Here is a 57992-nt window from a genome sequence, read left to right on the forward strand (position 1 = left end):
GGTATTTGTTCTTTCCCACGGGATCATAGACCACTTTGCCCCTGCCCTCTGGGGAAGACATTGAGCCCCATGGTGCAAACACAGACCCTGGGATCTGTGGGAAACTGCTTCAGACCAGGAAGGTTGAGAAGCTACCCCAACCCCTTAAGTCATAATACTGTACATTTTACATTTCAGCGATTCCCTCATGTGGGGAAATATTGGAACAGACATCCAGCTAAACCGACTCAAGCATAAAAGGGGACTCATGGAATCCAAATTCACGAAACCATTCCAGAAACTAGAAACTCATTAGACAGCCACTTTGTTTTTTGTGCTGAACCACAGATCTTTTTTCTCTGTATTTGTAGCCTGTTTCTCTTTTCACAAAACCCTTGACCATCTTTTACAAGGCCCAGCATGATTGCCAGCCCTGAGTCAGTCTGACTCACAACTCCAGGGTGCACCACCATAGAAGCAGAGTGTCAGAGCCTGGGAAGCACCTGGATGGCTCACCCTAGGTGATGGTTGGTTCTCCCAGGTTAGGCTTTGAGCCCCAGCCCATCACCAGGTGAATGGGTGGAGGGGTTGGGTCAGATGTTACAAACAGGGCAGCAGGGGTTGTGACAGGGAAATCCTAGGAGGGAGTAGGGGTGGGATCCAATTATAAGTGTATGGAAAAACTGTGAAAGATTTTGAAATTTTGTGGGTGTCCTGAATAACTTACCCACTGGGGTTATAGCTGCCTTTCGTTGTCTCTGACTAGACATTTCTCAACTCTAAAGATGGAAGATAAATTGTGAAAACTTGATAGTAATAATAATTCCTACTCACAGAAATGCAAATTGTGGAATACAACAGACTGTTATTGCTTTGTGGAAATCAACTAGTTTTCACCCGTATATCAAATCATTTCAGCATTCCTTATCTATCATGTGTCATACTTTGAGTTCTCTTTTGAATTGGTTATAATATTTTAGTAGTTTTCTCATTAATAAGTTAAATCTTTAACACATGTTAATTTTATATCTTAGGAGGTGCATGATTACATTCTCTTTTTAAATCTATCATTAAATATAGACAAAGCTAGTATGATCACATATGCATTTTTAGAAACATTAGTGATACAGAGAAAAAACTTTTAGAAGGATACACAAGAAACTGTTAGTGGTTATTTGGGGGGAGAAGGAGGCACTTACTTTTCATTTTATATCCTTTTGTACGTTAAAAGAGTTTCAGTGGAAGTTGTCTAGGTAAAGGTTTAAGGGTCATCGGTTTTCTTTTTTATACTTTTCTATATTTATTTTTAAAAAGCATTCATTTTAAGCTGTATGTATAGTTGCTTGGACTCTCCTGACTGTGTCATATTTTACAATAAAATTTAAATAAAACTGGATACACTTTGTCATTAAATTTTGTAAATTTTAAGGGGAAAAACAAACCAAATAGGTAAAATTACATCTTGGTCTACTGCTCCAAGCCAGCCATGGGCTGCCAGGAGATGGTTATGACATGCTACCTGCCCTCAGGGACTAGCATAAGGTTCAGGCCCCACCCACAGGCCAAATGGTTCCAGACACCCACCACACCCACTTGTTTCGAGAGCTGCCCAGGTGAAGGGCCTTCCTCACTGTTCAACACCTGCTGGCTCTCCGCCCTCCGGAACCCCTGGCAGCCAACTCAGGGAACTCTGATGGAAGATCATGCCAGAATGGGAACATCCTTTACTCCTGGCCCTCCTCCCCTGACAGACAACCCGAGAGGCATCCTGTCCTCCCTGCCTTGCAGCTGAAAGGGGAAAATCACTGCCAAACCACTGTTGGGCAACAATGCACTTCTGAGAAGGGCACACAAAATTTTCGTCAACTGAATCTTGTCTTCCTCTTGACTTACGCAATGGATCCGACGTGCTCTGCTTTGGAGCTCATAGGTGGCTCACCTACTAGTATGACTCCCAGTACTTTATATTCTTCCGTCTTCCTTAGCCAAACTATAAACCAGTATTTCTTTAAGAACATGAGAATTGAACCCTCCTTCGAGGAATTCCTCTGTCAACCAAGCTTGGGTATTTGTGTCTGCTGTTTTCTTCAGTTGGATATGTGGTGGAGGAGGCAACACCAACAGGCAGCGGGACCATCTCTCAGCCCAAGAGCCTCCCTGATCTTTAGCAAGGGAGTGTGTGCAGTCCCTTGCATTGGGGACATCTGCAGCCAGGTGCTTCATTAATGAACTAGGCCCTAGGAGGACCAAGGAAGAAGGAAAGCATGAGTCTGCTGTCTCCTCTCACTCACTGCACACTCAGCTGGCCTGACAAGGGCCAGCCCTGCCCACTAAGCACAGAGCCACAGCCACCCCTGAATCTTAGGGCTGGTGCTGCAGAACACCTTCCCAAGGGGCACACCATTTCCTTTGTTATTTTTAAAAATCTTCTTCAAAAAAATTTTTTTACTGATTGATTTGAGAGAAAGAGAGAGAGAAAGAAACATCAATTTGTTGCTCCAGTTATTTATGCATTCATTGTTGATTCTTGTATGTGCCCTGACTAGGGATTGAACCCACAACCTTGGCATATCAGGATGACAGCCTAACCAGCTGAGAGGCCCGGCCAGGGCAGCACACCATTTCTTATAGACTGTTGTGGGCAAGGAGAACCTTACCCTTAGTGCTACTTTTTGGGGATGTTTGGGCCCAGACCCCAATGTTGTCTGACCATATCTCTCTCTCTTAAGTGGTTCAGTGGCTCCCCATTGCCTCCAGAATCAAGTCCAAGCTCCATGGTGTAACCTTCAAGTGCCTTGCTTCCCAATCTATCCCCAGCTATATCTCTGGCTCCATCTCTCTATAACATGTACCCTATTGTCTAACCACTCATTCACCCCATGCATGCTGGAGTCCAACTGTGCATAAGTTTAAAGGCTGTTTTCCAAGCCCTCATAGCTGCCCCAAATGCCTCATTTCAGCAGCAGATTCTCTTGTATTAATTGGTATCATCAAAATTGCATTACTATCTATGCAAACGCAGGCATGCCAATGCCTGTTCTAATGCAGGGCCTTACCCTGCTGCTTACACCATTCCAGCAGCTGCACCTGGGTGAGAATCGCACAGACCACTTTCCAGAATGGCTCTCTCCACAGGAGCAGTTGCAGATTCCTCCCACCTCGCAAAAGCTCACTGCCAGGAGCAGAGACAGTTGTATTAGGACACTTCACAGCATCTCACTGCCAAAGTGACAGCTACAATTATGTTTTGGCCGACAGCTGGAGCTGAGAGAATATACAAACAGCCAAGACCTCATGAGGCTCCATGAATCAGCAGTTTGTGCTACGTGTCCAGCTGGTAGGTGGGGTGGGCCACCCTGCCACTCTTCCAGCCCTCCCTTGTTGGGCAGCGTGCTAGCTACAGATCTCAAGTTAGCACTAGGGCCTCTTAGGTGAAGTCCACCACTGGACGGTAATAGTTAATGCCCCCATGGGCCATCCCAGGTATCAGAGGAACAGAAAAGTAGAGTGGTCAAGCCCAGGCAACGCCCAGCCCCAAAGGACAGGCATTTGATTTCTAGGCAAGGGCAGGGGCAAGCAAAGCAAAGGGTCAAGTTCCCCACGGGGGGAGTTCATTATGCTGGGCAGCCTGATGCGGGGTGAGCTTGTGCTAGACAGAGGGTCTCTATAGAGGCCCCAGGGCACCACCTCAGCGAGGAGCCTCAGGGCCACAGGCTATGAGCAGAGAAGGGATATCAGCGTAGGGACCAGGACACCGGTGCAAAAACAGCAGCAGCAGAGCCAGCAGCTTCCATTCACTGAGCTTGTCCATGGGCCAAGCACTGTGCCACCAGTTTACATACACGTTCCTTCTTTCATCTTCACCACATCCAGTGAGGTGGATTCTGTTACTATGCCCATTTTACTGGTGAGGACACTGAGTCTCAGAGAGGAACTTGCTAGAGGTTGTGCAGCTAGAAAGTGTGGACATAGAATCTGAGCCCAGACAACCTGGCTCCATAACTCAGTTAGTTTATGCCTCATGCTCCTGGTTTGGCCTTTTCAGTCCAGTCTTAGAAGCTAAGAGATCCCTAGAGCATTCCTATAAGGTGGGTTGAGTTGGGGCCTCCAGGTAGACTTTGGCCTGGAAGCCAAGGTATTACCAAGGAAAATAAACAACCATTTCAGGTGACAAGTGCTGGGTTATGAAATTTGGGGGGTGGGGTGGATACAAAAGCTACCAGGATTTCAGAAATCTATTTCATGGCCAGCGTTGCCCCTGGAGACAGACAAGGAGCAGGAACTGTCCCTTCTCTCTGACCTGCAGGCCCTCTGAGGCCTCAGCACCTGAAGGTGGCCTCCTGAGCCCAGGGCTTGCCTCTTACTCAGCCCTGACCTGGGCTCTGGCTGAGGCCTCTAGGAGGGGCAGGCTCAGGCTCTTGGGTTCTCCAAGGAGTGCTGCTACCCTTCTCAGGCCCCTTGTTGGAGCAGAACCTGCCTATCCTCAGATCCTGTCCAAACGCACGCAGAAAAGGAGGCAGCAGGCTAGCAACTCTGTGCAACATGCTTCCAGAGTGGGAGTCAGAAAGGCCAATGGGGTTGGGGTGCAGACGTGTTTGTATTCCAAGTGGCTGCTGCCCATGAATCACCAATTTCATTTTGTGCTCTCAGCTCTGTGAAGGCATCATTTCCATCCAGCCTCACATGGAGCTGGCGGCCAGAGCCTCTTAGTGGAGCTATAAATAGCAGATTATCAACTCACCTCCTCTGAGCTCATCACAGGCTCTTCAGTTTACTGTGTCTTCCTGCTGCCTGCATGGCACTCACTCAGATTTCCCAGGTGAGGCCTGCAAATTCTCTGGGGGGGTTGCAGGGTCTGGGGTCCCAGAGCTGTTCACGGTGACAGTGAGGGCACTGACAGAATTTTGAAGAGCTCAACATTTAAGACGTCATAATTATAATCTCAGGTCTCTGAGCTCCTTTCCAATTAAATGCAGCAGGAAGGGACTGTCATTTCTCGAAAAGTCCTAGAAATAAAAGGCAAGGGACTCACCAAACACACCCCCAGAGAAAGCCACCCAGAGCAAGTAGCAACAAATGAAAGGTTTCACGCCTTCCTGTGGACTTGTCTCCTAACACTGAATGAAATACTTTATGGCTCTCTGGCTTCAGAAGTGAGATACACTGAATGAAATACTTTATGGCTCACTGGCTTCAGAAATGAGATCGCATTTTTTAGTATTACTCATAGCTACCATTTACGGAGTGCTCCCTGCGTGCCAGGCTCCATGCCCAGCCTTTGCATGCTGCATCTCATCAAGTCATCACAACAGCCATATTCAGTTAACGCTAGTATCATCAGCTTTCTGTAGGTGAGGAGGCTGTGGTTCCCAGTGTCACACAAACAAGGATACAAGATTCCAGAGCCCAATCTCTGAGCTTCTGCAGAACAGAGCTGTGTGTGTCCACGCATGTGTCCGTATGTGCACAGACAAAGGTATCTGAACCATAGTCTCCAGCTCCACGCACTCCATGACTGTATGCAAGAGCCAGATGCTCATGGATTCATCTTCCCCAGGCCCCTTTGGCATCCTGAATGTGCCCCCATCACCATCTTCTCTCAAATCTTATCCTCTAGTTCTCCTGCAAGGAGGGCACTGGCCTTCACTTGGCTCTTTCCTGCTAACACTTTACCCCACCCCACAGAGCCACTTTTCCCTGTGACAGCCTCTTGGCCTAGCTCAATGATCTTCCTCTTGCCTCCTTCCTCCAGGCCCTGAAACACAGAGGTCAGGTGCATTTCACCCCCCCCCCCCCTTGGCAGCCTCTCTCCAATATGTTTCTTCCTCTCTCTCCCAGAGCCACAGCCCCATGTTTGAGGTCTCATCCCCTTTATTGGCTTTTCACAGTAGCCTTCCAGCTCAGTGCTGCACCTAAGGAATATTTTAAGAACACAGACTCTTGATCCCATCCCTAGGCCACCTGAAACAAAATTTTGCGGGGTAGAGGCCAGGGTCTGGATTTTTCAAAAAGCTCTCCCAGTGATCTTGGTAGACAAGGTTAAGAACTTTGTCTCACTGGCCTCCTAGATTCTAGCCTCTCTCTGTTCTAAACTCTCCCACCCACAGTTACCAGCTTAAATTTTGTTAAAGCACAATTGATCTCATGTCACTCTCCTGCTCAAGACCCTTGGGTAGCTCCCCACTGCCTGCAAGAAAGTACGAAGTCCATAGTGCGGCATTCAAGGTCCCCTCCATTCTGGTCCACTGCTAACCCTTTGCCCTACCCACAGATCCACCTTTCCCTGAGACAGCCTCTTGGCCTTGCTCTCTCTCCTTAGCTTTTCCCAACTTTCAATGTTGGCTGGGCACAGCAGAGTACATAGAAAGAGCAGTGGTCCTTCCCTAAGACATTGAGCCTTTCGAAAAGAGGAATGAGGAATTATTGTTGAAATGCTCCCTCTTAAATCAAGAGCCACACGTGTAGCTTTAAATGAAGGGGGTTTTGTGTGTCCTGCAGATGAAAGGAGATCCGCCAGCAGATACAACACAATAGCAGTAATGGGTAAACACAGGAGAGCAGGAGAGGTGGGGCTCATGATTAATTCAAAGGAGATGGTATTTCGGCATTCTCCTTGCTTTTATTCAAGCCCAGAAGACAGAGCAGGTTTGGTGAGCACTGGGGCCTGGGCCACATTTCAAAGCGCCTCTCATGCTTTTCTGTCCCCCATTCTTAGACAAAAGCAGAAAAACATCTTTGGATCTTGTTCAAAAGGTCAAGAGTGTTTTACTAATACGATGAAACAATGTGTGTGTTTGGACTTTGGTCTATTTCCCACAAAGAAACACCTACTTCATAATCAAATAAAACATGACTGTGTTGACTGACAGCATGAGAATGGGGCCTGGAAATTGTTCCCAAGTGCTTCAGAGTGAAAACAGACCCTAAAGAACTTCTTGTTAAACGTGGCAAAAGAGCCTCTCATGAATCTCTGTCTGCTCCTTCCCAGAACCCTATCAAAAACAAAGATAAAGGAGTAAAAAGAATTGCAACTCCTCAAGGTCTACAAGAACAGGAGATGGCAGCAGACGAAGGATGCCAGCACATTTTTGGAAGGTGGGAAGTGGAGGAAGAAGTGGTGAGTCACAAGGCAGTGTGGGGGAGGCAGAAGGCCTGATGCCTGCAGAGGGGCTCCCCGTGAGAAGGTGAGAAGCAGGCAAAGCTGCAGGGAGAGGAAGGGAAGAGCTGCCAATGGGAGGATTGGTGGAGCCTGTGTGAGAGCACAGCCCCGAGGGCAGTGGAGTGAGTCACCACACCTTGCCCATTCCTACAGGAGAATGGAGGAATGCTCACTGGAGAATCTGGATCAACACATGAGGCACCGTGGAGGGTGGCTATGAAGTGCAGAACAGAAAATATGGGGACTAAATGGAAATCTAGATCCTAGAAGGTTAAGTTCAGGCTCCTTTTCTTCACCCTGCTTCTAGACAACCTGGCAGCCAGGCATACCTTTTACCCTCAGGTGGAGACTAAGAGCCTTTTTTAGGAACTGAGAAGACTCAAGGATAATACCTCCTAATATAGACATTTGGGACCCCCACTGGAAGAGCCAGTTTATGACCAACTACCCTCTGCAGGGAAGTCCACCATTAGAAAAGCTCCCCTCAAGCATGCTGACCATTCATTCAATCATCTCTTCAGCAGAAAATCCTTAAATATGAGCAGAGTCAATATCCCCAGACTTTTTTTATTTATTGATGAGAGAGAGAGAGAGAGAGAGAGAGAGAGAGAGAGAGAAATGATTAAGTGAATGAACTTATTTATGCAATCACAGGTTGATTCTTGTATGTGCTCTGACTGGAGATTGAACCCGTAACGTTGGCATATTGGCACGACGCTCTAACCAACTGAGCTACCTGGCCAGAGCAAGATCCCTAGACTTTTAAAGCAAGCCTCAGATATCACAGACAGGCATAGGGGAGTAGGGGGGGAGTGGGAAGGGAATGCATAAGTTCAGGGAGGAGAAGAAAGCTTTAAAAATGCTATAAAATCCTCAGGGAGGGAAAAGAAGATTTCTATCTCAAGGTTCATTATCATGAAATGTCAGAACGTCAGGAATAACGAAGAGACCTTAAAAGGATCCAGGAAGGAAGAACAGGTCAATTGAAAGGATCAGGGATCAGAATGGCACTAGACTTCTCAGCAGCAGCACTGGAAGCTGAAAGACAATGAGTGAAACCTTCAGAATTCTGAGTGAGAATTATTTATGGCTTAGAAATCTAACCCCAAACTATTAAGAGAAATGGTAGAATAAATGATGCTTTCAGACATGGGGGATCACAAATAATTTGCCTCTCATGCTCCCTTTCTCAGGAAACTCTCCACCCAAACAAAAGAATAATCCAACAATGAGGAAGACAATGCCCAGGAGAGGACAAAGGAGCCCCTGAATGACAGCAGGGCAGGAGGCCCCGGATGAGAGTGCCCTCTGAGCCAGAGAATGGAGGATTTGAAGACAGAGATGGGCCAAATATATTACTTGACAGGAGCGGCTAGGTGGGAAATTATGTTAAGGGGGTTGTGAGAATTAATAACAAGCATATATATATATATACACACACACACATATATACATTTAAATAGATATATATCTTTTAAATGTATCTTTATTGTTGAAAGTATTACAGATGTCTCCCCTTTCTCATCATTGATGTTTCTATCTCCCTCTCCCTCTCCCTTCCTCTCTCTGAAATCAATAAAAATATATATATATTTAAAACTAGGAAAAATAACTGAAAAAGTTTAACTGGGTACCTCTGGGGATCAGACTGGGGGTTGATGTTGGGTGGGATAGGGAACTGCTGTTTCTCATCACATGCCTTTTAGTACTATTTGACTAAAATTTTTGTGTGTGCATATATTATGTTCATTAAAATAAAAAATAGTTTTTAAAAGAAAAATTAATAGAAAATATCTTAAATGGACAAAAACAATTAAGTGTTAGATATTCATTAATTATAGCTCTGAATTGTTTCTGTCCTGTTGATCTTCCTCTCCATTTATTCATTCACTTATTTTCTCTCAAAGTCTTAAATGTTGATTGGCATATGTGGTAGGGTTGCTAGAGAAAATACATTTGGAATATACTTATAACAATTATTTGTTGTTTATCTGAAATTCAAATTTAAACTATTTTATTTGCAAAATCTGGCACCCTAAAATGTGGACTCTCACTCGCCCCACGGGCTAGGTCTGAAGCTAAAGAGATAATGGAACCAGAAAGTTCTTCTGCAATATTCATAGTGTGGGAGATGTGTGTAGAGGCTGACAAAACTTTCTGGTCACATGCTGAACAGTGATTTGGTATCTAGTCAAGACACGTATGGTGTGGTGCCGACCAGTTCCTCGTCAGTCTCTGTGAGCCCTGAAGTACATTTAAAGGAGTGCTGTTCTTGCCTTGTGACTGGAAGCAGGGTCTACCCGAGGGACTATATACCCTCCAGCTCAGGAGCTGTGCCCAAGGCTCCTGCAGGGCATCGCGGTCCTTAGGCTGCATTTTCTCTTCTGAGAGAGGGCAGGGCAGGATGACAAGGGACCTCAATTTAGGTAAATTCAGGAGTGGATCACACCCATGTCACCACCTCTTGCTTTTTACTGAAAAACTATCTCTTTAAGCAAATTTACATTGGTTCCTAATCTTGTCTACAATGTGCTTACTAAGAGTTTCACTCTCAAAGGAGAATTTTGTTGCTGAACTGTGTGGGGAGATTTTATACCTCCGCTGACTAATGGTAGGAATGTAATCAATTTTCCCCTTTTGTGCTGGGAAAACTATTCCTTGGGGTTAATAGAATTAAGACTAAGGATATGTGAGTCCTCCTGAAAACTAAATTCATCCCTGAGATATATAAATATACAATTTGGCAATACACATATACAAATGTACAAAGAGAAACAACTAAAATCTGGATATTTAAAAATAGTTTGAACACAAACATAAAGCATTTTCATTGCTTTGCTATTAATTATTCCTTATGTACTATGTCAACAGCAGCTAGGCAGGCAACAGGTTTCAGAAATCCAACTGGGATTCACATGATCAGCCACAGGGTCTTATTCTACAAAACCAGTGGTCAGAACAACAAGAGTTTGCTTTGCTTAAACATCTTCAAGGCTTCCTAAAAACAAAGAGCCGTGCCCATGTGTATATTTTTAATTGTAAAATATTTAGTTATGTATCTAGTTCAATCATGAATTTATTATAGATGTGAGATGACTGGGAGCTCAGTTCAACCCAAAGGGTATTTAGTATTTCTCAGACAGCTCTAGTTGTTTCAAGTTCTTCTAATAAAGATGAAATCTGACTTTATGTAGCTCTCACTCTTTGGCCCTATGCCTATCTTGAAAAGCAGAAAATGAGCCATCTTTTACAAAACAGCCCTTCAAAGATCTGAAGACAGTCATAGGGCCTTTCCAACTGTGTCCTCTGCTCCCATATTACCTGGTCTCCAGCTCCCCTCCTCCATCCCTCCCTTGTGAGCTCTTTAGTTCATCAATGCTGTGCTTAAAATAAGGCATTCTGACTGAACTTCTGGTATGGCCTGCGGTGTACAAAATAGCAAAGAACTACAACTTTCTGTGATCCTGAGTGCTGAACATCCATTCAGTTAGGTAAAAGCAGACATTTGACTGCTGTTATGAGAACATCAATTTCCAGGTTTCTGGTAGAGAGGGGACTTGTCTAATTCAATTAAAAACACACACACACACACACTTAAGCTTACATTTACAACAGGTTAAACATTCATGCATTTTGATACAGAAATACCATCTTATATGAATATATACAATGGGTTAACAGACAAACTTGCAAAGCAGTTGCTAACCTGATTTTAATGGTTACTACCTTTGCAGTGAGGAGCAGGGTAACTTCCTGCAGTAAGAAGCCTTTGGGGATTGTACTTTCCATTGCCCTATGATGTTAATTTGAGAGAATTATCGTAAGTAGACTAAAAAGAGTTTTGAATATTTTTTGTCCTTGTGAGAGCCCTGTGCTGTTGGCAAGTCAAGATACAGGAGAAGTCTTAGGAGAGGAGTATTCAGATAACAGACACTTCTTGCCCCAGCTGGGTGGCTCAGTTGGTTGGAGCATTGTCCCAAACATCAAAAAAGTTGCAGGTTGATTCCCAGTTGGGGCACATACCTAGGTAGCGGGTTGGATCCCTGGTCAGGGTGATTACCTGAGGCAACCAATCGATGTTTCTCTCTCACATCCATGTTTCTCTCCCTCTCTCCCTCTCTCTCTCAAATCAATAAACATATCCTTGGGTGAGGATTATATATAGAGAGAGATAGGCACCTTTTAATAGCCTTGGATCTCAAGGTTTCAAAGCTTTTAACGTTTGCTAGCCTTTAGTTGGGAAAAGCTTCCTCCACAGATGCTGGGAAGCCAGCTCTAAGAGCTCCAAGAGCTCCCTTTACTTGATATTTTTAGCATACCTGCATTTTCAGCTTTTTCAAGGCAGAATGGGCAAGAATAAAACTACTTCTCCAGTCTATTTGGCCATTTTAGGAGAGTTTTGTCATGTGTGGGAGGAAAATATGTGTGTTTTTCTCCCCTTGACACTTTCAGGACCACTCTGAACTTAGGTTACTTTGCTGAGCTTGTCTGTGGTGGGGGGTGGGGAGGTGAGGGAAACCCTAGATGCTGTGGTTCAGTGCTCTCATCTGACTTCCCTCTAGGAGGTCTCCTCGAGCCATTTCCAGGGACATTTTCTCCTGTCGGATTGGCCCCCCTCTTTAAGACCAAAATCAGAACAGAAGATCTGAAAGTGCTGGAGAATAAATAAGGATTAGCTGTTTTTCCAGCCCCATGTGTTAGTGCCAGGGCTTCTGGGCTAGGGGCTTCCACAGAGCATCAGTCACAAAGTAGGGGGCTGACAAAGAGAGGTTTTGCTCAAGAGTCAGGGTGTTATCTGTTATTGGTGGAAGTGGAATTCTTGGGGTGCTGTGAGGAAAAGAATTTCATGAGGTCCCCACAAGAGGGCAGGGTTTCACGGAAAGCTTTATTGATGGTGTAAAATTAAGGGGGTTCCCCTCCAAGGTCTCACCATGGAAGAAGTCCAATGTTGTCCTCAGCAGGGCCAGAATTAAGGCCACTGCCCAGAATTTCTGCTCCATATTAAAGTACAGACCAGTCTAGCATCTGGCTAACTTAGTTTGTGTTCCCAGCTGCAGTCCATTGTGTGTGGGGCTTGCATGGCCACAGGCCATGTGGCTGCTTAAGACCACATGGCTATGGAGAGAGAATAGGCAAGCACATGGGCAAGTGCGGGTCACAGAGCAAGAGAAAGCAAGCAAGCAAGAGGACAAGCAAGAGAGAGGGAACGCTTTGGGGATTGTAACTTTCCAAGATTTCACACACTTTTGATGAGGCCCACCTCCTAGCCAATCCATTCTTCCCCAGGCTAGACTGATAGACAAGCACCTTTCCTATGTTACCCCGACTTCACTGTGCATGTGCCCATCTCCCCCTTTGTTGGATCTCTTCCCTCAGTAATCTGCAGGGAATGGGCTGGTGGTTCCTTGGGGAGCATGAAGGTGTAGCTTCCTGGTGAAACTGCCCAGATGACTGTGCTTATAATGTCTGGCCTCCCCTTTGCCCTCTTCCTTTTATTAATATTAACTAGCTAATTTTGACGATAACAAGCGAATTAAAAAATGTGAGAGCACTCATTGCAGTCTTGCACTATTTATCAGCTTTAAAGAGGAAGCCTGTGGCTGGTAGGTATGGAAACAGGCCCAAACTTTCTAGAAGGAAGGAAGGGAAAAACAAACTTCTAAAAGTTGGTATCTTCTCTTAGAAACAAAGGCTGTAAAGAAATCTGGGGAAGACAGATGGACAGAGAAGCTCTCCTCAACCAAACTTTGAAATCCAGAGAAGAGGTGATTTCTCACAGAGACCACGTTTGAAGTCTGTCACTGTGGCAACAGATAGAGTTCCCCTGGTCCCATCTTTCCACCCCTCCACCACTTGTTCAGGGCAACAATTACTGCCACAGACAGTACAGCAATACCTACAAGACACTCAAAGGAAGAAAAGTATAGTTTAAGTATAAAGCCTATAGATAAACATTTTAAAACCTGTAAGAAATCAGGAAATATTATCATGAACCTTTTTAGAGGAAACTACTAGAACCATGGAACAGCAGTCTCAGCACTACTGAGCAAGCCTGAGGAAATCCAGGTAAAAAGCCCTTCCTTGAGCATGGGATGTATTTAACTGTAGAAATAAGAGTAAAACAAACACAGAGGTTAGGATGACAGATCAAAACACAGATGTTACATTCTTTAATATGATAGTAATTTCTCATCACTAATAAAAAGCTGAAGAGGAGAGAAATAGTAATAAGAATAAGCTCACTGAGAACCTCTAATTAATTGATTCAAAGGATAATATGTAAAGGTTCCAAATCAAGTAGAAGCTTAAGCATATTTAACATAAGCACTAAGATTGATAATGCTATTGATTGGATGATGAAGGAGGGCTGAGGGGGAGAGGATGAGATTATAAGATAATTTTATTGTTGTTCATAGTAGGTTATTAAAAGATACAGTCCATGCCCGGCCGGTGTGGCTCAGCGGTTGAGTGTCAACCTAGGATCTAGGAAATCATGATTTGATTCCCGGTCATGGCACAAAATAGGGTTGCGGGCTTGATCCCCAGTCGGAGGCGTGTAGGAGGCAGCCAATCAATGATTCTCTCACCATTGATGTTTCTATCTCTCTCTCCCTCTCCCTTCCTCTCTCTGAAATCAATAAAGATATATTTAAAAATAAATAAATAAATAGTAAATAAATAAAAGATACAGTCCCAAAAGAGAGTGTTTCAACAGTATTTTATAAAGGTAACTTCTAGAACAAAAATACAAACCTCCTTAAATATCAAAAACACATTAAGAAAAAGGGCAACTACATAATGAAAACAACATAAAAAAATAACAGAATTTAGACCAAATATACCTGTTATGTCAAGAAATATAAATGAGTTTAACTCAGCTATTTTAAAAATAGTTTTCAAAATAGATCACAAAGCCCAATCCAACTATAGGCTATATACATATAAGACAAAGTAATTCAGAAAGCTTAATAATGAAAGGATGAGCAAAGAAAAGCATACGAGAAAAATACAACCTTTAAAAATCTTAATACCTGACAACATAGAATTAGTACAAAAAGATTTAAACAAGATAAATGCTAAAGGCTACAATTCACCATGAAAATTTAAGTTATGAGTATATATGCACCAAATAGTACAGTAGAAACTTTCATGTAATAGAAACTATAGAAATGCAAGGAGATTTAGACAAAGACACACTAATAGTAGAAGACTTTGATTCACCTTGCCCAATCCCAAACAGATCAAGTGGTGAAAATGAGATGAGAATTTAAAAGTCCAAACAACATAATCAGTAAGGTAGATGTTACTGATATGCATCAAACATTGTGCCTTGAGAACAGAGAATACACTTTCTTTTTAAGTGATCTGGAATATTTGTACACACAAAAGATTATGTTAGGCAATAAACCAAATCTCATTAAATCCCCACAATAAAAGTAATATAGACAGCATTCTATAATAACACAATAAAAATGGACATTTATAACATATTCAGAAAACAAAGACTGCCCTTCTATTTGGATATGTGTGTGGGGCTATATGAAATACACTCATAATCAAAGGGAAAATACAAATTCAAAACTGCAGAATTTCTAGAAAACAATAATAATGAACATATATAGAAGGATTTAGGTGTACAGCTAAAATAGTACTCAAAGGAAAATTCATAGCCTTAAATAATTATATCAACATAAATAAAAGAAAAATAAATGAATTAAACAGCTTGCCCAAGAGACAAGAAAAATAATTTTAAAATAAAGGAAATGCAAAAGGAAAAATAGATAATGATAAATACAGAAATTAATCAGTTAATCTAACAAAATACAGTAGAAATTTTATTATTATTATTATTATTATTATTATTATTATTATTATTTAAATCTTCACCCAAGGATATTTTTTCCATTGCTTTTCAGAAAGAGTGGAAGGGAGAGAAAGAGAGAGAGAGAGAGGAACATGGATGTGAGAGAGACATATTCATTGCCTCCTGCATATGCCCCAGCCAGGACCAGGGATCAAGCCTGCAACCAAAATAGGTCAAAAGTCTGCAACTGAGGTATGCGCCCTTCGCTGGAATCGAACCTGGGACCCGTCAGTCCTCGGGCCAATGCTGTACTACTGAGCCAAACCAGCTAGGGCTACAGTAGAATTTATAAATAAATAAGCTTGTTCTTAGAAAAATTCAATAAATTAGATAAGCCACAAGCTAAATTAATCATAATAAAAAGGAAATGCACTAAAACCTCAAATAGGAAATTACAAATAAGAAATAGTCACACAAAGATTAGAAAGTAAAAAAACAAAACAAAGCAAAACAAAAAACAATATATTATACAATTTTATGCAGATAAATTGAAAACCTATACGAAATATACAATTTTATCAGAAAACTAAAGATTGAAAACCAAAACAGACCAATTTGCATAAATTTTTCCAAATAATTTGAATATAATAAATATTATACATAAATATAATATATAGATATAGCTATATAAGTTCCAATAACATTTTTAATAAATAATTTTGTCAAAATAATTTGATAAATTTTGTCAAATATTTACCTTTCTCCCACCAAAAACCCAAGAAACATCAGGTTCATTGTTTTATAGGGGAATTCTATAAGTCTACTAACCTTTAAAGAACAAATGATTCCAATGATTTTTAAAATGCTCCATTGCCTAGGGGAAAAAAAAAACTTTTTTCAAAAAAATATATAAATACAGATACCAAAATATAATAACAATTATAAGAATAAAGAAAAAATAGGCCAATCTCATTTAAAAATATCAATGCAAAAATCCTAAATAAAATTTTAGCAAACAGAATCCAAAAGCGCACTGAAAGAAGAATATATTATAACCAAATGCAGTTTATTCTAGGAATGGAAATAAGGTTCAACATTAGAAAATCTAATATAAATCATCATATTAATAGTTCTAGAAAGAAAATCATGAGTATCTTTATAAATACTGAAAATTCATTTGATACTTATTACTTTTTAAAATTTATCTTTATTATTGAAAGTATTACACAGGTCCCTTTTTCCCTCCTCATTGATCTCCTCCACATTTAGTAAAATGAGAATTAATGGATACTTCTTCAAAATGAAAAAATGTTTTTTTCTTAGCAGAAAGGCAACAACTTGCTTAACAGGAAAATACTAGAGACCCTAATATATAGGATATGTTAGACTTAGTAACCAATGCAATGTAGACATGAGAAATAAATTAGTGGTAAAAGAATTGAAGAGAAACATTCTAGATTATTTTCTAGTGTGTCCTCTAGAATTCTCATAAGGTTTCCAGGCCCAAAAGAATTGGTGAAAAATGTTCAAGATAGTCTTAGGAGGTGAAGAAAAGAGGAGCAAAAAGAGGAGGCAGAGGAAGGAGAAGGGGAAAAATGAAAAGAAAAAGAAGGAAGGAAGGAAGGAAGGAAGGAAGGAAGGAAGGAAGGAAGGAAGGAAGGAAGGAAGGAAGGAAGGAAGGAAGGAGGGAGGGAGGGAGGGAGGGAGGGAGGGAGGGGGGGAGGGAGGGGGGGAGGGAGGGGGGGGGAGCTGTGGTGGTATGAAATACATTTGACAGTCCATCCAAAATGTGGAGCCTCATTCTCTTGCCCCTGAACGTGTGCTGGACTTAGTGACTGGCTTCTAATGAACAGAGTAAGTTAGAAGTGATGGTATGTGATGTAGGAGCTCATGTCATGAAAGATATTGTGGCTTCTGCCTTGCTCTTTCTTGGCTCTCTTACTCTGAAGGAAGACCCCTGTCACGTGAGGACACTCAGGCAGCCCTGTGGAGAGGTCCATATAGTGAGAAACTGAGAACTGTGGCAAATGGCCATGTGAGCAAACCATTTTGGAGGTGGCTCCTCTGACCCTAAACAAGCCTTCCCATACACAAAGCATCAGCCAATAAATGTCCTGAAAGCTCATCAGAGATGCTGAGCCAGAACCACCCAGTAAAGCTCCCCCCGCATTTCTGATTCACAGAAACTGTGAGATTATATTTGTTAAGTCACTAAGTTTTGGAGTAATTTGTTGTGCAGCCATATAACTAATACAGAAGGCAAAATAAAGTCATTTCAAGGTTGACAAAAAGTGAGCATGCTACTTGCAGACCTGTAGTAAAGAAAATGCAAACAAATTTTTCAGGTAGAAGGAAAATGAGACCAGATGGGAAGTAAAAGAGAGAAGGAATGAAAAACAAATAAAGTGGTAAATATGTGTATAAGTCTAATGTTTCATTGGATTTTAAAATATACCACAACAATAAGATCTAAATAAGTTGAGAGATACATCATAATTATGAATTGGAAGATTCAATATTGTTAAATGTTAATTCTTCCCAAATTGATCTATAGATTTAATACAATCCCAGTCAAAATCCCAGCAGCCTATTTTTCTAGAAATTGACAAACTAATGATAAAATTTGTATAAAAAGGCAATAGGATAAAATAGCCAAAAAATTTTTTAAAAGAACACAGTTGGCCCTGGCCGAGTACCTCAGCTGGAGTGTTGACCTGATACACCAAGGTTGTGGGTTTGATCCCTGGTTCATGGCACAAACAAGAATCAACCAAAGAATGCATAAGTAAGTGGAAGAATAAATCTCTCTCTCAAAATCAATTTTTAAAAATAAAATAAAGAACACAGCTAGAAGACTCAAACTATCTGATCTTAAGACTTACTATAAAGCTACAGCAAACTATTGCCCATGGGCCAAATTGAACCTGGAGCCTGTTTTTATAAGTCTTACAAACTAAAAATGTTTTAGATTTTTAAATGGTTAAAAACAGAAACAAAGAAAAGTATGCAACAGGAACTATATGTAGCCTACCATCTACCGAAAAAAAGTTTGCTAGCTCCTGAGTTATAGTACTCAAGATAGTATGGTATTGGTAAAAGGACAGACACATAGATCAATGGAGCAGAATAGAGTCCAGAAATAGTTACACATATATGGTCAATTGATTTTTGACAAAGTTACCAAGGTAATTAAATGGAAAAAGGAAAAAAGGATAGTCTTTTCGACAAATTGCACTAGATCAATTAGGCAACCATATGCAAAAAAAAAAAAAAAAACACAAAAAAAAAAAGAAAGGAAAAAAAGAGCATCAATCTATTTGGGAGACAATTCTCCATGGGTCTCTCATGTATCTTCACATTTTTAAGAGTTAGACACTAACTCTCCTTTTGTTCCAGACTGTCTTTTCAAGGATGTTTGTCCATGAAACAGCCTGGAGATAGTGTCTACCTCCAGAGCAAAGGGCAAATTTGTTTACTGCCCAGATAAAAAAGATAATCTATTGTTCTGGGGCAAAGGTTGGGCAGGTCTGCTTGTAGTCCTTTATAAAAGGTTGATGTTCCTTAAGCTCAGAGTTGCTGAGCTGTGATACAAACCCTCTGTGTGTACCTGTTTGTACTTCATCAACCTGGGTCTTTTGGCATAGCCCGTGAGACTTGGGGGACATGGGGAACCAATGCAAACATGAAGCCTGCTGCAAACACAGCTCGCTGTGCTGTAATAAAGCCCTTTGTCTCTGTTGTAGGAGTCTTATGTGTTTTGCCAGCATCCATTGGAACTGTGGCAGGGAAACTTCTTAACTTGCAAGTAGGGTAAAATCTTATATCCTTTATTGCTCTTGACAACCCATACCTTGCATCATATATAAAAATCTACTTAAAATGAATCATAGATCTAAATGGAAAACCTAAAACTATAAAACTTCCAGAAGAAAACAGGAAGTCTTTATGTCATTGGGTTAGACAAAGATTTCTTAGGAACCAAAAAGCACGTAACTCATAAAAAAAGTAAATAAATTGGATTTCATCAAAATAAAAACTTTTGCTCTTCAAAAGACACTTAGGATTGTTAGGGCAGTAAAACTATTCTGTATGTTACTATAATGGTAGATACATGTTCTTATACATTTGTCAAAACCCATAGAATGCACAACACCAAGAGTGAAACCTAATGTAAACTATGAGCTTTGGATGATGATGAAGTCAGTGTAACAAAATATACCATTCTGGTGGGAAAAGTTGATAGTGGGGGAGGCTGTGTGTGTGTGTAGGGGGAGACCATATGGAACTCTCTGTATTTTCCACTCAATTTTGCTGTGTAAAATTGCTCTAAAAAATAAAGTTTTTTGTTTTTTTCTTTAAATGGGCAAGAGATCTGCCCTGGCCAATGTGGCTCAGTTGGTTGAGCATCGACCCCTGTACCAAGAGGTCACTGGTTCAATTCTGAGTCAGGACACATGCCCAGGTTGTAGGCTCCATCTCTGATAGGGAGAGTGCAGGAGGCACCTGATCAATGTGTCTCTCATAAATGTTTCTCTCTCTCTCTCTCTCCCTTCCTCCCTCTCTAAAATGAATAAAAACAATTTTTTTTTTATTTAAAAAAGCCAAGAGATCTGAATTGACAGTTCTCCAAAGAAGATATGAAAGATTCTCAAAATAATTAAAAACACCATGAGACACCACTTTGTACCCACTAAGATGGCTATAATAAAAAGAGGGGAAAATAACATGTTGACAAGGATGTGGAGAAACTGGAACCATTATGCATTGCTGGTGGGAATGCAGAATGGTGTAGACACTGTGGAAAATGACCTGTAAGTTCCTCAAAAAGTTAAAATAGACCCAGCAATCCACTATATATCTAAGAAAATTGAAAATATATGTATACATAGTAATTTGTATGTGAATGTTCATAGCAGCATTATTTATTTATTTATTTTAAAAATATGTCTTTATTGATTTCGGGGAGAGGGTGAGGGAGAGAGATGATAAGAGAGTCATTGATCGGCTGCCTCCTGCACGCCCCCTGCTGGGGATCAAACCCAAAACCCAGGCATGTGCCCTGACTGGGGATCAAACCGCTATCTCCCCGATCACAGGTCAATGCTCAACTGCAAAGCCACACTGGCCAGGCGTAGCAGCATTATTTAAATAGCTAAAATGTAGAAATAATCCAAATGTCCAACAAATGATGCATAGATAAACAAAATGAGGTGTATTCACACAATGGAATGTTATTCAACCATAAAAAGGAATGAAGTACTGGCCCTGGCTCAGTTGATTAAAGCATCACACCGATAAACCAAGATCACAGGATCGATCCCAGTCAGGGCACATAAAAGAATCAACCACTGAATGCATAATAAGTGGAACAACAAATGGATGCTTTTTTTAATCTCTATCTCACAGTTCCTCTCTATCTCTAAAATCAATTTTTTAAAAAAAGGAATGAAATATTGACACATGCCACAACATGGGTAAACCTTGAAAACATATAAGTGAAAGAGCCAGTCATAAAAGACCACATATTGCCCAGCCAGTGTAGCTCAGTGGTTGAGCATTGACTTATGAATCAGGAAGTCACGGTTCGATTCCCCGTCAAGGCACACGCCTGGCTTGCCAGCTCGATCCCCAGTACGGGGCATGCAGGAGGCAGCCGATCAATGACTCTCATCATTGATGTTTCTATCTCTTTCTCCCTCTTCCTTCCTTCTCTCTGAAATCAATAAAAACATATTTTTAAAAATAAAAAAAAGACCACATATTGTATGATTCCAGTTATGTTAAATGTGCACAATTGGAAATCCATAGAGACAAAAAGTAGGTTAGTTGCTGCAAAAGAGAGCAAATGCTAATGAATATGGGGTTTCTTTTGGGGGGTGATGAAAATGTTCTATATTTAATTTGTGTTGATGATTGACTATATCTGTGAGTACACTAACTGAATGAAAAACTTTAAATGAGTGAATTTTATGGTTTGTGAATTGTATCTCAATAAAGATTTTAAAAAAATAGTAATAACATAGGAAAACTGATTCTTGTCTATGGAAGTAAGTACCCTAAGAAAATCTGAATCATAGAAACAAGTTAGAAACAATAACCTGATCAGTAACTGGACTTGCCACAGGGTCCTGTAAAAGTAATACTAGCATTTTTAAACTACTTCACATTTAAAAAATGTCTGCTTTACATTTTGAAAGCATAAGGTCAACAAGTTCATATGATAAAAACAAGAATACCTATTTGTGCATTTGTAACCTAAACGCAGGTCTGAGTATGTTTGTATGTAGGTACATATGTGCATATATCCCATCATTGTCAAAGATGATGCTAAATAAGCTAGTTGCTGGATGACCCCTTAGCTTTTTCACATCCCAGTAGCTGAGTTAGCTGTGTAGCTGCAGCTGCTGGTCACAAAGCCCAGGTTCCTATCTGTGGGCCAGCCTATCCACCTTACAATCAGGTGACAAAGAATTTTGTTAATCGAACCCTCATTAAAATTAAGGGTTTTTCAGTTTGGTCAACCACGGGTGGAATCAATTACATAGGGCCTTGACTCTGGTGATGGGCCTGGGAATCTGCTGTTTTAACAAGTCCCTCAGGAGATGTGATCTGCACTCAGTTTGGGAGGCCCAGCTCTGGGCACCTATTCCTGATTGCTGTGGAGAAGTTGAGTCTATCTTTGGCTTCACAGCCCTGTCCACCCCCTCCCTGCTCACAGGGTGAGAGTAGCATGCCTCCCCATTGTTAACCATAATGAGATGTCAGTGAGTCTAGTGTTGGGTCTGCAGGCACAGTCCACTCATAAGACTCTCTAGTATTTCCATTCTGTATACGGTTTCTGCCTGGGGGCGGGGAGGGCTGGTGTCCCATCAGAAGCTGCAGAAGGAGCAGACAGCACATAGTTTGGTTTCTGCCCCTGGGCACTACTCACAACATAGGACCTTCAATGAAGCCCTGGATCCTGGATTCTAGGGCCAGCTCTGTACCCCACTCCACATCTTATGGATGATGCTGGGAAAGCCTATTAGGTCGATAATCTCTCAAGGCTAATGTTGGCTCTAGTGATTCCCCTGTTACTGTACTTGAATGCTTCCAGGGATGGGAAATTCACCACTAGCAACGAAGCTCTTCTGTCTCTCAGCGGGTCTGCTATGTAACCCTAGAACAGACAGCAGTCATGCCAGCTCACCTGCTCATCTCCTCTTGACACATCCATTCTGGCTCCTTCCAACATCTTTTGGAAACATAGGTGTCCCTGTTCTGGCTAAAATCCTCAGCGGCTCCCAATCCCTCTTAGGATCTAGACCACAGCCCCTACCATGGCCTGCCATCCTTGTTGATCTCTATGGCCTCACCTCCTCCACTGTCCCCCACACTCGGGCCTTGTCACACAGCTCCTGCTGTTCTCTTACCAGGCCAGGCTCTCTCTTGCCATGGCCTCCTCCTCTTTATGTAGTTAACTCCTGTACCTCCCTCCGCAGTCCAGCATCATTTCCTTGACTCCGGTTCTGGATCAGGTCCCTCGTGTATTTATGCTTCTAGCACTCTGGGCCTCTTCCTTATTAAAATTTGTCAATGTTGAAAATTTTCCCTTGAGCCATTAGGTATTTCACCAGTGTCTGCCTCCCTCAGCAGACGGTCAAGTTCATTACCGCAGGCCTCTGAGTGTGCTCTCGCTGCGTCTTCAGCACCTGGCAGAGGGCCTGGCAGGTTTGTAACTGAATGGATGACTCGCTCAAGGAAGGCGGGCCACACACAAGCTGGGTGGGGTGTGGAGACCTCTGGGGATCACAGAGAGAACCGGAGCAGCTACGTATAAAAGTCCTCAGAACTGAGGAAATTCCTCTGCGGGCCAGGCGCGCAGGGAACCCTCAGGGCAAGGCCACAGCACAGCTCTGGCTGGCGTCCCGCTGCCGAGGGAGAGAAAGGGGCGCCGGGTCTCTGGGCTTGGGCGCCTCTGTTTCCCTACCGGTTCCCCGAGGGGTCCACCGAGGACCGCCCCAGCCCGCGCCCGGGAGCCAAGGGCTGCGGAGATCCGAGGGGCCGGGCCAGTCAGGCCGCCGCGCCCGGCGAGGGCGCTCCAGGCCGGGCCTCCGGAGCAGTCGCGCGCCGCCCGGGCCCCTCTAGCCGCCGGGAGGCGGCGCAGTGCGTGTCGGGAAGGCGGCGGGCGGGTCCGGCCCTCGGCCGCGGAGGGCGCCATGGTGGGTGGCGATGCTGTTGCGGCGGTGGAAGAGCTGGTTTCGGGCGTACGGCAGGCAACTGACTTCGCCGAGCAGTTCCGCTCCTACTCGGAGAGCGAGAAGCAATGGAAGGCCCGCATGGAATTCATCGTGCGCCACCTGCCCGACTACCGCGACCCGCCTGACGGCGGCGGCCGCCTGGACCAGCTGCTGTCCCTCTCCATGGTCTGGGCCAACCACCTCTTCCTGGGTTGCAGGTGCGGACCCCTGCTGGCTGGCTGACCCCGTCCCCCGCCTTCCGACCCGCAGCCCTCGCCCAGGGCTGACCCCGCCCCCAGCCTCCAGCCGCGCTGGCCAGGCCTCCGTCTGATTCCCAGCCTTAGCCAGCGCCTTGGGAAGCTATTTATGACCTGAGCCTCAGTGTCCTCGTTTGGAAAATGAGTTACAATATTAAAGAGTGAAAAGCACTTAGCACAGGCTGCCAACTAGCAAGGGCTCAATACATGCTAGACTTTAAAATTGCCACTATTTGTATTCCTAGTATTAGCTCAAACTCTCGCTTTAGCAGAGTGCATCTCAAGTCCATTAGCTCCTTTCGCCCACATGGCAAGTGCAGGGACAGAAACTGAGACCCCCAATTTACATAAGAAGAGGCTGAGGGTGTGTGTGTCACAAATCTAGGGCCTTGCAGCTTCTGGCAGGTTGTAATCTGTGGCCCTTGGCATAGTCTCTCCACTCCCCAGTCTGCTGGACCCCAGAGCCAGCTTTTGCCTCACTGCCTTTCTTTTATGAAAATAATAGATTTCTCGCATTCCCCTCTCCCCAACCATGAAGAAGGTGACCTATCTTCTTTTTTCCTTTATCTCACCTGAGGATATTTTTTCCATTGCTTTTTCAGAGAGAGTAGAAGGGGAGGGGAGAGAGAAAAACATCCATGAGAGAGAGACATCGATTGGTTGCCTCCCGCACATGCCCTGACCTGGGCGGAGGATCGAGCTCACAACTGTGGTAGGTGCCCTTGACCAGAATCTAACCAGGGATCCTTCAGTCTGCAGGCCTGCACTCTAACCACTGAGCCAGACTGGCTAGGGTGAAGGTGACAGATCTGAGGCTCCCACCTCCTTTATAATTTAGCGTTTCCTGAAATTACGTTAGGATAAAATGACTCAGCTTAGTCCTGGTTTCTGACTCTGGTCACATAGCCCCTTTAGCCCTAGGCCACTTGATTTTGTTTTCAGATGTTGGGGGTTATTCGAATGAGTTGGGGAAGCAGTGCCAGTCACATCCATCCCTTTTCTCTGCCTTCTAGGTGCCCCTGGGAAGTCCTGGTTAACAGGATCCAAGATTTGGCAAATGTCAGAATATCGGATAAATGAACAAATAATGTTATTTTCATTAGACCAACATTCCATGTGTTCAAAACTAAAAAGTTTTTGGCCCTCATACCACGAATATGTACTTCCAGATGTACAGTGCCTCTATTTTTCTAAATCTCTTGTTTTGCAAGTTTGAAATACCTGCTCTGTTGGCATTCCTAGAGCCACTTCTGTTACTCCAAGCAGGAGGAACTGCTAACCTGCTGCTGAACATGTATTGATTTCCCCTGTAGTATCAAATCAGTCCTCTGAGAATTGAGTTTATAGTCCCTTTACCTGCAGTTTGTTAGCCCCATACTGACAATTCTTCCAAGGTTTTTAACCTTACTACTTTTTATTGTGCAGTTACAACAAAGACCTTTTAGATAAGGTGATGGAAATGGCTGATGGGATTGAAGTGGAAGACCTGCCACAGTTTACTACCAGAAGTGAATTAATGAAAAAGGTAAACAGGATTTCCAAGTGCATTTGAAATGGTGTAGTTACCAGCCTGTGTTTATAGTGATGTATTAGAGTATATATTGTTTTCTGAATGCTTGTTTACTAAGCCCTTTCATTTTAATTTCTCTGTAATTGGTATAAACCTTTTCATACCTAGATAATTTATCATAAGTATGATAAATTATGCATTGTTGGTGAAGTAACACAAGATCAGCCTTTTCAGTTCCTTTAGGAACATTGTTTTGAGCTTTCTGCATGATTTTTAAAGAAAATGTTGGCTAGAGTACTAGTTTCTCACTTATTAAAAAACCTTGTTGGCAACATTAACTCATCTTAACCCAACAGGTGAAGGCCTGACTTGTCTTGTTTGGCCTCTCTGACTTACTGATAGGAATGCAGATGGAGTAATGTCCATACATCATAGTGTTCCCTCTTCTGCAGGGCTTAGTCTGATATGAGGCCATGGAATTTTTACACAGTGAGCTGTTGCCTGCAGAGCCGTTTCTGGATCCTGGGGCTGTGCCATGGAGAGTAGGACAGAAAGCAGCTCAGGTGATGGGGCTGGGCAACCCAGCTGCTTCTCAGAATCCAAGACACACTTTCTCTCATTTTCTTGGGTCTCCCAAAGTTTGTTTCTTTGGCACTTTACCCAAGCCTCTTTTAGAGCAGATTGTAAGCTTCTTGAAGTGGTACCTAAAGTTTTAGTCTTTCTAACTCCAAAACCTAATATAGACATACCCCCGAGAAGGTGCTCAGAAAGTGCTTACAAAATTCACCAAAGCAATAGAGTAAAAGACTGCTGGCCTCTTTGTTAGTTCTACCCTCAGAAACATAGGTAAGCCCTGGCCTCACCCCAATTGGGTCTTGTTTTGGAAGGCAGGACATAGAGGTTCCCTTCTGTGTGGGTAACCAGGAACTAAATCAAACCCGCAGCTGCCCAGAAAGTACTTCAGCCCCAAACAGCACATTCCACTTGATTTCAGTTTTCCTATAAAAGGAATCAAAAGCTTCAGGTTAGTGTTCAAGGGGCTATTTTTAAAATATATTTTTATTGAAGAATCATCAATCAGCTGCCTCCTGCACGCCCCCTGCTGGGGATCAAGCCCGAAACCCAGGAATGTGTCCTGACCGGGAATTGAACTTCTCCCCTAGATCATAGGTTGATGCTCCACCACTGAGCACACTGGCCTGGCGGGGCTATTTTGTTTTTAAATCAGCTGTTAACGGGTCTACTGTTTTTAGCCAGGGAACTGAGAATTGGGAATTTGTGACTGTTTGGATCCTTTCATGTAGTACTTTAAAATTTTGGGGCAGTAAATCCTTCAGTGTCCCAGAGTGGTGAGGTTTCCTAGGGCCCAGGCAGGGGCAGCTGGATAGTTGCTGGCTGAATGCAACCTCTGAGGCAGGGGCAGGCAGGGAATAGGGTGAACCTTTACTTCTTAACTGCTTGTGGCAGATTCTCTCCTTGCTTTTTGCTCCTAAAAGATATCCTGCTCTCCCTAAGGTCTTTGACATCAATTTTCTGTTGTAGTATACTTCCCTCTCTTGCATATCGCTTTATTTTCCAGTCATGCAGGCTATTAGAGATTTCAGATCACTTCATACTTGGGCTGCAGCCCCCAGGAAAGACTAAGGTGGTTTTGTAGTTGATATGCACGTCTCTAATATTACCCATAGACCAGTGTGAAGTGTTTGTGTGTGTGTTGGGGGGAATGGTCTCTCTAAACTTGTTATACATTGTAAAGGGGTCTTGAACCTCAAAAATGCAGGGAGCCCTGCCCTGGGATGTCCATTTTTGATGCTGTCATTGCACACAGCTAGCCTCCAGAGAACAGTTCTCAGGCATGACTTGCATCTGGAGACCAGCTTTGCCACCAGACTAATCATTAGCCCCTTGAAGAAGCCTGCAGGAAGCCTATACTTCTGTAGCACTTTTGGATTACATATGTTTCAACTTCCTTCAAATACAACTCATGTTTTCTTAGTAACCAAGTTTAATTTTAGACTGTTGATGCCACTGAAACTGGAACTCAGTGATCCTGAAAAGTGAGGTACTTAGAGGGTGGGTATGCTTCTAAATAAGCCATTCTGAGAACAAGTCATCTGATCTGTGTGCATGACAGACCTGTCCATTGAAGGTCACCTTGAGAACCCACTAGAAAGGGCCATGGGGACTTTGCAGCGGTTCTTTTGTCTCTTGCCTGACGTGTTTGCATGTAATAGAGGCTGGCAAACCTTGAGCACCGTTGCCAGCCCAGAAACAAAAAAACGTGATGATGAACCATGCACCTGAAAACGTCTGTAGTTCTACCCGCAATTGATCCTTACCTCTAAAATTAGTTTAGTTGGGTTTTCTTTCTTTCTTTTATCCTCACTCAAGGATATTTTTTCCATTGCTTTTACGAGAGTGGAAGGGAGAGAGAGAGAAACTCAATGTGAAAGAGAGACATCGACTGGTTCCCTCCCGCACATGCCCCAACAGGGGCCGGGGATCGAGCCTATAAGGGAGGTACGTTGCCTTGGCCGGACTCAAACCCGGGACCCTTCAGTTCGAGGGTTGACACTCTAACCACTGGGCAAAACAGGCTTAGGGCAGTTTAGTTGGGTTTTAAAGCTAGCTAGTAAGTGGAAATGAATCACCTGGCGTTGATATCTCAGGACTTAGTGAAGATGACTTAGGGACATAAGCTCTTTAAGACTTTAAAAATACTTTATGGCTATTCTGCAGCTTTGAGGCAAGTATATCACTATGGTCTGTCCAGCTCTTTTTTATCTGACAAAAGAAACGGTATTGGTCTCTTACTGGTGGTGTTTGTCGAAAAGTTGCAGTGTATGATTTTTCTTTTGAAAGAGGGAGACTCAAACACAAATACACTGAGCGAACAATCTCATTTACCTCACAGCCATCCCTAGGCACCTACCAACAGCCTTTGTGGTTGACCAGCATTACCCATTAACAAGCAATAATTAACAAATGAGCAGCAGCTTACTCAGGAAGGGTGTCATTACTATGACTGTCAGGGTTATTTCCAAGGCATTGTCTTAACGAGTAAGAGGAGTGATTGACTAGGAAGCTTCCATATTGGCTCAAAGAATGAATTTCTCAATTACTTGCCCATTTTCCCTGAAAACATTTTTATCCAAGATGGAAAATGGCAGAATGGAAAGTGAAAGAGAAGTTGGAAAAACTAGTATGTCTGCATGCCAAGAGGTTCTTTTGTGCACTGTGTCCAGTCTTGGCAAGCTGTAAGGTAATGGAGCAGCCACTTGGTGGAAGGAGATATGATTCTAAGGTGGCAAGCATCTGTCTTTTTTTAAAAATTGCAGCCTGTCAGATTAGTTAAATCAGGTTTTGTCTTGCATCACCAAGACAGATGGTCAGTGGCGCTACCTTTTCCCCCTTATCAACTAGAAGTCAGAAAAGCTCTGTCTGACCCCAGTGTGTTGCCTGGTGCCCAGGATGAGTAAATCACTGCCAACACCTTGTATCAAAGACCATAGTCTTGATCTATCTTATCAGAAATCTGAGAGACAGTTTAGGGAATAATCTTTCCTTGGGACTGAAGATGGTTTCTTTAGGTGATACTGCATTCTCCTAAAAGGAGAAAGACTTCTTATATTTTGTTTTTGCTGAGGAATTTTGCTGCTTTTACATTTCTCAAAGAGACTGAAGGAATAGGCTTAGCTAGGATATAGGTCATACCTTGAAAACTCTGATTACTAAAAAGACTCAATTGATTCATTCACACTGCTAAATGTTAAGGAAATTCACTCAAGTACAAGGTGACAGCCAAAATGATTTCTTCACACCCTGCTTAAAAGTTGTCTAAAGCCATGTTTAAATTTACCAAAGGTGCTAGAGAGTACCCAGAAAGAATACATCTGCTTCATTTCGCCACTATTTGAAGACATGCATTTACAGTTTCTAACAGTGTGAAATCCAGAAGTACATAACCTTCACATCTCCTAAATATCCTGACTGAATGTGGAATGTTGTGAATTACTACCTGGATTCAGCTGATTTTAATTTAGAACAATAAGCGTTTGTGTGATTCTGCTTTTAGAACCTTTCATTGCAAAGCATGCCAGGAAAAAAGTTATATTTTAAGTATTCCCGTTATCACATTAAATTGAGAACATTTATAGATCACAGATGACAAAAAAATTAGGTTCTGACTTCCAAATGGATGGTATGGTCAGAGTTCTGCTCAATTTTTTGTATGTAGTAAAATATTAATAATTTCTGAGTCTACTTACCATCTGGGTAGTACATAAATATTGCATCACTGCTGTACTTTATGAATCTGTAGCCACTGGACTACATGGCTACATAACCTTCTCTTTTTTCCCCCCAGCATCAAAGCTAAGGCAGAAGACTCATCCCATTTTCATTATCACCTACAAGCTAAATTGGAGGCTGGGAAGAATGGGACTCTGGCCACAGAAGCTCTCCTAAGACTCTGGGTGTTGCCAAACATGTCGGAAAGAGGCAGTTGGAATGAAAGTAGCATTTTAAAAGGTCTTATTCTTCCAGTAGCGATCATTGTAAAAGTATGCATGGATGTTTATGTATTTATAAATCATGACCTTTATTTTGTTTTTGAATATCAAACTTTTTGTTAAAAATGCGTATTTTTTTTTACGTTGATGTAATAATGGCAGGTAATGGATTTTATGCTTCGGATTTCTCAACAAGGTACCTTTAAGTGTGATTCTGGTTTTATGGTCTTTTTTTCCCCTCCTGCAGAGGCAAACCAGGTCCCTTATTTCCTATTTCTGTCTGAAATTTACTGTGTCCATATATTCCACTGCCACACAAACTCATCTTTTTTATTTTTTTAATTTTTTTTTTTTTAATGTATCTTTATTGATTTCAGAGAGAGGAAAGGAGGGGGAGAGAGAGAGAGATAGAAACATCAATGATGAGAGAGTCATTGATCGGCTGCCTAGCCCGCAACCTGGGCATGTGCCCCGACTGGGAATTGAACCCCGATCTCCTGGATCCTAGGTCAATGCTCAACCGCTGAGCCACGCCCGGCCGGGCAAAACTCATCTTTTTTAAAGAGATGAGAATCAAACCATAGGCCTCAGGTACCCATTAGCTCATGGGAAGAGGCAGCCTACAAAAGAACATCTGGCCTTATTTTAAAACTGACAAGAGGTCCAGGCAGCCAGTCGATCTGTAGATTCTGTAGGTCTCCCGGCTACTGACTAAAGCCCACATTTTCTTTTTCTGGAGGGAGCCTATGGCTCTTGTCTTCTACTAGACTTGAGGAATTGCCAAACACATAGCCCACTCAAGAAATTCTTCATTGCAGTGCTGCTCTGCTCTGCAATTCTGGTACCGATTTCCCTCTTTTAGGTAATGTATGTTCTTCCTCCCTTCCCTGGCCTTCTTTCCTATTTAGTATCCACCATTAAGTACTTACCTCCAAGCAGAAATACTGAGAAAGGGACATCATTTAGGGAGCAGCAGTGTAATAGCCAATCACAGCAGGATTCACTCATCACAGTGCTCAGTCCTGGGGATAGTAGTGGATAAGACAGTGGATCCTGCTTCATCTTAACCTACTGGTAAACCCAGGTACTTCAACAAACAGAAGTGCTAAAGAGGAGAGCTGGCTGTGGGAACATGGTATCTGAGGGCAGAAAAGTGGGATGACTTGCCATGGCTTAAGGCTAAGGCCAGGCTGCACTCCTTGGATGCTCCTCATCTCTGTGCAGTTTTAGCTCTAATCTGTAGTGACCATTAGGGTGGACCAAGTTGGAAGAAACAGGATCTGACCTGTAACCTTGGACAAGCCACTTCTCTCCCCAGCCTTACCTGAAAAATGGAGATCATAGAAATATCTACCATCAAGAGCTATGGCAAGGATTAAGATATTAGAGGGCCAAGCACATGCTTAATGAGCCTTAGCCTCTTCTTTTCCTCAACTGTAGCCTAGCCTCTTTCATTCTGATTATCTGTGCAAATTTGTGAGGCTTAAAAAACCAAATTATAAAGTAGAAAATTCAGAGTGTGGTTATTTACCTTTTTTAAAAATGTTTTTATTGATTTTAGAGAGGAGAGGGAGAGAAACATTGATTGGCTGCCTACTGCATGCTCCCTACTGGGGATTGAGCCCACAACCTGGGCATGCGCATGACTGGGAATCAAAACTGGTGACCTCTCGGTGCACAGGACTACATTCAACCAACTGAACCACACTGGCCAGGGCTGATTATTCACTTTTAAAATGCATTTTCTATGGGCTTCTCATGATGGATTCTATTTTCTCTATACATGTCCCAGTAAATTAATAATATCCTGGCCAGCGTGGCTCAGTGATTGAGCATCGACCTAGGATCCAGGAGATAACGGTTCAGTTCCTGGTCAGGGCACATGCCTGGGTTTCGGGCTCCATTCCCAGTGGGGGACGTGCAGGAGGCAGCCGATCAATGACTCTTTCATTATTGATGTTTCTCTCTCTCTCCCTCTCTCCGAAATATATATATATTTTTTGAAAAATTAAAAAAAAAATCCTGTTAGGAATGTATCCATTGTATACAGCAAGCTTAAATTGTGAAATGACTGGTAACACCCCCACCCCCATCTCCTTCAGTTTATTTTTGAAGACTTCTCTAACTATAATCAAATTTTCTGATGCCATTTTCTGATGGGTTTTCTTTATTTCCTCGGTTTAAGTGCTTTTTATCTTTACAACCTCTTTGGCTATCTTACCTATAAAATTAACTTGTATTTTATAATTTCATCCTGTTTTTCTGGAGTACAAATCTAATTTTTTGCATTGCAGCACTCCTCATGGTGTAAGTAAAATGGTCCACTCCTGGCTTTCAAATAGCAGCTCACACCAGATATAAGATACAATATACTGGCCTCTTCATATGTTATATATATATATATAGTCCTGCTGAAGATGAGGTGAGATCTTAAGGGACATGATGAAGTATTACCTTCAAATAATGACTAGGAGAGGATATTTTTTGTTAAAGACGTCTAAATACCTTCTGAGAAGCACAGGAACAGTTTGGGGTGCTTAGTTCACAGTGATACCCTTTCATGTTACCTAGAAAATTGCTTTTTGAAACATTCCTTAGTTTGTGTCCCACCTGATCAATCCTCTACCTTTGCAGGAGAAAGATTCCCTCTGAACTTTTCCAGGATCCATTTGGACCTGTGGCTTACCTATTCCATAGGCACTGGGAGGAATGACACTATCCCCACCTCTGATACTTTGCTATCTGAAGGAGTAAATGACCATGAAAATACATAGTATTCCATCTGAAATGAGATTTATATTACCCCGTATGTCAGGTAACTTAGTGTTTCCCAGCTGTCCAGTTCTAAATTCTCTGCTGGGTACCCTTATGTCTGGAAGATTGTCAACTTCTGGGTCTGAGGTCTGTTATCTAGTCATTCTTGATCAGTTTAGGAACACCTTTTGGTTCTGTAGGAATAAAAGTAAACACAAATCTTAAGAGGCAAGAATTTTAGAACTTAAACAGAATTTTGGTCATATGGAAATTGCTTCAACAAATACTGAGCGCACACTAAAAAAATTCTGTGCTCTCATGGATACACACACACACACACACACACACACAAATATACAAATTCTTTGGGGGAGAAACAATCTCACATGGTTTTCTTTTCATTAAAATAGAGAGCAAGCAATAATGCCTGTTTATTTTTTAAGTGAAAAGCAAAAGTTTACTCTGTCCCTTCAAAGTCATGACCCCCAGGGCTAGGGGTGGCAGAGTTGGCTGCCCTCTTTTTGGTGTGGGCTTGAAGCCTTGCCTATGGACAAGAAGACCTGCTGAGGAGGTGGGGTAACATCTGAACAGATGCCCTTGGAATTCAAATACTAAAAATTGAAGATATTAAGCTCCCATTTGATGGAGTTAATTATCTATTCTAGACTATGTGAACCAGGTTTTTTTCCTACAGTGCTGTCAGAAAAGGGTGCCTCTTTAAAATATAACCCTGGTAGTTGTAGCCTAAGTCCCATCTTTCGTTCCCTGCCTAGGAAAAGTAGGCTAATGAACCAAAAATATCCTTGACTATGGCCTTCCAACCTATTTGCTTGAGGAAGATGCTGTTAGGGGCATGAGGCAAGTCTTAGTACTCCCCTGGTTTAGTGGAGTAAGGTCAACCTTGAAACTGCGTGGACCTAAAGCCCTTGCTTTGATGTGAATGTTAGCACCAAAATCTCATCCTCTTAGGGCTGCATTTTCCTTTCCCTTTGACATTTTCTTTTATTAAGAATGTTTAACTGAACCTAGTAGATGTGAACTAGTAGATGCCTCCCAAGTTGTTCCACCTTGGGGTGTAGGGGTCTGCAAAGTGGGGATGATGACCCTACTTTAATCTTTGTTGGAGGATTCAGTGAAAAAACGAATGTCTGTGAAAGTACCTGGCACTCAGTGAACTCTCAGCTCATTCCTGCTCTACTTTCCGTTTGAGGCCAAGCTGGGAATGTATGAAATGCTTCAACTAAATTTACATGAAAGAAAAAATGAGCACCCACAACCACCCCACCAGACCAGGCTCCATTCCCAGGGCTGCAAAAGGGCGTGCCCTTTCCGTTCAAGTTGTGGAGCAGGGCCTAACATGTAACTTAACATCAATTAGGTACTCAGTAGATAGGTTGACACTGAACAGCAGCAGGCACTGAACAATGCAGCACCAATCAAATGCCAAGCTGTTCTGGAGAGGGGCAGAAGTACAACCTCCAGGATGGAGGAAAGGGGTCAGCCTTGCCCAGAGATTGTGTCCATTGCAATCCTCCCTCCACACTAGTTGACTTGGTACTCCTATACCACCTTGATCTAGGGGTCTAGGGCTTGCAAAGGCTGTAGGTATGCTCCTTTCTGTGAATATGGCCTTTGCTCTAGCACTGGCTGCCTGGCTTGCCTGGAGTCTCACCCTGTAAACCAACTAGATTCCTTATCATTCTGGGTGTGAACTGTGGGCCCCCAGTGACTGGAACAGTTGGGCTAGGATCACCTGAGGCCTGTAGTACTACTTCCCCTTAAACCAGCTGTTTTCAGCTTCTCAGGTGGTGAGACAATGACTCATGCTTCTTTCTAACTTCCTGTTTACCAAATTACTTGTCATGACTATGTGCCACTTTTATAGCAAAAAAACAAAAGTATTAAGAAAGTGTCCCCAGAGAATCTGGAGCTTGGACCCTGGAGGTCCTCTGGCCTACTAGCCCCTTGCTCAGGCCTGTGCATGTACTGCCAGAGGCTGTCTGCAAAAAAGTTCCCAATTTCTGGCTTTAAATTCCAATCTTTGGTACTAATAATGTTTGCTCTTACAACCTGGTATCTCAGACTTGGTCTTGAGCTGCTGTGTAAAAGAACATCTAGCCCTGTCAAAGAACCAACATATAAGGGCTAACAAAAGCCAAGAAGGGGAACTTTCTGCCTGAACAGATGGGTTCATCACCCTCACCACTACCAGGTCCCAGTACTGCCCTCAGTGATCTTTCTGGCTTGCAAAGATCCCTGTACCCACCCCTGGGATTAACAGTCTGTTCCAGCTGACGTTCCAGGGTGTCTCCACTTGAAACCACAGCCTATGTGCACATGCCTGTAACCAGAAGCTTACAATACAGCAAGGTTACTAGTTTAGCTTTTCTAGCCTTTAGCTGAAGCTGATGACATGGGCTTCAATTCTTTTCTATTCCCTGCCCAAGATGGTTATCAGGCCAAGAAGCTTCCTGTTTCTTGTCTGTGTACTAGCACCAACACAAAAATGTTAAATCTCCCAAGTCACTTTTGTAAAAGGCGTTATACAGAGGCCAGCCAAAGAGCAGCAAGCCACTCTGTAGTACACTATCTTGTTCAGGAGTGCTGCTAGTCCAATTAAGCTGGTGGGCTGTGATATTCTTGGCAAAAGGCTTTGTTTGGAAAGGGGGAAGGGAACAGAGCAACTGTATCCTTCGGGGTTCAGACAGGAAGCACTATTAAGAGGTCTGCCTTAAGTGGCCTTAGGTTTGGAATTTGGCAGCCTTCGAGACACCACAGAACCCCTCCTGCATTCTAGGAAGAATGACAACTAAATGGTTCGGGTTGATGGCACTTTACAAATCCCAGTCTTCCAGGTAAGACTTGAGATCAGCTAATCTCTTCCAAAGACTAAGCAGCAGCATGCTTGTAACCAAGACCATCACCATGTAAAGACCTCTACAACAGGTAAAAAGTTATTGCTTTCTCTTACCAGAGTACATTATCTAAATATATACTAGATTCTCCCCAAACGTATTATTCCAGAAATCACTGATAAACAAGAGCATCATGTATGTGGCCACGCAATGACAGAGTTCCTGAAAGTCAGTCGGCATGGTTCTCACCCAAGTCTGAATCCTTTATATGCCAAAGAGGAAGCTTAGAGCCCCTTCCTTCCAGGGTTCTTGATTTTAACCAGCAAGGAGCTTATGTTGCTGATAGTGACGTACCCAACAAGATTTGTAAAGAGCGCACCTCACTTATCTTTTTGGCCCACTGAAAAAAAAAGTCCTAGCCTATGCTACAAACAGGAAACTTAAAAAAACTCAAGACATTACTGACAAAATTGTTTTAAAAAAGCTCTAGTGATGGTGGGAGAAATTACTGAAAGAATGGGACATATTTCTGCATTAAAAAAAAAATCTTTATTGATCTCAGAGAGGAAGAGAGGAGAAACATCAATGATGAGTCATTGATCAGCTGCCTCCTGCATGCACCTACTGGGGATCAAGCTCACAACCCAGGCATGTGCCCTGACCGGGAATCGAACCTTGATCTCCTGGATCCTAGGTTGATGCTCAACCGCTGAGCCAAATGATAGCGGAAAATGTCAATTCTTTCAAAGATTTTGTTTCTAATATCTTTGCTCTGTTATATCCTAGGCTAACTGAAGATAACTAATCTTTCCCCTTATCTGACAGCTGTTTTCCTAACTAGATGGGAACTGAAGAGGGCATACCATGGCACAAGGTCCCTGTTCTATGCACGATTTCATTTACCTTTAATAGCTTTCCAACCATTGACTTTTCTATTAACATATATAATCCCCACAAAACAGATTCCTTTGGGACTGTGCATTTGCTGAATACAATAGAAAGGAACTGTAACAACCACCACCAAGACCTAAAAATTTGGTCCATCTCTTAAAACTTGGGAGAACCGAGAGATCACAATATCTTAGACGTTAACTCTAAACTGTGCAATGAGTGCCCCAGCAGGTCTGTCTCAGTGGTTAGAGCGCTGGCCTGCGGACTGAAGGGCCCCAAGTTTGATTCCAGTCAAGGGGACATACCTCGGGTGCAGGCTCGATCCCCAGCTCTGGTGAGGGCGAATGCAGGAGGCAATCAATGTCTCTCTCACACTGATGTTTCTCTCTCTCCCCTCCACTCTCTCTGAGAAGCAATGGAAAAAATATCCTGGGGTGAGGATAAAAAAAAAGTGCTACAAGTCCTGGCCGTCAGCAGTTGAGCACTGACCTATGTCCCAGGAGATCGAGGTTCAATTCCTGGTCAGGGCACATGCCCAGGTTGCGGGCTCGATCCCCAGTCGGGAGTGCAGGAGGCAGCCGATCAATGACTCTCTCATCATTGATGCTTCTCTCTCCCTACCTTCCTCTCTCTGAAACCAATAAAGACATGTTTAAAAAAATTTTTTTTAAATAGTGCTATGAGCCCCAGGCTTCTCTCTTGAGTACTAAATGAATAAATGAAATAGATACCTTATTTATCGAGCACAAGATTGTTACTAAATAAGGCGCCTTTAATAGTCCCTCCCACAGTTAATCATATTTGTGGAACTTATTTGGGGGGGAGGGTGCAGTGTGCAGACTCAAGGATATTTCTAAGAAGGGGAAAATTTTTGGTCTATTGGCAAGTCACAGTCCTTCATAGCAGAGACCTGAAAGTGTCCCTATATCGACTTTATACTAGGAAAAAAAAGGTGGAAAATGGTGGTCAAGAAAACTTTTTCATTGGATAGATACTAGTCTATCCATAACTCTCAATCAGGGGTGGTGAACCTTTTTTCTGCCAAGGGCTGCTTAGATATATCATTTAAGGGACATACAAAATTATCAACTTAAAAATAAGCTATGTAAAAAGCTCCTAGATTTATTGAATTTCAAGTCCTGCCTGCTACAGTTGCCTTGGCAGGGCCAGACCAAGTGATTTCAAGGGCCATATACGGCCCACGGGCTGGACATTCCCCACCCCTGCTCTAAATCAACAGAAGTATTTTCATAAATTGAGATGAACATTTAAGTTCAGTAGAATTTCTGAAACTAAACGCAATCCCTTAATATCTCTTAAGGGATAGTACAGTTACTGGCTAAATGACCAGACTGCCTGGGTTGAAATCCCAGCTCTATCACTTACTAGCTGGTTGACCTTGACAAAGTTACTTAATCTCCTCGTACCTAGTTTGCTCATCTGATACCTACCTCATAGGATTACTGAATTTGAGATGCAATATGTGTCAGAGTACTTAGAACAGTGCCTTGCAGTTATAGAAGTATTGTTACAAAGGAATTACGTCACAAATGCATGTAAATTTTAACATGAATCCACCTTCATACCTAAGTAAATTAGTTCTAGCCTCTTGCCATATCATTTATAAAATTTGTGTAGAGTTTGAAAGTGTTTTCTGTATGACATAACCTTGTAAATTGAGGGTTTACATGTGGTACTTAACCAAAGAAATAGGAATCTGGCCCTGGCCGGTTTGGCTCAGTGGTTAGAGCGTCAGCCCACGGACTGAAGGATCCCAGGTTCAATTCTGGCCAAAGGCATGTATCTCAGATGCAGGCTCAATCCCCAGCCTGTCAGGGTTCATGCAGGAAGCAGCCAATCGATGTCTCTCTCACATCGATGTTTCTCTCTCTCTCCCCCCCTCCCTTCCACTCTCTCTGAAAAGCAATGGAAAAAATATCCTTGGGTGAGGATTTAAAAAAAACAAAACTCATCTGGCCTTTCTAGCGGTGACAACTTGCCCACTACAACATGCCTCTCGCTAAGGATCTCCTTCTTCCCTCTCCAGAAGAGAAGCGGAAACACAAGAAGCATCTGGTGCAGAGCCCAATTCCTACTTCATGGATGTGACATACTCAAAATGCTAGAAAATCACCACTGTCTTTAGCCAAGCACAAAGGGTAGTTTTGTGTGTTGGCTGCTCCACTGTACTACTGTCCGCCTATAGGAGGGAAAGCAGGGCTTACAAAAGGATGCTCCTTTAGAAGGAAACAACACTTAAAGCACCCCAAATCAAGATGAGTGGGGAACCATCCCAATAAACACATTTTAGTTTAAAAAAGAAAAGAAAGAAAAAAGAATCTGTTCCAAAGCTGAAGGGAAAAACTATGAGGAATAATTCAGAGAATATTCCTAAAAATTTTCTCCAATGGGAATGTGGACTAGGTATAAGCTTTATGCAATGGACTGAATTTAGGGTTAGAGTTGACTCCTTGCAAAATAAGATGGAATTCCCTTATAATTTTCTATCGACACTTGAAATGTTTCAGTTTTAAATAGGGAAAACAGGTTAAGAATAAAAATAGATTTCAAAGCAGTATCAAAATAACATGTAGTGAAATAAGAGGGGAGACTCTCATTGCTGTGTATTTAAGAGTCACTTACTGGAGTAAATGTCTATAAAAGTATTTTAGAACTGAATATAAAAGCATCACACATTTAATATGACCAAGAAATACCTTTAAATAAAGCATCTTTTTTTTTTTTCCTTTGGGCCATAATCCCAGTGAGTGAACTCTCATTTGTTATCAAAGTTCCTAAGATCATACACTTATCCCAAAATTTGCCAATAATTTTTAAAGAAAACCATCAGCACTTATCCTTTTAGGGTTGAACTTTGCTCATTATAAGCTATAGCTATAGCCATCTTAGTTTTCCAAAAGAGAAGAAACCAGTCTTCTACTGAGAAGCTTTGAGCTTACTAAGCTACTACGAGTATAACAAGAAACTCTTGGGGTTACTGAAATAGCTGTTTTAACTACTAGAAAGACTACACAGATGGTTCAACAGAATTTACTTGTATATTTTCCATTGTCTATCCTACTTGAAGGCATAGGATAGCTTTGTATTAGCTTTCTACAACATTGTGTTTTAAATTTATCCAGTAAACTAAGATGCAGTACAACTTTTATACAATTTAGGAGATTAAAAAAAAAAATCTCCACAAAAGAAAGCAACTCAGCAGGCTCTGGTATTAAAACATTTTTCCAGAGTAAACAGATATGCAGTTGTATTGAAAGGCAATTTTCAAATATTTAAATTATACCAAGATTCCTTCCAAGTGTCTGCCTTGCTCATCCAATGCAACCAAATCTTACTCACTGCTAATAATGGGGCATGGATTTTTGGTAAATGTTTATCGTCTTACTTTCCTCATTATCAAAAATCTTTTAAAGTGCTATCAAGTAGCAAAATAAGTTGCATCGGCTCTCTGCTCATTAAAGGTAAAGGTGCTAATTCCTCAAGGTAGAGGTGCAAATTGTGAAATCACAAGAGGTACAGTTTAACAGTAAGTAGAACATGAAGAAACAGTAACAAGGCCTAAGTACAGAGTTGGAACAAACCAGTTTATAACTGCTCAACTGAGACTAAGATAGGTGCATTCAAAATAAAGGCTGAACCTGGCCAATGTGGCTCAGTGGATGAGCATCGTCTCATGCACCAAGAGGTCACTGGTTTGATTCTGGGTCAGGGCACAGGCTTGGTGATCCCCAGTAGGAGGCGTGCAGGAGGCAGCCAACTGATGTTTCTCTCTCATCCATATTTCTCTCTCTCCCTCTCCCTTCCTCTCTCTAAAAATAAAAACACATTAAAAAAAAATCACACATAAAGTTTGAGATTATAAGTGGTGTTTAGAATCAAATTTGAAGAATTTCTTGATAAAATATAAATCTGTTCTTTGAAATTCGAAATAAAGCTATCAACTGACAGAGAGCTAGAGACTTATTAACCCCTCCTACACAGATAAGGAAATAAGTGACAAAGTCTCTTGCACTGAAGTTATGTATTTTAACAGCTTTACATGTAATATTCATATATAAAAAACTTTAAGTGCTTTTCTCCAATTTAAAAATCTAAAGAATTCAAAAATAAGGCATTCAATATTTGAAAAAAGTACAGATTTACAAAATGTGTATATTCTGTCATGAAAACTCCACACCAACATTATACACTTGGAAAAAAATACAAACAGGATATATTACAAATTTATGTAAGCAATAACTTAGTTCACACCATGCAATAAAAAGTACATTAATCAAGATACACAAGCTTTTATAGGTTCTAAACTGAAGGACTTTTTTTTCTGCAGAATCCTTAAAACCGGTGGCACTTAAAATTTGTTAGCCTTTCTACTGAGAGGTAAATTATACACAACAATGATGAAAAAGATTAACAGACCAGTTGTCTATTATGAATCATTCCAGCTTTGTTCAACAATGGCTGAAACTCTTTTCTCATATTCTCGTTTGTTTTCCTGATAAAGTTGTGCTGCCTGGCTATTTGCTGGACTGTTTGGATTTGGTTCATCCAGCAGAGACTAGAAGGAGAGAAAAAAATGAGATTTGCAGAGTTATTCTCTGTATTGACATGGGTCAGATAAAGGAGCACAGAAGTTATACAAAATGGCAGAAATCAATACTCCATATTTTTAGGTCTAAATACTTTTCAGAAATAGCTTGATAAACATTAAGAAGGTTCCTACTGCTAGAGAACTTAAACTTCTAAAACAAATCTCTCTCACTCGCCTTAAGACCTCTAATTTCAAATAAATTGGAAAAGAACATCTTCAGCATAACTAACACATTAAACTAGGAAACAAGCAGTTTGATTTGGTTAATATACAACACCTATAAATAGCTTAGTGAACAACATTTTCCAAAGTTAAGCTCTATTATTGTAGTTACTTGGCACATCTGACTGTAAGTTGGATAGTTAATCTTGTTCTCTTTAATCAATAAAACGTATACATCTAGCAGCAAAGGAATGAAATAGGAAGGTTAAAAACTGTTTATAAGGTGACCCCAATTAAAGCAAAAGTGTGATAGAAAAGCTTTAAAAAGGTCAGAAAACCAAAACGTTACTTCCGCTCCTCTCAAATCCACATAACTAAAACACATCTCACTCCACCCCTCCTCAAAACTGTCATTCAAGGCCAACTGTGAAATATTCTGCCAGAGTGCTTTGGCAAATAGTTACACTACTTTCTTTTTCTGATATAGAATTTCTTAGACAGGGCAACATTCTCAATGCTTCTCTGCACTTGGCAGTTTCTTGAGGTCCCTATGGTTTCTCTAAGCAATCATCTTTATCTGTCCCCAAGATTTTCCATTCTTCTTCAAAACTCCTGGCTACAATTCATGGGCACAAATAATACTTGACCTGTGAGAACATTAACTTACACGTGAACAGGAAAATAACTGTTGTTTTGATCTAAGGTGGTCACCAGTGAAAAAGCAGACCAATTGTCTGAAAATCATGGGTTTTTGTCTGAACTCTGTCACTGGTTACCTGGGTGCTGGGAAGGTTAGTTTGCCCACTTGGTCTTTAGATTACTCCTAAAAGAGCTGACTGGATCCCACAGTCTTGAAAAATTATGATGCATCTTAATACACACTTACCTGAATTGATGTTAAAATAGAAGATACATCGTATGTTGGACTCCATCGATTCTGAAGGATATCTAAACATATGCTACCATCAGCATACACTGCAAAGACAACACTAAAACTGGTTACATATTAACTCTGTAATATCTGTTAAGAGAAATCTACCACATAAACAGAACACTTGGCCCAGAGAAAAGTTTTGAACATCAGGCAGTAACTAAACCTCCTTCTGTCACAGAACCACCAGTCTGAAAACTAAAGTCTCTTATTTTCTATCCTTCATCAGGAGGCTGAGTGAGAGTTACACTTTTTCAAGACACCATATAGCAAATCTGTTTAAATTACCTATTTCTAAATATTCTTAAATAAAGCTCTTGAAATGAAAAGGTTATTTTTTAACAGAGCAATTCCACTCCCAGAAGTTATTCTAAAAAAATGATCACGGACATGCAAAGTTTTATTTACAGATGTTTACTGTAATACTAATTATAAGAGTGAAAAACTGCAAACTACCTTGTGGCCAATAAAGAGGGGACTGGCTAAATGCTACATTCATATAACCAATACCACTACAGCCAACAGAAATTACATACATCTACTCTATGTTAACTAATGTAGAAAAAATACATCTACAATATATTACCTTAACAATTTTCCAAATATTTATATAAGATAATTCCATTATAAAAAATTATATATAAATATTTTTATTTCAGGTATATGCAGTTACAAAAAATTTGTAAAACTAAATGCCAAAATCTAAGTAGTGGATATCTGTAGATAGTAGGATTATGAAGGATCTTATTTTCTTTACCTTTTCTTGTATTTTGTGATTTGATTTTGCACTGAGTATTGCTTCCCTTTTATAATTAAAAGTCAAAATCAAGGTAATTAACATGTTTTAGAAGTCTTTAGAGTAACCCAGATCACTTTACATAAAAAGAGTAATGCAGCTTTTTGGGGGTAGACAAGGCAAATTATACTTAAAATGTTCTAACACTGATTATGGTTATGGTTGCACAACAGAGTGAATATACCAAAATCTCTGAACATATTTTAAATGGGTGAAGAGCATGGTACGTAAATTATATTTCAATAAAGACGTTAAAATAAAAGGAGTAAACCAGGAAGTTAATAAAAAAGTATTGATAGCAGAAAAAAGGAAAACGAAGTTACTAATATTAAAGGACAAAAAATAACCTAATACATTGTTTCCCTATAAATTTGTTAATCCTATATCTATACACATATATCCCCTGCAGATTCTATGTTTATTCTGCCTTAATTTACAGAGCCCCCTTACTACAATTTGGGTTGATTCAATACCAAGTCTAAGCCAGATAAAGCAACAGAGGAATAAATGGTAAGTAACTTGAGAATTTCCCCCAAACAGAAACAAAAAATAAAATTAAACCTGTATTGGACTAAAAAAGGGGGGGAGGGTAGCTGGATAGAAAAAGCAAAAGCAATTAAATCTAGTATTGGAAAGTCACACTGGTTCCAAACACACAAACATACCTCTCTGAGTAGGGAGCTCTATCTGCCTATAGCCCATTCATGCAGTTTGCAATACTAGCCTAGAGAGAACTTCTGAAAATGTTCCTCCTGAAAATAAGCTAACTGATGGGAAGCCACATTTAAAGGAGCAAAAGGTGCCCTAGCCAGTTTGGCTCAGTGGTTAGAGTGTTGGCCCTCAGACCGAAGGGTCCCGGGTTTGATTCCAGCCAGGGGGACATACCTCAGTTGCAGGCTCAATTCCCCAGCCCCAGTAGAGACACGTGAGGGAGACAACCAATCGATGTGTCTCTCGCATATCAACGCCCCCCCCCCCCTCCAGAAGCAATGGAAAAAATATCCTCGGGTGAGGATTAAAAAAATAAAGGAACAAAAGGTTACAAAAAGGAAAGAGAGCTTAAGTATCGTGGATAAGTCTTTCAGATAGTAATTTATATCCAGGAATATAAAATATATTAGAAGGAAATAGCAAAAAGTCGGCAAAGAGCAAATTTAATTACAAAAGGGTCACTCAGCAATCATTTATGACAAATAGTAATAAAAAACTTCTAAAAGTGAAAATAGGAACAAGAAAAACATGTAAAACTGTATTTTAAAAAGCCTTAGAAACACACAAACCTTTGACCAAGTAATGCCACTTCCAAAAACTTATTCTAAAGAAATATTCAGGATTATTTTCAAGAATATTAGAAGTGCTGAAAACCAACAACTAGACACTGATTAGATAAATTATGGGAAATTCAGAACATTCTGTAGCCACTAAGAATGATCTAAGAATACTTAATAAGGGAAAATGTTCATAGTATAAAAAATTACTTAACTTTACACAGAACATACCAATTCTATACAAGCACTTCTTTGTATTTTTTAAAAGCTAAATTGTAAGTGACAAATTCCTTTCAGTATCTTTTACATTTCTACAAATAGATATTACTTTAAAATCAGAGATGATTAAAACAAAAACAAATTTATCTCAAATCTGAAACCTTGGTAAGATTCCAGACAACAGAAACGTGGCTAATACTGACATGGAGGAAACATCTAGAAGTGGGCCCTGAAAGTGTTAAGTATGGGGCAAGACCTAAAAGGAAGGAAACAAGTATTTTTTCCCCTTCCCTCTATCATTTGCAAAGTCTAACAAAATTGCTACTTACCATTTGGATGAAACATTTTGGATAAAAACCTAACAGTTGGTGGTTTATTTGGATATTCTTCAGAAAATTCTATTACTAGTTTAAAAGTACCTAGATAGAAAACAAACCAAAATAATTATAGTAAAGACAAGCAAAACTTTTCAATCTCTTCATCAATCAATTTTCAACACATACTGTTTTTTGTACCACATAAAAATTAACGTGAATTTTGGTTCAGCACATGAAACGTACTAATATATATACTTCTATCTATAGCAGACATAACACACAGCACTGGCAAGCACTTAGGGAACTAATACTTTCACATACTATTGGTGGGAATGATAACTGTAATATTTTTAAAAGGCAATTTGGTCCTACCTATTAAAACTTAAAATGCACGTTTGGAGAAATAGTTTATTATAGCTTAGAAGAAGGGTGGGTGCACAGAGGATTTTGAGAGGGGATGACTACCACATGACAAAGGACTCAGATTGGAGGCTTAGGCACTAATGCGAAAGGTCTGTACTGTCCCACAACAATCCCTTCACTTAAATATGCCAAGAATCAATCGGTAACTGCCTACTATTGTTGGTTATAGACCAACACGGTACATTTTGGTCAGTCTACATTAGTATTTTCTGGTCAATAGAAATATAGGCATTTTTTAAATTATGCATTTGTAACAAAGTAAATCTGTTTATAGTAAGCAAAAAAGTTAAGAACTCTCAACTCCAATTCCACTTCACAGAAATAGTAGCACTATTAGTGGTTTTGGGTTTATCTTTGTAGACTTTTTTGTGTACTCACTATCCAGAGTCCTTTTATTTTGAGGAAATTTACCTCAAAGGTAAGCTGGTTGGAGAGGTCCTCCCTCTAACTATTACCCCTTAGACATACTTATTCCTGTTGAAATCAGTAAGTTTAAACCATTCCAGGTATCTCCACAAGGTTCTTTTCTTATGTCACCAATGCTGTTTAAAATATATATACATATATATGTGTATATATGCCAACTGTAACTGAAAAATAAAATTTAAAAAATAATTTCAACAACTACCCAAACAACAAAAACCCTTAACGTAAATTCTAAGCTCCTGCTCCTGGCTTCAGTTTACTCAGATTAGAGGCATGTATTTAGTATAAAATATCTTGTTGGTCCAGCCGGACGTGGCTCAGGGGTTGAGCATCGACCTAGGATCCAGGAGATCACAGTTCGATTCCTGGTCAGGGCACATGCCTGGGTTGCAGGCTTGATCCCCAGTCGGGGGCATGCAGGAGGCAGCCAATCAATGACTCTCATTATTAATTTTTTCTCTCTCTCCCCCCCTCTCCCTGTAATCAATAAAGATATATTTAAAAAATAATAAAATAAAAATATCTCCTTCACTAGTCATAGATTTGATGTACAAACTCTACCTCTACATTTTGTTTGGAAATTTGGGATTAGGGAGGCCAAAGATATAAGCAAAATCAAAGGTGATATCCATTTCATATTCTGATATATTAATAGAGGTACTACGAAGTGTATAATTAGTGAAGACAAGCTTATACCTAATTATGTATCTTTAAAGTTTACATTCTAATTACAAAAATGTACCATGTAAAAATTTCAGGCAAACACAAATACAAAATGTATTTTTAAGCTCCCCCTCCCCATTTTATGGGGTCTCAGGACCCTTTTACACTCTTACTCCCAACAACCACCCACACCAAGCTTCCAACATGAAGTCACTGAATGTGAAGCTGGAAAAAGTGCATGCAATAACATACATTTTATGGTACCTCCACCAAAAATAAAAAATAATTTCATTTAAAAATATTGGCTCTCTAATAATCAGCTTGCAAAAATTTCCAAAACTTTTAACAATCTGTTCTCACAAATCAGTACAAGCTGCTTCCAGCACACCACTGGCTATAACTATCGATATGTGTTGTATTAAAAATTATAACTCAGAAAACCTTAAAATAACTATAAATTCATTACACATTTACCTAAATAACATTTAATGAAGAAAAACAAAAACAAAACAACTATCTTCTCCCCAAGTTAGTGAGAAATAAAGCATTGTTTTACATTTTTGCAAACCTCTTTAGACTGCCTTAACAGAAGACAGCTGGATTCTCTTAGCTGCTTCTGTATTCAATCTGTTGCAATATGCTGTTTTGGTTGAGGAGCATGAAGAAAATCAGGCATCACAAATTATGTAAATGAAAAAGGAGGAGTATTTTCATAGCTTTTTCAGATAATTAGATATTTTTTGATATTACACCAAAGAAATAGTAGGTTTTTAAAGGTTAGTTGCAACATAGAATCTGAAACCATATAAATAAACCTTTTGCATCACTTACATTTGGAAAATATTGGTTCACTGTTATAATAAATCTTCTAAATGTCACCATATTCCATTATATACCACACACACAAAAATCACAATAGGTAATACCACCTACTGATCTCATCAGAGAAATCTTAAAAGTATTGGGAAGCTGTCATTTTATCAGCAGCAACAAACATTGTCAGCTGTTCTCCTTGGCCTAACAGCTCACTTAGGTCACTTTTGAGAGTATGTCTGCCAAATGCTCAGGCCGAAATAATCAGTTTGTCAGTCATTCTTTCAAGTAAAAACGTTCCATGAAAAAAGCAGTAGTTTAAGTTGCAACTCAAACACCTGCAGAAGTGCTTTTCCTCCAGACAATCATATTTTGGTATATAAAAAAAGTGCTGTACACATACTTCCCACTTCATCACACAGAATATTAAAAAGATGTATACTTGGGTCAGAATTTAATATTAATAATTTCCACTTTTTCATCAAGGTATTTTTTAAGTGAAACTGGCATCTTTAAAATGCAAAAAATACAATGACTATTAGTACACTTAGGTGCCACTGTCTTGATTTGTGCCAAGATGCTGAACTGCTTGAGTCCTGTTTTAGTCACTAATGCTTTTGTAACATCAGAACAAATGTCAATACAGTGAAAAAGGAAAATACAGTAATGTCTTAGTATTGGTATGAAGACAGTTTTGATCACATGGAACCCCTGAAAGGGTCTTAGGGACCTTAAGGGGTTTATGGAACATTCTTGAGAACACCTTGGTACAGGGTTAAAAGCTTAAGTCCTCTATTTAATTCCTAACCCTGACCTAGAGGTAACCACTGATAACAGTGTGGTATATAACCCTTTAACATAACACACACATTTGCATGTATGTACTTAGTAAAAATGTGATATAATATACATTATTCTGTAATGTTGTCATTTGTCCAGATCTACCTTATTCCTTAACAAGTTTATAATATTCCAGAGTCTAGCTATATTTTCATTTGCTAACCATTTCCTCTATTGGTCATTCAGGTTATCTCCTTAAAAATGGCGCTGCATCAATATCTTTGTACAAATATCCCTGCTACATTAATGCTGAAGCTATTTTAATAATTAAAACAAACCTGTTTAACAATTTCTTTTAGAATTGGAAATGTGCTTCCTCTTCTTGTTTTTAAAATGTTTTTGATTTCAGAGGGGGGGGGGGAGAGAGAGAGAGACATCAATGGCTGCCTCCTACACACCCCCTACTGGGAGATTGAGCCCGAAATTCGGGCTTGTGCCCTGACAGGGAATCAAACCAGCAACCTCCTGGTGCATGGGAAGACACTCAACCGAGCTGCACCTACTGGGCTGTTTAACAATTAAAAAAACAAAACACCATGCTATAATTAGGAAAAATCTAATACCTGGTTAAAATCAATTTGAGAAGCTCAATTATAAATAAATATTTGAATTAGTTTTCCATTTCCCTGGCTCTTGGTGAAAATATTGAATTTAAGATGCAAAAGATTATGCAGAATGCTATTTATGGGTGTTGAATGCTAGCTGTATGTGAAACTACTGGCAGCTATATATAAGAACCATTTCAGCTCAACATCCTATCCATAGATAGTGAAGTTTAAAAAAAAGGGACATGATTACCCTCCTGGTATTTACCTCAGGAACACTGTTAGTATGCTACAAAGGTCACTGAAATTTAAACTATTCTCAACACAGGCCCCACCATCTAAGTCATGGTTCCTTAGCCAAACATTAAAGTAACAGAGTAACTGACAACAAAGGTGATCAAGCTGATAAGAGAAGAAAGTCTTGTAAACAATTCTCAGTAGCAGTATTTAGTTTTAATTTGACCTATTAACAAGAGAAAACCGTTTTTAGTAGACACATTGGTGTTAAAATTCCTACTTTAAAAAAGCCTCTGAATGCTATAGAAAACATGGAGAATGACTTACCATCTTCAAAGGGTGTCCCTTCTGGTCTGAAAACAAGAAGATATCTGATTAAAAAAAGTTTTTCATTCTTTCATTCTTTTTCCTGATTTTTCAAGAGTGGAAAGGATAAACTCAAACAGAAAGGGGCTCATTTTGATGATTTGTGGAGTTTTAAAAATATTGTTAACTTAACCCTTTGCGGTCGCTTGTCTATTCTTAGCCACCAAAGCTTTTTTACCGTTCCGGTTGTATGTCTGCTCTCAGCCACCACAGCAAGGAACCGTACAAATCTTAACTCTATTCATTCATGTATCAGTTCATAAATCTTGTTTATCCTTCATAATCTTGCATGTTACATATCACTGCTCTTTCAATGGAAATTAATTCTGACCAGTATGACACCCATGTCCAAATTTAATATGACCGCAAAGGGTTAATACCATCTTAGCCCTACATTTTTATATATGTAAACATAAAAGGTAATTTTTACTTTCTAAGTTTTCCTTTTAGGGAAGCTTTACAAAACAAAACAAAATTGTCGTAATTTTAGCACAAAAATCATTCAGTTCATAAATACTATCCAGTCATCTTTGTAAATGTGTGTATTCTTAAGAGAAAAGGTCCTATTTTAATTTACATCAGTAATGGAAATCAATACCCTTTAAGTACATCACCAAAACAGTGTGTTCCGCTTTTTTTTAAATCCTCACCTAAGGATATGTTCATTGATTTTAGAGAGAGAAGGGAGAAAGAGAAACATCCGTCGGTAGGGCCCTGTATGCTCCTGACCCAGGGATCAGATCCAAAACCTAGGTATGTGCTCTGACTGGGAATCAAACCCTCAACCTTTTGGTGTACAGGACATTCGCTCCAACAAACTGAGCCACTAGGCCAGGGCAGGTGTGTTCTGCTTTCCAACAGTGCAATTTCTCACTCAAACTGGATAGACATAACTGAAGTCATCAAGAAAGCCAGTTTCTTTTGCTCAAATCTTTTCCCTGCCTCCACACCTCAATTTCATTTTTCCCAAAGCAACAGCATGAAGCTTAACTATTACTTGTAAGGCATATTCAGGATGTCAAAGAAGCACATTAACAGCCTGAATTTAATATAATCACTTTAGAATATGCTCACTTTTCCACTAGTCTTTGAGGTAGACTCTCATAACTAATTCAGAGGGAACTCAGAATTGTTTATGAAAGTATTCTCCTTTAAAGTTTTAGTGCAAAATACTTTCAAGTCTGGGAAAAATAAACAAAAAAGTCATAAGGAAATTTTATATTAAAAAGCATATATGCAATATGTATGTAAAATGTAAGACTGCTTCTCAAAGATGCCATTCAATTACAGGCATATCTCATTTTATTGTGCTTCACTTTATTGCACTTCACAGACGTTGCCTTTTTTTTTATGAATTGAAAACAAGGCCCACCACCAGCCAAAAATAAAAAAATAAAAAATAAATAGCCTGGCCAGCATGGCTCAGCGGTTGAGCATCAAACTGTGATCCAAGAGATTGCGGTTCAATTCATGGTCTACGCGCATGCCCAGGTTTCGGACTAAATCCCCAGTAGGGGTGTGTGCAGGAGGCAGCCGATCAATGACTCTCTCATCATTGATGTATCTCTCTCTTCCTCCCTCTGAAATCAATAAAGACATATTTAAAAATAAATAGTATCTCTGAGGTATGCCTGAATTTCATATTGGGCTATGAAACATTTTTCATTTAAATTCTTGCCATAGTATATGTTCTCAGTATTTTTGGTTCCTAGCTTTTTTACAGTTCTAAAACAATACAAGCATAAACACTTGCTTGGTACATTTTGTACAAAATAATTTATCTCTTCTCCTTTAGTGTCAAATGGTATTTTTTATCAAGTAAAACCCAAAGTTCTTAAAATAAAAATCATACGTATTAACACCAAAATGCAAATAAATTTTATGTAACCACTAAAACTTTTATGGGAATGTTTTTTCTAATTTACCTTGCAGTTTCTCAGCCTCTTTTCCCAGTTGCCCGTTTTTTCTTAAATATCATCAAACCTATCAGCTGTTTTATCTTTCAACTCACCCAAATATAACTGCATTCCACTGCATGATGTTGTTTTCAGATGGTGCGCCACTGACACCCACAGGTGGGTCCTCTTGCAATCTAGAAATCCGTAGTAATTTTAAAAGTTGAACATATGGGCCACTAAAAAGGCCAAATAGAACACCTATAAACTCTATACTATCTACTTTGAGACACAAATGAAATCCATTTCCTTGTTCTTGTGCTGAGCAGGAATAAAGCATGTGACACACACACACAAAAATCAACCAGGTATATATACTTATTAGATGCCTCTCCAAGTTACCTTAAAATTCCCAAGGGCTTGGGAGTATCCCTCTTCAAATACGATCAAGGTTAAGTAAGGTATCTTTCAAGAACTAATGTATATAGTCTGCCTTCAACCAAAAATAAATAAAGACCTCAAGTGCAAAAAATATTTTTACACAACCATCAATTTTGCTGCTGAGTCCTAACTACTGCTACTTGTGCAACATGGCCACCAAACTTCCTCCCCCTTAAAACAAAAAAAACCCTCCGTGTAACCACTATAGGACTGAAAACACTTTTTTCAATTTGATTAGGAAAGTCGTTTCAGGCAGGAGAGTTACTTTATCCCATTTGCTTCAATTAGCAATGGCTTTTAAAGTAATCAAAGATTCAGTTTGGTTTTCCATCAGTTCCCATTTTAAAGGCTCTGCATGAACACTCAATCTCTCACAAATCAGGAGACTCAATACAAAGCTATCTTCCAACATTTGTTAGTCAAATTCTTGTAACCAGAAGACCCTTGGAAAACTACCAAAGGTACCATGTGTTCAATTCAGAAGCAGAGAATCGCAGCAAGAAATCAGGGTAACTGAACACGAACTGGAAGTTTTATTATTTGAATTTCACTCATCGGAATTTCAGCGCATTTGAAATCTAATGTCAAGCTTTAGAAGATGACTTTTACATGAATGAAACAGGGCACCTCCTTTCAAAAACTCAGTAAAAAACCGCTATTTTTATAGCTCTCTATATGTATATATGCAGTGATTACCATGTGCTATGATACTTTTAAGTAAGTCCACATAAAAACGGTTCTTTTTAGTCAACCTCAAGAAAACTGGGCCATGAACAGAAGCCTGACAGAAATTATGCTGCCTGACGCCCACCCAAGTTAACTGGCTAAGCAGCTACAAATATATTCAATAATAAATTGGTCGAAGCTCGAAACAATGGCTTCCAAATGTCTAACCTACGATTTTATAATCGCGAAGTTGAGAGGTTACTTCCTGAGCGGCTAATCTAAGTTTTTATACTAGATATTTCGTCTCAATCTGGGCAAGTCTGCTCAAAAAAAACACAGAGGATCGCAAAACTAAGTTTTCTGTTACTCCCCCCAGCCCAGTACCTCCAAGTAAAAGGTAAACAACTGAAAAATAGTCACTTCCTCCTCTCCAACCCCCTCACCTCCTAACAAAACCCTGTTTTACAAAAGGAGGCCCAGGGAGTATCAGGTTAGCGCCAGCGTCAGGGAAGGCATTTTCCAGACTCCGGAGACTATACATAGGGAGGGCTTTCTCCACCAGGCCACGGAGCGGAGTTCCAGAAGGTACTGGCAGCCAGAGTTGCCAGCTTGAGTCCCCGGTCTCGAAGCCAGTTCTCAAGGTCCTTTCAGGCGGGAGGGGGAGAGTCGGGTTTCGCAGGATGGGTTAACCACCTCCGGACCTCGCGCGGCAGACCCCACCCTCACTGCAGAAAGGGGGGGGGGGTGCTCTTCGCCTCAACCCTGCCCCTCCGGGACCGCAGGGCCATCGAACAAAGCTGAGTGGCCGAATAAGCGAGGAAAAAGCTTCTGCAAGGGCTCGCTTTCGGGGTTGAGGGAAAGGGCACCGCAGGGGGCTGGGGGGTAAGGTTTCAACGGTAGGGCGACGCGACACGTCAGGCAGCTGGCCCAGTCGGGCAAAGGAGTATCCTAGGAGCCCACAGCCATTTTTTTTTTTTTACTTTCGGGGGGTAGGGCTATCTAAATTTCTTACGACGGAGTGAGAAAACAAGGATGAGGGAGTGCGAACCGGGGTTAGAACTGGCCTTCCGTCGCTCCCGCGGGGCCCACGGCCGGCCCTCGGAGGACCCGGGGGAAGGTGCCCCGGTTCCCCACCCTGTAGGCCCGTAGCTCTGCAGAGGAGCCGTCGTCCAGGCGAAGATGAAGGGCCTTACCGCTTGAAATCCCGCATGAGTCTCCTCCGGGCGGGGGTCGACATGCTCCCCAGCTGCCCCGCGATCCGTCTGAAAGAAAAGAGTCCCGCGCAGCCCCCCCACCCCCCGGCGCGGCGGCCGAATCACTGCGGGTCACCGCCACCGAGGCTGCACAAACAACCCTGCAATGACGTCTCCCTCCGCCGCCTCCAGATCCCTCCGCCCTCCGCCAGTACCACAGCGCGAGGGGTGGAGGAAAGTGGGAAGGGACATCTGAGAGTTTCTGCGGGAGCCTTTCAGCAACGTCCTATCCATTTGGGCTACTGAACTTAATTATAAAATTATTTTATGTGTTAGGACAAGATATTGTGGGTTAAGAGGCACCAAAACCGAAATTTAATCTTGTTGCGTCCCCTTTCACTAGGTTAGGTCCGACCGAGTGGGGAGAGGGCAACGCGAACCGGGATTGAGATTTCAGGCAAAGGAGGTGGGGTGACGTAAGGTCACGTGACTACCGGCGGCGTTGTCAACAATCCACCCCTGAGGGGGAGGTGGCGAAGTATCTAGAACCACGTGCCCCTATGACGCGATTAGAGCTGATGCTGTGAGAGCGTCCCCTGGATCTGAGTCTCAGCCAGGTATATGAAGCAGGTAGTTAAGTTGACCGGATGGGCACACACCTTTATTAGTTTTACAAACATGTGGTCCCGTGAACAGTGAGGGCAATCGGAGAGGAAGAGGCTGTGGGAAGCAAAGCATGTTTTGCTTCTTAAGTCTTTAAAACCGAGCTAAAAATTATTCGGATTTAAAATCCCCTCTGGTTGCTTCAATGGCTTATCAAATCTGGTACATAAGGAAGAGTGTTGGGACCACCATTTTTTCTATTAAGTGAGGTATTGAATACTAAGGCCCATACAAAGTAAGTGCTTTAGGGGCACCGAATAGCCTGTATGTGCATTGCAGTGGTATTGGAAATTATGGGCAAAGATAAAAGAATGGTGTAGATTGTACAAGGTGTGTTCACACTCCCTATGGAATTACAAACTTTCCTTTTCTCTTATGGATCTGCTCTCATTTGAGGATTTGTGTCAGAATACATGGATTTGGCTACAATGGGGTACTGTTGTCTTTGTCAAGAAATGTAGGGATGAGATCTCCAGAGGGCAGCATTTTAAAATATGTATATATCTTTATTGATTTCAGCGAGAGGAAGGGAGAGAGAAACATCAATGATGATTGAGTCATTGATCGCCTTCCTCCTGCGCTACTGCTCACTGGGGATGAGCCTGCAACCCAGGCAGGTGCCCTGACGGGAAATCCAACCCTGATCTCCTGGATAGTGGGTCCATCCATGCTCAACAGCTGAGCCACGCTGGCTGGGCCAGAGGACAGCATATTGATGGGTAGTCTGTTGTTAAAGAAACCTAAAAATCTGATTCAGATCTGGGGGACAGGTCATGAAGACATGGGTGGGGATTTTATATTTAGCCTGAATAACTCATTTCAGGTGTTCTACACTAGCATGTTAGGTGCAAATGCACCAGAAATGCTCCCCGCAGCAGCAAGGGGTGGGGTGGGGGGGCAGCTAAGAGTTACTGACCCTTGTTAGAGGACTCTGAATCTTTTCATATATATCAGGGTAATTCTTCAGCCCAAACCAGAATGAGAGGATAGGGTGAGGGCCTTACTATTGTCCCAAGATTCCCATAGTTGACTGGAACCAGAGAGGGTTAATTTTCCCCACATTCCTGGTATCTCCTGTGGACAAAAAAGGAGCCACATACTAAACCTGACAATCTCAGGGGAGGCCTGCATGGCAGGCTTTACAATCTCAGAGACCTAAAGTAGCCTCGTAGGATGATTTGAAATTAAAGCTTCCTAAGTAAAATGGAGTCATGGAGGGTAGTGGTGTCCTAGGCCTATTGTCTTTTTGCATCTATTATAACATACCTTTGTTATGTGAGAGTAATCCCCTTTATCCAGACCCCTGGGTCAAAATCTCCCACCAGAACATGAGACCACCGGACCCTTCATTGTTATCTTGTTTTCTGCATACCATCTCTGGGTGCTGTAAATATTAACTATCCTGTACCCACCGATGTAAAAGAAGTATTTGAGTCTGATTTACTTTTTATCCAATCTCAGAGGTTTCCCCACTTTGTGTTCTACCACCTCCCTAATCACCAATGGATTTCATGTAACCCCTTTTGATTCTGATGTATAAAATGGTAAAACTGCCATTTTTCTGGAGCATTTTCTCAATCTGTTAAGAGATTTTGCTTCCCAGCATTTGTCATCAGTTTGGCTCAAACTGGTAAAAATTTTGTACAGGTTTGGACGTTTCCTATGTCAACACTCCCTTTCTTCAAACCCTGAAGTCTGTCTCTTACTTTTAGTAACTGCCTTTGTGATCAAGTTAACCAGGCCTACCTCTTGATAGGTCCTGAGCTAGTCAGTTTATAGTCCACAAATTTATAATTGTTTTTGGAAACCCAGTCTATGGTTTTCCAAAATGAAGTAACACTTTTTTAAAAAAATGTATTTATTGATTTCAGAGAGAGGGAGAGATAGAAACATCAATGATGAGAGAGAATCATTGATCGGCTGCCTCCTGCACACCCCCTACAGGGGATCGAGCCCGCAACCCGGGCATGTGCCCTGACCGGGGATTGAACCAGTGACCTCCTGGTTCATGGGTCGACGCTCAACCACTGAGCCACTCTGGCTGGGTGAAGTAACACTTTCGACAAAATCAGTGAAGGTGTTTCATTAAAGCCTTAGAGTTGTGTATAAGCAAGAATTATTGGCTGTTGTGGTTACCAGGGGTGCCATAATCTATTTGTAGTGTTAAACAAATTCAAGAGTAAACTTGAAGATCTAATTGGCTTTATTAAGCCATTCATGAATTGGGTAACATCCCATCTAGCAAAAACTCAGAAAGGCACTCTTGAGTTTTACAAAATGGAAGGTTTTATAGGAAGAGGGTGGGACAAGGGAGTTATTTACAAGAGAACAGAAAGGATTATTTGGGGGCAGGGACATCTGTTTGGGTAGGAAGAGAATGGGAAGGATTTTTTTATCATGCAAATTGTGTCTTCTTTCAATGAGGGGATGGAGAGGACCCACATGATAGATTCATTGGTGTTGAATTTTCGGATCAAGGTCGTTTCTGGGAGAGCTTGAAAGTGCAATTAGCCTTAGCCCGTTTGGCTCAGTGGTTAGAGTGTTGGTCTATGGACTGAAGGGTCACGGGTTCGACCCTGGCCAAGAGCACATACCTTGGTTGTAGGCTTAACTGCCCCCTCTCTGATCCAGATGTTTCTCTCTCTCTCACCCCCTTTCCCTCCCTTCCACTTTCTCTGTAAAGCAAATGGGAAAAAAATATCCTTGGGTGAGGATTGAAAAACAAAAAAAGTGCAATTAGATGAGGCATTAAATCTAGCTTTGGTATCATGGGCTTTTAGCACAAGTGATGCCGTTTTGGGCCTATGGTTCACAATAGAGTTTTTATTTTTATTTTTTTTTAAAGTTTATCTGTATTGTTGAAAGTATTACAGATGTCCCCTTTTTTCTTCCCATTGACCCCTCCACAAGGCTCCCACCCCCTTCCCAGGCCTTCACCGCACTATTGTCTGTGTCCATGGGTTATACATATGTGCATATAAGTTCTTTGGTTAATCTATTCCTATCCCCCACCCCTTTAAAAGTTATTATTTTATCCTGTAGTGATTCTGTAGCTCTAGATTGTGAGCTCATTGAGGGTAAGGACTCTGATTCATGATTTGTCCCTTATAAATATTTAGTCCACAATAAATATTTAATAAATATGCTTATAAAGTCTGAGCTCACTATGACATTCTTATTCATAGATAGAAAGTATTTTATAACAGGGTTGAATAGCTTTTTTGTTGTTGTTAATCCTTACCTGAGGATATTTTTTCCCATTGCGTTCCAGAGAGGGTGGAAGGGAGGGAAGAGGGGGGGGGAGAGACATAGGGTGTGGGGGGGATTGGTTGTCTCCGGAACAGCTGGGAATCGAACCAGAACCCCTTTGATGCACAGGCCAACACTCTAACCACTGAGCCACACTGGTCAGGGCTGAGTAACTTTTTAAAAGGAAAGAATCCTCAGTATTTTGGTAGTGATCAACAAAATCCATGACTATCTCTCCTTCCCCTTCCACTCCTCTCTCAATATAAACTTTAGCAGCATAGAAACACTTGGGAAGCTTTCAAAGTACCAATTCCTTTACCCTATCTCACTTAAATTAGGATCTCTGGGATGGAGCCTTTTTAAAAGCTCACCAGATGTAACCGAGGTAAGTGCCCTTGACTGAGAATCAGTGAATCCTGAACCCCGGTAGGTTTGTGGGCCAGCGCTGTAACCAGGGCTCCAAACCAACCAGGGCTCACAGATGTAATTTAAATATGCATGGTGGGTGGCACCATCTGGACTAGAATTTTTGGAGAGTAATTTTTTTTTACAGAAAAAAATAAATGAAGGCCGAAGAAAGAGGACACTTCCTGGGCACTTGTTCCATCGGTACTACCCCTTGTTATTCATTGGAGGCGGGAAGGCCAGCAGAACCCCGTGTCCTTATTAAGCAGTTAGATAACACTTTTTTCCTCTCGGCCCTTGTGTGTTAATCCGTGTGTGGGAGAACCCGTTGAAATACTTGCTTTCCCAAAGAGGAAGTTTTACAGTTTTGGCACATAGTAAGGAACTTTTCTTAAAAAGGATTACTATGAGTTTGAAAAAATTTTAAAGCACATTGTAGAAATGTTCTTGATCTAAGAAGCTTCCTGTCCCCCATTTTAAGGATGAAATGTGGACAGCTGAACTCGAACTCAGGTCTGTGGAATATTAACATAACTAGGTAACTTAGAAAACTACAATTACACTAGACTTGCTTGGAAGTCTTTTACAAGAAGTCTCTACTACTGAAAGACACCAGCCATCCTTTTAGGACCCAGCAGAAGCGGCACGTGCTCTCTGGCCTGGGGACACAGGCGAGGCCTGTTGGACAAGCCTCCGCGACAGTTCCTCTACCCGAGAGTATTTGCAGTCGCTCCCGCTGCAGTAAAAAATGCTCACGCTCCTCCATCTCCGCTTTAAACCAACTTTGCGAGGAAGACCCAATTTGATCATTGGCCACCGCTAATTCCCACCCCCGAAGCGAAGTTCCTTTGAGCGTACACCGGAAGCTCTTTTTTTTTTTCCGCCTTTTCTCATTTCCCTTCCGGGTTAGGCCTGCCAGGCCCGTG

General features: G+C 41.2%; 2 protein-coding genes and 1 pseudogene across 5 annotated transcripts; 2 read left to right on the plus strand and 1 right to left on the minus strand.

The window, feature by feature from the left end:
• Window positions 1-23090: 23090 nt before the first annotated feature.
• CDKN2AIPNL (CDKN2A interacting protein N-terminal like) lies at window positions 23091-29651 on the plus strand (the record flags this gene model as incomplete). 2 transcript variants are annotated; one of them, XM_081135277.1, is made up of 3 exons in its annotated part: window positions 23091-23379; window positions 24844-24943; window positions 29295-29651. In XM_081135277.1, exons 1-3 carry the CDS (start codon window positions 23141-23143, stop codon window positions 29304-29306), a joined length of 351 nt encoding a protein of 116 aa, XP_080991403.1. In that variant the 5' UTR covers window positions 23091-23140. The 2 variants fall into 2 exon arrangements, with proteins under 2 accessions (XP_080991403.1, XP_080991402.1); XM_081135276.1 differs by lacking the exon at window positions 29295-29651 and having other exon boundaries at window positions 23112-23379; window positions 24844-24970.
• An 8298-nt stretch (window positions 29652-37949) lies between these two features.
• On the plus strand, window positions 37950-38298 carry LOC308556164 (small ribosomal subunit protein eS27 pseudogene; annotated as a pseudogene). The gene has a single exon. The product of its transcript is annotated as a small ribosomal subunit protein eS27 pseudogene (transcript).
• Window positions 38299-38974: 676 nt separating this feature from the next.
• UBE2B (ubiquitin conjugating enzyme E2 B) lies at window positions 38975-52945 on the minus strand. Of its 2 annotated transcripts, none has more exons than XM_081135278.1 (6): window positions 52750-52945; window positions 50566-50646; window positions 48516-48541; window positions 44254-44343; window positions 41597-41685; window positions 38975-40515 (listed from the first exon to the last, which is right to left on the minus strand). In XM_081135278.1, the coding sequence occupies exons 1-6, from the start codon at window positions 52791-52793 to the stop codon at window positions 40387-40389; spliced, it is 459 nt and encodes a 152-aa protein (XP_080991404.1). In that variant the 5' UTR covers window positions 52794-52945; the 3' UTR covers window positions 38975-40386. The 2 variants fall into 2 exon arrangements, with proteins under 2 accessions (XP_080991404.1, XP_080991405.1); XM_081135279.1 differs by having other exon boundaries at window positions 41597-41658; window positions 52750-52926.
• Between the last annotated feature and the right edge of the window lie 5047 nt (window positions 52946-57992).

This window comes from Miniopterus schreibersii (genome assembly GCF_964146895.1).
Source record: "Miniopterus schreibersii genome assembly, chromosome: 4".
NCBI classification, from domain to species: domain Eukaryota; kingdom Metazoa; phylum Chordata; class Mammalia; order Chiroptera; family Miniopteridae; genus Miniopterus; species Miniopterus schreibersii.

Excerpts from the sequence above, each read along its gene's own strand:
- UBE2B (XM_081135278.1), bottom strand. The coding sequence starts at position 52,793 with ATGTCGACCCCCGCCCGGAGGAGACTCATGCGGGATTTCAAGCG. Across the intron at positions 48,542-50,565 it reads TGGAATGCAGTTATATTTGG|ACCAGAAGGGACACCCTTTG; the intron begins GTGAGTTGAAAG and ends TCTTGTTTTCAG. Across the intron at positions 40,516-41,596 it reads CTATTTTAACATCAATTCAG|TCTCTGCTGGATGAACCAAA; the intron begins GTAAGTGTGTAT and ends CTCTCCTTCTAG.